The sequence below is a fragment of the Caloenas nicobarica genome, chromosome 4, assembly GCF_036013445.1.
Source record: "Caloenas nicobarica isolate bCalNic1 chromosome 4, bCalNic1.hap1, whole genome shotgun sequence".
NCBI lineage: Eukaryota > Metazoa > Chordata > Aves > Columbiformes > Columbidae > Caloenas > Caloenas nicobarica.
In genome coordinates this window covers 65,329,231-65,388,391 of record NC_088248.1, presented here as the reverse complement: position 1 = coordinate 65,388,391, position 59,161 = coordinate 65,329,231, and the positions used below count along the sequence as shown (strand labels likewise).

At 39.6% G+C, this 59,161-nt stretch overlaps 2 protein-coding genes across 4 annotated transcripts; one reads left to right on the top strand and one right to left on the bottom strand.

Moving 5' to 3' along the window:
- Positions 1-16,379: 16,379 nt before the first annotated feature.
- On the bottom strand, positions 16,380-34,571 carry ZBTB49 (zinc finger and BTB domain containing 49). 3 transcript variants are annotated; one of them, XM_065634005.1, is made up of 8 exons: positions 34,489-34,571; positions 33,040-33,213; positions 29,801-30,909; positions 24,548-24,594; positions 20,686-20,759; positions 19,843-19,925; positions 19,592-19,753; positions 16,380-17,568 (listed from the first exon to the last, which is right to left on the bottom strand). In XM_065634005.1, exons 2-8 carry the CDS (start codon positions 33,189-33,191, stop codon positions 16,898-16,900), a joined length of 2,298 nt encoding a protein of 765 aa, XP_065490077.1. In that variant the 5' UTR covers positions 33,192-33,213; positions 34,489-34,571; the 3' UTR covers positions 16,380-16,897. The 3 variants fall into 3 exon arrangements, with proteins under 3 accessions (XP_065490077.1, XP_065490078.1, XP_065490079.1); XM_065634006.1 differs by lacking the exon at positions 34,489-34,571 and adding an exon at positions 34,142-34,212; XM_065634007.1 differs by lacking the exon at positions 34,489-34,571 and adding an exon at positions 34,011-34,045.
- Positions 34,572-34,635: 64 nt separating this feature from the next.
- Positions 34,636-45,134, top strand: LYAR (Ly1 antibody reactive). Its single transcript, XM_065634244.1, has 9 exons — positions 34,636-34,720; positions 35,113-35,301; positions 36,209-36,323; positions 38,318-38,425; positions 40,683-40,766; positions 41,770-42,103; positions 42,378-42,482; positions 43,403-43,488; positions 43,859-45,134. The coding sequence occupies exons 2-9, from the start codon at positions 35,180-35,182 to the stop codon at positions 43,991-43,993; spliced, it is 1,089 nt and encodes a 362-aa protein (XP_065490316.1). The 5' UTR covers positions 34,636-34,720; positions 35,113-35,179; the 3' UTR covers positions 43,994-45,134.
- Positions 45,135-59,161: the final 14,027 nt, after the last annotated feature.

Here is a 59,161-nt window from a genome sequence, read left to right as displayed (position 1 = left end):
CAGGACCAGAGAAGTGATTGTGCCCTGTACTCAACACTGAAGAGGCCCCACCTTGAATCCTGTGTTCAGTTTTGGGCCCCGCATCATAAGAAGGACACTGAGGTACTAGAGGGAGAGCAGAGGAGGCGACGGAGCTGGTGAGGGGCCTGGAGCACAAGTGTGATGAGGAGCGGCCGAGGGAGCTGGGGCTGTTTGGCCTGGAGAACAGGAGGCTGAGGGGAGAGCTGATCGCTGTCTGCAACTGCCTGAAAGGAGGTTGTAGCATGGAGGGGGTTGGTCTCTTCTCCCAAGTAACAATCGATAGGATGAGAGGAAATGGCCTCAAGTTGTGCCACAGGGAGGTTTAGATTGGATATCAGGAAAAATTCTTCACAGAAAGGGTTGTCAGGCGTTGGAACAGGCTGCCCAGGGAAGTGGTGGAGTCACCACCCCTGGGGGAGTTTAAAAGACATTTAGACGAGGTTCTTAAGGACATGGTTTAGTACTAGAGCTAGGTTATGGTTGGACTCAATGATCCTGAGGATGTCTTCCAACTGAAATGATTCTATGATTCTATTCTATATAAATGCTCATGAACCACTAGTCCATTTTAACAAGCCAATAATCTTAGTCAGCAACAGGGAAACACAGATTAAGGGATGTACCAAAGGAGATGCAAGAAATGCACGGCAAAGTCAGACAGGTGGAGACAGCTGCGTGGCTACTAGCACCGGATACAACCAGGAGTTCACCTCACCAGACAGCGCAAAGGTTTTTGTTGCCCCTTTAGTTCCTCTCTCTGACCCAGTAAATCCGCACTGGGACAGCAATGAAACTAAAACTGAACTTCCTCTAGGATTTTATTCTCTGATTTCAATATGTGATAGGCTCATGTGGGAACAACTCCAGAATTGTTACGTTCATGCTGAAATGGATAGTGGATAAATGGATAGTGAACCTGTGCATGAACAAAACTGATACCTTGTTGATGACAGAGAACAGCGATATGAAAAAACCTGATTTTTAGTTACTGTCAGATTTGTAGGATTGCTGAATGGAAATAAAGGTATTAATACTGAAGAATGCATATCTTATTTCAAAATCACTGAAAAGGAGGAGATTTAATTCTTCTTTGTCAGGGGAAAATTGAGAAATGTTCACTGGAAAGCTCTGAAATTCTTTAAAACATCAAACAATTATTCAAGCCTGACTTCCTAATGTTAATCATCCTGAATTCATCTAAGCAAGATTTTTCAGAAGGGAAAGAGTCCACACATTGGAATAACACCAAGACAGAGGAAGTTCTAAGCACTCAGATTCTCAAGAGCAGCATTTCTCAAACGGTGAAGCAAACTTCCATGGTATACCCACATAAAACACAGCACAGCAAAAGCCAGGAGGATTGCTCTGACAGCCAGCGCTCCGGGCGCGCAGGTGCAGCAGGAGGGAGAAATCGTGCTGCAAGGCAGGTTATGTACCATTCCTCCTCACACCAGCTGTAGACCTGCAGGTTCATCTCTTGAAGATCAGGTGCCAAACTAGAGCCAGGGAGATGAGAGGGTCTGGGGGAGAAGGGGAGAGGCGGTGCTGACAGAGGAGCTGTGCTCCAGGCCTCTTGCTAGTCCTGGTACCAGAGCCACTGCTTCCTAAGCTGGGCAGAAAGGTGACAGCCCTGAGGAGGAGGAGGAGGCAGAGCTCTGGCAGACGGGTCGGGGAGACAACAGTGACGTGATACACCCTAAGGCAAGGAGACACTGCTTTGGGGGTAAAGTGAGGTTGATCTTTTACTCATCTCTCCCCAGTTAATACTGCTGATGATTTAAACAGTCATTTGGATGGCTAAAGTTATCTGATTTTGGAAAGCACAATAATGTTTTGGCTATTAGACAAATGGATTTTAAACAGCATCTAAGTAACACAAGGTCATGCAGATATCCAAACGATTCTCTATTAATTTAGAGCATTACATGAATTTAAGGGATAAGATCAATTTCAACAGAAGATTGACTTAACCCCTGAGCCATTTATTTAAAACAAAAAGTGCATAAACAAACCTTTCACCAGGAATGCTAGGATGAGATCCTGGACTTCTCTTTGGCCTTGAACCACTTCACATTAATTGGTTTGGAGCCAAAAGAGGTGCAAAATATAACATCACAATTTATATTTAGGAAAACTCATTAGAAATGAAAAAGTTATGTAACTCCTCAGAGAAAGCAAAAGAAATATAGGACAAATTATACTCAAACACTGCAGTTAAATTAACAGCAGGATAGCTTTACAAAAAACCTGTAGAACAAAATCCTATGTAACATGGGGGGAAAAAAGCTTTTACATCTTACTGTAATTAGAAACTCATCAGGTTAATGGGACAATTTTTCAAAAGCTGCCATTTAAGTTTTTGCACATGGCATTGATCTTGCTGTATTTCAGTTTGCAAATAGAACTTGTCCAGAGGACAAAAAAAGCGCAATCGGGCATCTTCTAATATACATGTAGATTCAAACCTCTGTATCTTTGTGTCTATGCTTTTTCATCCAATTTGTACTTGTGATAGAATTCTAAGAAGATTTCACTTTCACTCCAATATCCACTGACCAAAATTGCCAAAAGCATCAAGTGATTTTGGGATATCCCAGTCTTTAGTGGGGAAACTGAAAGGCTTCAAGAAAGCGAAGTGAAGGGAGCCAGCTAGTCAAGATCCACTCTTAATTTGAGCACTTAAAATCTGAGGCATGGGAAATTAATGATCACTTTTGATAATTTAGGTCAGCACTTTAAAAAGTTGTTCAATATTTAAATATATGATGAGATGAAATGCTGAAATGAATGGAAAGGGATGCAGCATAATAGGAAAAGTTTTCTGAAACAGCCAAATGACAGAGGAGTCTAAATCTGTCAGAGTTTCATTTGTGGCAGTTTTCATACGTGTTGTTTTATGTCTCCTAAGTATGCTTCTTATTTACAAAGTTATGTAAATGTTGAAAGACAAAGACAGAGGGATGTGAAAAACATCTGCTCGCTCCAGATGACTAACAAGTGAAAAATAAGAGGGAGTCTGCAAAGCAAGTCATGGGTGATTCAGCTACGTTTACCAAAAGGATGAATTATTCCTTTTAGGAACTAACAAGTTATTAGAATTTGGTGCCTAGTCTGCAGCAGCTCTCCACTGTTTTGTTCTTGGTTTTGGTTTTGGGATTTTTTTTAAATAAAGCTTTAAATACAGTACATTGAAAACCAGAGAACTGCAAACAGAGATGTTAGTAAACAGCAAGGTGCTGTGCTTACTATTATATTCATATTTTTCAGAGTGGGTGGAGCAAGGAAATGAATATTTTCAGATGGAAGGGACCTACAACGATCATCCAGTCCAACTGTCTGACCACTTCAGGGCTGAGCAAAAGTTACAGCGTGTTATTAAGGGTATTGTCCAAACGCATCTGAAACACTGACAGGCTTGGGCCATCGATCACCTCTCTGGGAAGCCTGTTCCAGGGTCTGACCACCCTCGTGGTAGAGAAATGCTTCCTAATGTCCAGTCTGAACCTCCCCTGGCACAGCTTTGAACCATTCCCACATGAACTAGCGTAACTCAATGAATGAAGTAAAACCATGTAACTAATTAACTAATAGCAGAAGGGTACACTTGGCTTAAAAATGTATTGCTATTAGCATATAATATGATTAGTCTTACATCCTGGATGGAAAGGGTTTTACACACGCAAGTGTTGCATGTTATTAAGAACTGTAAAAGCAAAACCTCATTCATTCACAGTTTATGCACGCTGCATATCACACTCATTTGTAAGATTAGAGCTTTATCACAGCTTTAAAACAGCAGAGTTTTTCCTAGCCTGGTAACCCATTTTGCATTGCTTTAAACTGACAATCCATGCAAGAGAATATACTTTGAAAAATGATGACAAAAAGATGTAGCAAGCAATAACAGTAGGAACTTCAAAGAAATAGTATTAACCCTGCAGAATCTGGTTGCCACAGGAATAATTCCTTCTCTGCTAGCTGAAAAAAAATGAAAGCCCAGATGAGTTACATCCAGACAGCACAGATGTTGATTAGCACAAGATTACTGGTACTTCACAGCAAGAGATCTAAGAACTTAAAAAACCCTACTTGTATTCTGTAAAATATGCAGCATTGCCACCACTATATTTGAATTACTTATTTACTCTAGGAAACCGCAGCTGAGAGCATTAAGCACTCTGGATACTAAGAAATCTAAACTCGGAACTTACAAATTTTAAATCAATCAAATCTCTGAACATGCACATTCGAAAAATAATTAGTCGGAATGAAAACTCAGTGAAAAATAGAAAATAAAAATGACAAGCAAAGAACAATTCCAGAAAGACAGCGTTCCCACTGAGCATTAAAGTACAGCAGCTGAGGAAATCTGCCAAACACATTCAGGACTCTCCCTAAATCGGGTTCTTGAATCAGTGTCTTCAATCAGAACCGGCAGTAAAGGCTGCCTTGTGAGAACAGAAGAGAAGCGGGAGCTCCTTGCGTGCTTGGCAAAGGTTGGCTGTGGACAGCAAATGTTAGATTCCTTTGCCTGAGGAGGATACAAACAACTGTACAAAGCAGCTTCCAAAAATACTTCACATCCTCAAAGCACTGGAAAAGGAGGAACTAACAATTCCCTGCTCCATTTCCTATTATAGACAAAGCTGAATTCCAAAAGAAAAGCAAATCGGGCCTGAGGCTTGAGAGACAGAAAAGCACAATTTTTCAAGAGTGTTGGGATGGCCAAGCTAATTCACAGTAGTACGTTAGTGACAATCTCCAGGTTATAATCCTGACAAAGAAGTCCAAACTGGTGTAATTTAGCACCTTCTCAACTGCCTAAATGTATTTTGCTCAGCTGAACTCAATCGAACTGGCTCTTAACAAGAAAAGAATGTGCAGATAGATAGTCATGAGATCATAAAGCAACAGCTCACCTGACACAGAGAGGAGCAGATGGATATTTTTGTCATTTCCCAGTATTCTGTTCTTAGAATCATAGAATGTCCTGAGTTGGAAAGGACCCACAAGGACCATCGAGTCCAACAAAGGCTTGGTCAACAAGGTGGGTAAACTTGTTATAGAAAGAAATTAAGTTGGTTAAGCAAGACTTCTCCCTCATGAACCCATGCTGGTTGGGACCAATGACTGCGTTCTCATTCAGGTATTTTTCAATAACTCCCAGAATAATCTTCTCTATCATCTTTTTTTTCATCTCCCTCCAATTATCATACATAGATGTCAACTACTAGAAAGTCACATAAGGAAATATTCAGCAAAGACAAAGCAGTATTTACCACTGCTACTAAAGAAGGACATCAGCCATTTAAGAGCCATCCTGTCTGTTCTGCCAATCTAGTCCTACTGTGCAGCTATGGATAAAACGTTCTAGAAGCAGCAGCAGCAGGGACTGGTTGCCTTCTCCCCACTGCAGGGGATAACTTTTAATCTGTATAGACATTTTTTCTTAAACTAGATCATATTGAGCCTCAGTAAGTCTAAGTCTTTAATGTTTGCTTTTTGGGAAAAGTGTGGTCTTCACTTGTAGGGGCCTTTAATTACTTTCTCACTCAATACAGTTTTCTAGAGGATCCATGTATTAAACTTGTGGAATTTCAGAGAAAGTTTAAGCCTGTGCAAAACACAGTTTTTGCTAAGGCTACAACTACATCAGTATCAAACATGACTTTTTTTAAAACCAGCATCATCATGGCCAGAGAACACCATAGTGCAATGGCAATTCCATTTGTATAAAGACATCTCATTCTGATCAAGCTTGCTCTTCCTCTTATTTGAGAAAATGTACACATATGTCAAGCATAAATAATGATATGAACTACAAATAGATGGCAAATATGCTTCACGTTTTCCTTTAGTAGTCTAACCAACTCAACACACTGTATACACAAACTCTAGAGAACGTCAGTGTTTCTTTGTTGGAAACTGAAAGCCAACCTTCAAAGACATTTTTCCATATGTCTATGGGTACCTGTATATAGGTAGGTACAGGAAGGTGTATTTTTGAGACACCTAAGAGCTTTTACAAATATAACAAAGAGCCTGAATATCCTTAACATCTGTGTCCAGTGTACCTAACTCATAAAGATTACTTAAAGAAAACCCAGTTACCAGGACACTACTAGTACCAAAAATATTAAAAATATTTGGAAAGTAGTTGTTTTCTACAAAATAATTGATTCAAGTTGTTTTGGAAGGTTTTTGGGAAACAGTATTTTAACAGATCTCTATTACAAAACTGCCTATTAGTAAAGCAATTAACAGTTAGGTAGAGCTGAATATTTAAAATACTTACGGTAAACAAGCATAGTACTTGTGGTTATCAGCTGCTGTGCACTTAGGAAGCACAGAAAGCAATACACTTTCAAAAAGTAACTACCACATAAATAAACATGTTTACACTTAGTTAAGATTCTCTTGGAAAAATATTGCTGAAAAGAGTTGAAAATGCTATAACAGCAACATGCCTGTTAGAGCAAGAGGGAGGTGCACCTTCTGTTTCAGATGAGGCAATCTGCTGTTTTCTGGCAGCAGCGCAGGTAGTAACACCACGGCAATACCAGTTATAGTGATAACAGCCCTCACCACAAATGGTAAAGCAATGAAATATAGTTGGGTAGTAAAGCTGAAGTACTGACAAAGTCATCCTCTTTGACTCATAACACTTCATAGATGCCCTTATTGCTGCCACACCTGTAAAGGGTTTAAAACCAATCACAGTGTTTGATCCACATCTACCTGTACAGCCAAAACCTCAAAGCCAAATATTGCAGCTTCATAGCAAGACATACTTGGAGATTATATATGAGGACCAAAATCCGTACTTTTCATTTTATTTTTAGATTTTAGGGTTTGTACATTTTTTAAGAGAATATTTGCTTACTCTTAAAGGAACCACTTTCGGATTCTTTTTTCTTGATTATTGACCTATTTTCCTCTCATTTTGAGGAGGGTACATCTAAGCACCTTCAATCCCGCAATTTGCAAACACTCGTACTATAACTTTTCTGATACTTTAATTATTCTAACAGACACCTTCTCACTGTTTATGCTTTGACTGGTTTCTCTGATCCCTGCCCTTTCAGTTCGACTACATGCAGCTGTGCAATACTTTCAGATCCTTGCCTGAAGTCGAAGCCATTTGTTCTGCATGAGAATTAGTGAGGAATGACTTCCTAAGTTAGTAAGTGAGTTGGCAGGTGAGCATTACACACCAAAGGATGGTAAAATGTGGTTCCCAGTAAGTTCAAAATAGTGTTAAAACTACTCAGTGTGCTGAGCATCCTTTCGGGTTAAGTGAAAGAAGTAACTAAGGGTTTCTTTAGCAAAGAAAACAAGGGGTGCCCAATGATGGGATGAGGGGCAACAGGCACAGACTGAAGCATAGGAGGTTCCACCTGAATATGAGGAGAAACTTCTTTACTTTGAGGTGCCAGAGCACTGGAACAGGCTGCCCAGAGAGGCTCTCCTTCTCTGGAGACATTCAAAACCCGCCTAGACACATTCCTGTGCAATCTGCTCTGGTGAACCTGCTTTAGCAGGTGGGTTGGACTAGATGATCTCCAGAGGTCCCTTCCAACCCCAACCATTCTGCTATTCTGTGAAATAGCATCAGGAAAAGATGAGGTCCCTGAAGCCCATGGAGCTTTGCTGTGGGGTCAGAGGATTTCCCAAAGCACCAGTGCACCAGTGTCAGGGAACTGCCTTACTTTGTGTAACAACCTGCAGCACGAGGAACAGTGGTAAAGTATTAAGGCATAAGGTAGGAGCACATGTTCACGAAACACACGGCTATAAAGCAGATTATAAAACGAATGATATGTCTATCACGCGTCACAACACCCACAAGACTGAAGCACAGACATTCCGGCTGTCGTTGGCAGCGCTATCTCCAGCTCTGTTCAGAATGTACTCCTAAAGGTAAGAAATTACTTCCTTACAGTTTGTTAACGATGTCTACAGCAAACCAGTTGCTACGGTGTCGCTTCCCGCTGCCGGAGCCGCGGTCGTTGCCCGGGCAGCGCAGTGGGACGATGCAGGAGCCGCCCCGAGCATCCCCCGTGTAACCCGGGCTCTCACTGCCACCCGGTGGGCAAACGGGTTCGCACCGCGGAGTGACGCTGGCTCCAGCCTCCTAGTGATGGTCCATCAGAGAGACACTTCAATCACTGGATCCACGGGAGAAAATAAATTGCTTAACCTAAATTCATAGAGGAATAAGGGAAAGATAAAGGAACGATTACTTGATACAAACCACACATTCAAAAACCATGTGGGTATACCCCAAGCATCATGAATGTGACTTACAAATAATGGCTACAAGTATTTTGAAATGCTTTTTGTCTTCTGATTTCTAGGCACTTGCAGTATGTCAGGCTTTTCTTGCAGTATGAAGAGCTAGCCTCTTCAAATGGTAGGTTTTACCTAATCACATCTTCAGAGGGAAGAACTACTGACAATGGCAAATAGCACAAATCTTCTTATTAAGCTGATGAATAGTGGCAGTATTGATGGTGGTTGACAAGGCTTCCTTTTCGAAAACAAAACTTCCAAAGGTGATAAATATTTGATGATTCCAGTACAGATGGGTTACTAACAAAGACAAGTGATATATGCAGGAGGGCGACCTCAAGATGCTCATCTATATTGCAGTCTATGTATGAGAACACCCCTTATCAGAAATACATTGAACAATATCAGTTTATGTCCAACTTTGATTATTATTTAGTATTTTGTCACACTAGGGCTCTTCTAAGCACTTTAAAAATACAAAGGCATGTGACATCAAAGCAACGAGAAGGAAAAACACAAGTTCCAGATGCAAACACAAAGTATAAATGTGTGGCTCACAAATACTCTTTCTATAACGCTTGCATTAGGACTTCCATCGAAAGCATCCGTTAGGGTTTTCACTCCTAGGCTTTGGAAAAATCAAAACTGACTTGGTCCTAGGTGTTTAAAAAACACATTTTATTTGGAAAGAGAAAGTGCTTTCCAGCTGGGTGCAATCAGGATTGTTTCTACATGTGCCAACGTAACAATGTGGATACGGAGATCAACTATTTGTATTCCTGAGAAATATTCAAATTACCAGAAAACTCACTTACTTAGCCAGTGGGAGAAGAAAAAAAAATACACTTTTCTTCCTAGTTGACTTGTTACTGGATGATTCCAAAGGCCATCCAGGTACCTAGTAGAGATTCTTGGGTCCCTAAGGCCCCAGTGAGCATCCTTCTGCCATAGAAGAGATGAGAAAAGCAGAAAAGCTTTTAAGATCAAAACCTTTTTGGTCAATGTCCTTTTTTGTGTAGCTCTGAAACTCATCATTACAAGACAAATAATTCATCAGGGTCCACGATTTTTATGTTCTCCATTTCAGGCTGTAAAATAACTGCTCTGAAGCAAACTTGTTGTGATCTAATCTACTTTACCGTAACAGCAGCTGAACTAAGCTTTGACAGTGATTTTCTTTTTGTATGCTCAATTCCTAAACTCAAACTGAAGTTTGAGCTCGAGAGGGTGCAGACTACAATGAGTGAAACCAAAGGCAACATCCATATGAATCTTAATGAAGTGAAATTCTCAAGCCTCAGGCAACTTCAAGTCTTCCGCGAGTCAGACAGAAGATCTGCGTTACATGAGAACTTGATGTAACATTATGATACTTTCACAAATACAAAACGTTGTATTTTCCAGTACCTGATTCCCCTGTGACCCAGCTTTTAAAATCATGATTATGAAAGGTTCTGGGAAGTGAAGCGAGTACATGGAAAAAGAGTGCAAATTGTTTGCTTAACAGCATTTGCTTTTAGAGCACGTCCCGAAGTGTTAAAAATATGCTTCAGATGACAGGAGTGATTCATGACTAGACAGCTGCTGAGAGAGACATCACTGACAGGAGAGAGAGGGAGAGAGTGTGTGTGAGAGAGGGAGAGAGATTTGACATGCAAATTACTTGGAGAAAAAAGAAATTAAATACCTTTTCTTCTGAGCTTTAGAATTTAGGAGTTATTCTAATGACTTTTGAATTGAAACGAAGTTGTTGCAGCTCCTGAAGCTGTCAGAACTTCAGTGCCCCTCAGACCTGTTTCACAGGCTGCAGTCATTACTCAGCTGATGTGATGACATCTGCCGTCACTTTCTGGGTAGGAAAAGGCAATATTCTTTTGCCCATTTGGTGTTTTGCAATATTAAGAGACTGACTGCTGAATTTCCTGTCAGGCCTATCTTCATAAATAATGCAGTTCTTACATAGGTGTCAATCTTTAGACAAAATGTTTAATAGAGCTGGTTGGAAGTAAGTTCCTGCTCAACAAGTAAAAGGGATAATTTCCCCATTCTGGATCCATGGAACAAATTCAGAAAGTGATTGAAACTCAAATCTTAAAGTAATGGCTAAACCATCTGAGTTCGAACTTTGACATTCTAGTGATCCCATCTAAAAAAATATCATGGCAGAAGGGCTCGCCCCTGGTCTGTACCTATAGTCCCTCTGCTTTTCCCTGTCCATTTAGCCTGGATCTGGCAGCACAGCCCTCAGCCTGTGGACATAGGACTTCACTGTAACAGCCTACCTCTAAACAGCCACCTTCATTGATTTTGTGCCTTGATATTGCTTATTTGATATATACTTACGGTGATACGATGTTCCCTGGAAGCCCAAGCATAAATTTTGGTGTTTTTCAAAACTAGTCAACATTAATCTTGGCCTTTTCATCACTCCGCATGTGCATGTCTCCTGGATGATTTCATGCTTATGGTTGTTCTGTGTATTTTTTCCCTGAAATATTGTGTCCTGCCTTTTGTGTATGGCAAGTGAAAATGCAGAGAGGCCTTTATTCTGAAATGGAAGTAAACCACAGTAAAATCAGCTAGAACTCTCTGTACCTAAATTTACAATTTTTCAGCCACTTCTAAAATAAGCATGTCATACATTCATATATTTGCACTGAAAAAGCTAAGCTGATTTTAGAAAACCAATATGATTAAATCATAGGCAAATTTGTGTCGACCACCCCCTTTTGAGAAGGGGTTTTTTTAGCTTCCTTTGTTTCACTAGAATACAGATTACCTATTTGAAATACACAGACTGAATGGACTTCCCATTGAGGTTAGTGTATTCTAGCATTGCAATAAAGGTTATGAAAAGATGTCCGAGCACCAGCTGGCCTTCCTTTGATCCTCTCCATTCTTGTGATGATACATTTTCACACTTAAGATGATTCCCTTCTACCTCAAAGGCTGAGAGCTGCTTTGGTCCTTACAAATATTAACTGCAATCACAATGACCTATCTTTCTGGTTCCAGTCATCTGTTTAATATAGAGTGGAAGGTCAGAACAACATTAAAAGGGCCTGAAAGGCTTTTTTTCAGTATACTGTCCCCTGCAGAGTTTCACAAAAAGCTGGCAGACTTGTAGTTCATGCATGCACGCTCCTCAGCCCTGTATTGTGTGCTTGTATTAATGGGCTTTTGTAACCTTCCAGGAAAAATTCCCTCACCAAGAGAACAAAACTGTTGTCAGATCTAAACACACATGTGAATATCAACTAAAAAAAAAATATATATATATATTTAAACAGCAGGGGTACTGTCTTTAGAAAAAAAGAATGTCTGAGTCACTAGCTTGTGTCTTCACTAGCCTGTGTTATAAAGGAAATTTTCATCTATTTGCTAGGATGGAGATTTAATAACAGAGATGGAAACCAACTGTTTAGAGAAGGAAAATTCAATAAGAGACGTCAGTAAGGATTAATGAATAAGGCTAGGGACCAGAAAGCACAAGCCTGTGTGTACAAATACAAAGAAATCTATTTGCAGCACAGTGGAGCACAGGTCACTTCGAAGTCATTAGCATACTGAATGACAAAACAGCTGCATCTAAGGCCCTTCCGTTGTCATTAGAAAACATTTCCCAAGCCATCACATTTTCTTCCTTCAAATCTGCCGATAAAGCTCACATTTGCTTGCTAAATATTAAGTCGTCTGTACAAGCAGGACCATCTACATTTCTTGTCCTGTTTATGTATCGCTTCTCAAACAAGTTCTTTAGCAAGAAAGCTACAGAAAGCACATACTCCAAAACATGGGGACTGGAGATTTTTATGGAGTTTTACAGCTACGAGGGACTCTGTTTACCTATGTGCCTCTACGTTTTTCCTCACAAAGCTTGAATATGTTAACCTCTGGTCTGGATTATGAGGGGTGGGTAAGTGGCATGAAGTGAGCAGCAAGAACTGAATGCAGCTGTCCACATATGAATGGAGCTACCCACGGCGGGCAAGACAATGGAAGGAAAGAAAAAAGTAGATTCCAGAAGCAAATGGCCTATGGGGCCAGTTCCACTTGCTTCACGCTGATTTTGTCTTAAACTTGGCTTGCTCTTGTATATGCCACTTAGATGTTTTGGGAAGAGTTCATGTGTAGCAATTACTTCCCTATAAAATTATCAACAGGACTTTAAGCCTATTTGGACTTGCTGAAGAAGCCTTGGAAACAAAGCACAAGGGCTCTGTTCTAAAGCCCAGTCTGAATTCAAGAAACTGCAAAATATTGAGTAGACCAGGTCTGAAAAGAGTATGAGAACGCAGATAAAGTCTCAGACCTCAAGAAAGCTACACGTGCTCTAAGGCAACAGGTAATAAACAAGTGGCAAGTCCTTCCTAGCAAAGTTCTTCCTTACATAACTTTTTATTTTCAGTTCTAACTAAACTACATAGTAAGTCTCAAGATAAGCAGAGGACTTTTTTTTGGAGGGGGAGTTATTTGAACTTAGACTCAATGATATATGATATTTTCCTATGTACTTACAGAAAACCTACTCATATAAATATGGCAGGTTAAAATTTTTATAGGTTTAATGCTCTTAAATAATCCCCAAAACCACAAAGTAATGCCTTCAAAAGTTTAAACACTACTATAGTTTCATTTTTTTCATACTGTGCAAGAGTCAATGACAGATGTCTCTGCACTGAACAAACACAAACTAAGCCCCAAGCAGTTACCTGCATCTTCTGGAAACAAAAGTGATTTGAGTTTGCAAGACAAACTGAACTGCACCTCTGAACTGCAGGACAGTTATTCTAATAAATAACAACTAGCAGTCCTTCAATTGTACTATGCTAGGTTGGTTAATAATTTTTTTTTTAAAATAGTATGCCACTTACATTGATTATAACAGCACTTCAGCATTGCCTGCTACTAGCCAATTGACTGATGCTTATTCATACCCCTCAGTACACTGGCTATGGGTATTTATGAGCAATAGCTATGGCTAGGCATCTGCTGCTCGTTAAATACTATTGGCTCAATAATTATGTCACGGTTTCCACCTGTTCTTCAGAGTCACAGGGTAGCTGCTGTTTTCTAACTGTGCCAGCTTTATGGCAGCATTAGGACTATTCGACCATATTTGTTATTCCCACTCAAACATCCTCTTCATTACGGAGCTACAGGTTTCCATTGGAAATTCTTAGGACACAGAAAATGATCCTCTTTCAAAGTCATTTTCTACAGAGGTCTCACTGAGAAAAGCTCAGACAATACTAAGTTGACATGACATACTCGATCTGATTTTGAAAACACAAAAGCAAACTACATCTTCTTGGAGTCAGGCAGTGATATTCTCGCTGCAAAGTGGCTGGAGGGATGTGGCTTCTTAATGCAAAACTTCTTACTCCATACATAAAAATTCATTCTCTTCCATCTGACTCCACCCATCTACTCATCTTTTGAATTTTCTCTCTTGCTCAGTTCTTTCCTCAAGCCAGACAGAAATAACAGTGCTTCAGTGCTCCTGCCCGATGCTGCCACTCTTGCTTTTTCTGGTTCCAGCTGCATAAGCTCAGATGGAGCCGGCTTTGTCCCATCAGTGTTTTCTCTACTTCCTTCTCAAAGATGCCACTTTGCAACATAGTGTTTTATCAAGCTCCCCAAACTGCAAACAATATTCACAATCTAGTAGCAGGTTTGAGAACCTTCATGTTTTGGGTGTGAAACATTCTCACAGAAAGAAATACTGTCAAGCAAGAGAAATTATCCTTTGTGCAACGTGGCTGTCCTCTCAGCACAAAGCACTTGATACCCAGCAATCTCATCTGTATGCTTACAAACATCTCAAAATGCCATTTTCACTTTAAGGCAGTCCTCAGCAATAACACATTCCTCCTAAACAAAGCGTACAGACCTCCAGTATTCTGTCAGAAGAGAACAAAGCTTGCAACATGGTCTGTTTTAAACCTATCCTGTACCGGCTCCATCAAAATACAACAGAGAAACCAAAACCATTGCAGAAACACAGACAACTAGCAAGTTAGGAGGTTCACAAATTGCAGTTTTCTCCTTTCCAAACAACAGAATCATCATGGAAACAAATTTCTATTTTCTCTTGGGATAAGTAAATCTAAAAATAGTTTTTGACAAGGGGAAAGCTACAGAGCTAGTGACTGCCAGACACATTTTGCCTTAGGCACTAGTGCAAGGAGAGCAGAGGTGAGAGCAAGTGTGAGCACACATGGTCAGGGACAGAACCGTGATACATGGACTGTTGAATAGCATGTGGACGATTTCCACAAAGATTTGTGGCACTCAGAAGCAAGTAATGTAAAAGAAAATTAATGAGGGAAGAGCTAATGGTTCAAATATGCGAAGTGTTCCCTGCTTAATCCTATCCGAGACTGTTCTGCTGGCCTACCTGCTAATCCTAGAATTAGGCAGGGCAAAAACTTGTTTTGACTTCATCGGCTGGAAAAATATAGACATTTTAGTTTCCTTGTACATGTACAACAAAAGAACATGAAAAAACCTCCCAATTTGCTCTCCAGTGCATTTGGATTTTTTTAACTGTTCTGTCAATGTAGTGAAAAAAAGTTTTCATAACATTAAATGACAATTGAGAAAAACATGTATCTTTCAAGACCTACATAGATGGTGTAGTGTTCTGCCCCTTTTGTTTTAAGGACTGCTATGATCTGGCCAGCAATTTATCTTTCTCATTTTGGGTTGAAACCAGTTAAAAATAGGCAAGTACAGTGCCCAAGTAAAGGAAGGGAAGCTACAAATTGCAATGCATTGTGTTGACACAATAAGAAACTGAACAGCTAGTTTTGAATTCTGGGGCAGTGGGGGGAAGTGGTGAGCACTTTAAAAATATGAAAAATACTGCATTTTCCAGCCTCTGAACTTCCACAGAATGCAAGCAGTGGACTGTAAGTCACCTGTGGTCTACATTCCTGTTCTGGCAAAACTAAGTCTTGTTCTACCAAGAACTAGCCAATTATAATAGATTTGAATTTTTGTGCTTTATAGTGGGATACAAGTGAAAATATACTAATACCAGGAAAATGTGACATTACATATAAATTACAAGACAGTTCCAGCTACTAGTTTTACACAAACACTATTTTCTTCAGAAGAGGAACTGCAGTGTTATTAAAATAGCAGTGATACCAGGTCTTGTTAGCTGTTGCAAATCACTGACATCTACTTCTCAGCCTACAAAACTGCTTCTTCACGCAACTAAAATTTTAATATAACCAGATGCTTGGGGGTTTTATGTGATTTTGTAGTCTCAAATAAATGGACTATTTTTCATGCAAGTGCAACTCTGAAGTCTTGCAGTCTTATCCTGTAATACTAGAGATACCAGTACTCACAGCTGTCCTGCTAGTGGTGAACACTGAGATTCTTTATAGGAAATAAGAAGTACGTACTTCAAACATGCCTTCCAGCCTGTGAATGAACTTCAGAAAAGGTTAGCACAAGGATATTTTCTTTTCAGGAACTACAGTATCTAAGGAATGTTTTAGCATAAAGCTTGACAACACACTGCTAAGACATTTTGACAGGTTGGAAAATGTTAGGCCAGTAAAACGCATGTGACTGTAGCAAGCAGTTTGAAATGCAGCAATAGATCTATACTGAAAATGAACACAATTATTCAAAGCACCAAAGCAGAAAAAGGCCTCTAAGCAAAGCTTCTATCCTGTAAGAGTCTATTAGTTTCATTAATTAGCCAATGTTTTACATTAATCACTGAAAATCAAGACAATCTGTATTGATTGCATTTTTTTATAGTGCAGCTCTTCTTGTGGTGGTATCTCCATTAGCATCGTAAAGATACTTGGAACAGATGGAATTATGTTATTGAAAATGTTCCATAAAAAGTTGAAACACATTAAGCAATTAAGATATAATGTGAAACAACATTCGTTTATTCACATTTCCTGATCTTGGTTTTCATTGTACAAATAATCTGCTGTGCAAAATAGTTTATAAAATACTAAAAAAAGCTTTTATTATAAAAAAATAAAGTTTCTAGATATAATAGTTACTTTGCACTATCACAAATATTGTCCAGTATTTAACATTTAAATTTAATATCACAATACTCAAGTCGTGTAAACCAATGATCCTACTGGTAAGAAAGCCACTACTGAAACTCAGGTTCACTAAGGATTTGTTAAATATTTTCCTTTTTATATATCTACACCCTTCTACAACTCTGATGATGCATACTTGAATTGCACCCATATCGTGAAGTTAGACATTGGACCATCCTTTCCTCCATTATCAGGTAAAAAATACCAAGTTAAATGGTAAACTTAGTAAATGGTAAATTTTAGTAAACCCTGGCAACACACAAGCTACACCGTGCAGTCACAGAACAACAAAGGTCCTTGAAACTAGATTTGAACTTTGCTGAGAAGCGGTGTAAAGGCAGCCTATGCTGGGTTCTGGGCTTGCGTATCTTCATTTCTACCAGCACCCAAACTAGTTGGCTTAAAACCTGGCTCTGACCTCTCTATGCTGCAGTGCAATCACAATCGCTTCAGCATGAAATGCCTCTAAGGAAGTTTTGATACAGTCATCTGAGCCCTCATTGTTCTAATTCGCTCTCATTCTGCAAGGTCTTCATAGCTAAACCCCAGAGGGTCATGCTGGAGAAGAACGGTCCTTCATCATTCTTGTACGCAGCAGATGTTCGACTGCTCAGGGGATCATTACAATGACTGTCCAAGCTAACCATAGAAGAACGAATCGTGGGAATATTATCAGACTGTAAGGGTTCTTCTGCAGAAGATACATCTACTTCTGCATAAGCATATGGTGGTGGTGGTGGAGTTTGTTGTGTCTGAGCTTTTGAGAGTTTAGCAGAACCCACATTCAGTTTCTGATGGTTTGCTGAGTCATGGTGCTGAATCATTGATCGCAATTTACAGTAGGAATCCACAGAACGATCAAATTCTGTTGAATTTGCAGTTGGACGAATGGGAAATTTAACAGACACTGGTAACAACGTAAGAGACATTTCTTGGCCAAAAGAGTCAGAACTCTGAGATTTGTCAAGATCAGAAGTTTCAATCCCTTGAGTAAATTCGTCCAGCGCGTTTGGACTTTCATCAGTGGCTTTACAATGCATTTTCTTGTGCCGTCGTAGAACAGCAGAGCGAGTGAAGCACTTGTTACAAGTTTCACAGGTATAGGGTTTTTCTCCTGTGTGAGTCCTCACATGTCTACGCAGGTCACCAGAGCCTGCAAAGCATTTCCCTACAAGACAGAAGAGATTTATTTAGATTTTGTTCTTAACACAACTGCATAAGCATGTTTTAATTAGAGAAAATGTCAAGTGATACGGTATGGTACGTCCCAACTGTAGTACTTCGTTTATCTAGAACAAGTTCAAACAAGTTCCATCTATTTTTACAATTCAATGACTTGTTTCTTCCTCTTGATCTGATTTTCTAACTTGTGTTTCCCAGGGCTTTAGTTTTTGTCTCCAGAGACAGGAATATCCATGATTATTTGAAAGCTGTGAGCGCTTGCGGTTCGTATCAATCTTTGTGGAGAAAAAAAAAAATAAACTATTTAATTCATCTGTCTGGAAAGACAGTGTGCTGATAAGCTTCTAAGTATATTCCTCCAGTGAGAACTGCATCATAGAAAGTAACGGTTTGTTCATTACCAAGGAACTATTCTTAAAGTGCTGACAAAGTTCACTTTTTTGTTAACTTTGAGCTAACATGATGCAGCAGTCCATTTTTTTATAACCTAGACAGAGAATACATCAAAACTACATTTTTTTACTGTAAATATTAGAATACAATAAAATATTCAACTGTTTGCCTATTTTCAGAACGACAGGCTCAAATAAGCTCAATTACCACACTGCAAAGAAAAAAGTGTCTGATGCTGAACCAGGGCAAAGTGTAGAAGAACAAGTAGAACAAGAGAGCGTTAATTTCCAGAATTGCTACATGATTCAGACACTTCACGTTCTTTAGAATAGTAGAAATGAGCTGGTACTTATTTGTGATTTGATCTCATTTTACTTAGGTTAAAGATTATTTTATTTTGTGTGGAATGATACCAAGTAAAAGGAGCTGTGTTATCTGAAAGCCCAATAAAACTGCTCAATTTTTGGCATCATACATTTCATTCTACTACCCAGATTTCTCTTCAGAAAAGCCATTAAACAGTAACAGTAAGATTACAAATTACTGGAACAACATGTGGATTTTTTGCATAATATGAATGATTTCTTAAAGACTGATCAGATCCTCTTTGCACATTTTTTGCCTTCTCAGTACAAGATGACCTGTCTAAAATGAAAAATACTCAAAAGGCCACTAGAAGGCAAGATGAAAATAAGCCTATTTTAATGACAGCAAAACAACTGTTTGTTTATTCTTTCATATCATGCATGTCTATATTTGCTCCCTCTGATGCAAGACCTCCGGCTAATTTTAGCTTTTCTTGTGCCTCAAGACACTATAAGTAAAACATACTGCAGTTGGACATTATCATATGGAGCTACCCTCCTCCAAAGCTGATTCCTCAGAACATGAATGAAATAATACCAAAATAGCACTTAAGGGCAGAAAAGTAAGTAGTATGCAGGATGCTAAATAACATGTGAGGTAAGGATAGACAACGCAATTTCTGAGAACGATGTTATACAAGGATGCATCATTGATCTAGGAGCAATTTTCAGGCCACCCAGAAATATGACCTACCGAGCAGATTTTGAAAACGGGCATTCTCTGGCATGAAGCATTGATCGAGTTTTGATTTTATTCCAGAGGTTGAAGCAAGGTAGCAAAAGGTTGTTATTGTCAACACTACGGTTGAATGCAGTTAAATCTGAACAGTATTCAATTCGGGGGGGAGGAAAAAAAATATATATATATTAAAAAAACCCCACATCGATAGCCAGGTGATGCCAAACCTGGTTTTCCACCAGAAAGGACTATATTGAAAATAAATTTTTGAAGCAGCTAGTATCAGTACTTCTCTAGCAACCATGTACACAACCAGTGTTGATTCCTCTTATTTCCTTTCTCTATTTTTCAACTGAAATGCACTTTTGAACTTATTTACAGCAGCTAAGGAGTTTAATACATCAAATGAAAGACTATTAAGTATGCAGGACAGGAAATTTTGTGAAAAACTTCTACAACGTGGTACTTCGATTTGAAATAATTTCAGTTAATTGCTGTTCTGCTGACATAGGAACTGTTAGTTATAATTTTAAAAGCAAAGACGCAATCAAGCTATGCACAGTAAACCTTACCACATGCAGAACAGCTGTATGGTCTCTCTCCAGTATGCCTAATTCTGTGCTTTACTAATTTTCGTTGCATGTTGAATGACTTCCCACATTCATCACAGGTGAACACTTTGTCTGCGGTATGGGTCTTTTTGTGCTCCTTTAAATTACTGAAGTTACTGAATCCTAGAAAAAAAGACAGACACTGAGATCAAAATGAATCCTCTCATTTCGATCAAAAAACCTCAGAGGCAGAAACTTTGTTTCTTGCATACCTCTGCCACAGATATCACACAGATGAGGCTTTTCTCCAGAATGAATAATAATATGGCGTTGAACATCACCAGAAGCAGCAAATCTGTAACAGAACACGGGAACCCAATTACTGTCTTTATAAGCCCCTTACTCTCCTAAACTGAGTTATCATGGGAAAAACAACTATAATGAATGCCTGATGTGCTGAACAAAGATTAGACTCTAAAAGACAGATAAATGGGTGCATTTAAGAAAAACATTTTGAAGCTGGCAACATCCAATTACATTTATGAAAACAAACAAAAAAAGAAACCCTTTTCACCATTAATGCTACTAATTTATTCTGCATTTAACCTAGTTTAAGTAGAAATGCTACTCCTAAATTCGTGCATTTTCTGTCATCTGTTAGCAGAAGGCAGAAATATTTAACGCTTTGCATAAATTTGTCAAATCTTGCATACTTTATAATTTCCATAAACTGTAACAAAAATTATATGACCAAATAATGAAAAAAATGTGAGGGAAAGGTACAAAACAGCATGACTTATTGTGACTCGCACTGTTCAAAACACACATAAGAGTACATCCTTAATTGAAGATACCAATACACATAAAATTAAGACCACAGACTATGGTGATAACATGTGGTAACATGTTTATCTTATTGTTGAGGCTTGCAAAAAGACACTTGCAGACATTTTCGTATTTTAATCCCATCAGTACACATCTAAATTCAATGTCTTTTGAACAAAATTGAGCAACATGCTGCCTTAGCTTTTGCCCCTTAGCTGATCATGAACATTAAAGAAAACATGAACAAGTTTAATCATGTTAACTTTACCAAGATGAACAATTCTACTCACCTTTTCCCACAGATTTCACAAATGTATGGCTTTTCACCAGAATGTCGACGTAAATGTGTCTGGAGATTACCTGCCTGAAAGGACAATAATTTAAACATTTAAATTCAGCTAGTCTGTTGTCATATACAAATAAAAAGACAATAATGGGAACTATGAGATTGGCTTTTTATTCCTAATTCTAAGGCAGCAAATACTTCAAAATATGTAGGAACTCAAGCATTCTTATCTAGTAAAGACAGACTGCTACATACTTCAAGATCAAACTGCTTATGTACACAATTATACACTGACAAGAACAACAACAAAAAAAGCCTGGAATCAAATGCTAAGGAAAAAGACAGACCTACAGTTGAAAATAGCTCCAATTATAAATGAAAATTACACCATCAAGATTGCAGTGAAGAAGAAAACTTACTAGTAATATGGTTCATGTTAGTCTCATTTTCCCTGTTCTACAAATAAAATATTGTTACATCAGGACGCCTGAATTCACCTATCAGGAGGCTAAAAAGAAAAGAATAGGGTAAACATTTTTCAATCCATAAAATACTTAGAGCCAAGTGCTCCAAACCTATAAATATTTACTGATATCAAAACAAAATACTAGTACAGAAATGAACAAATGGGATTCCTGGTAACTAATTTTTATTACATATCTTTCCTCTCCCAATCCTGTAAAAATCATGCTAGTCTAGCAGGCAAACTAGATAATGACTAGACAAAACCATCTTACACATTCCAACTTTTTTTTTTTTTTTAAAGCCACTGGTTCTTCTGAATGGCTAATCTACTGAGACTCCAGTTCTCAAAGCACAAGATACAGCAAGTCTGGATAGAAGAGCTGCAGATGTTCCATATATTGTGCATATTTCCACAGTCAGTTTTTAACCCGTCTGTTCCCTTTGATGTATAACTGCCTGGTTTTATCTAATTATACTAAAGAAACATTAAGTCATTTCAATCAGGAAAGAAAACCAGGGATGCAAAGATTACCTTGTCCTCCTTCATCACAATAAGATAACCAAAATAAGATCCATCAGTAATTTCTTCCAACTCCTTTAGATAATAAATTATCTGTGATGACCAATCACTGTAATCTTAGCTTATAATATACCAGCACTAAAGTACTGCAGACACACAAAGAGCCGCAGAGGACGACATTCAATGGATCACCATTTGAACCCCGAGAGAGCTTCCTTTAACCCTTGTGAAGTTTTTCAGACAACAGTTTGACTGAACCACTGTTCTCTCAGGCCAAACTTTATAATGCTGAAATCCACCCAAAGAGAGGCATTAGGCACCTATTTCTGAGGAAAGAGAAGACTAAACTGACCTTTCCATGGAGTAATTTGTGCTTTGCAAAGACAGAGGATTTTATGCACAGGTGCATTTGAGAGAAGCATACAGAAGGTAAAACCTTTACCTCTATCTATATCACAAAACAAACTGTATCACAGGCATATGAAAGTTATTCTAGGTAAAGACAGAGGGTGAACAATTGCAACAATTGCAACAAGTACAACAATTATTCTGAAGTAGTTCCCATACAGGTATTTTTTAGCCAGAGTAGCAGGTAGATAGGTAGATCCATTTCCTTGTTACAAGCCTCTGTCACATCCTCCTAATAAGGGCAAAAGTTATTAACTGTGCAGAGACCAAAAAAAAAAAAAAGTTAAAAACATCAGTAACTTGTATTCTTCCTAAGCTTTTAAGGCATTGTTTAAGGCATAATATGCCACTCTAATGAAAAAGCGTAAGAGGACTTTCTCTACCATTTCAGTAAAAGTAAAAAAAAATGCTCAGAAGGATCCTCTTACTGATACTGATTGCATACCACTCACTCCTCACAAATGTGGAGACTAGAGAGATACGCTAGACTTACCCTGTTTGTAACTAGGGTGCTTTTAAAGTGAAGGAACTAATGCATATGGTCCCCCAAAAGAAGCTCTGCAGAAGGAGGCAGGAGCTAAAACACGATACCCTGAGTCACCAACCAGACAAGGACCAAATAGCAACAAGCTGTGTACTAGTAGTAAGCAAAGATGCAGGCTTGGAAGTACAAAAGGAACCTTTTCCTCCAGAAATCAAAGACATTTATGGTTATTTGTTCAAAATTATGAGTTCCTATGTCAGTTTTCACTACCTTCTTCATTTTCCTTGTCACGTTCCAACACACATCGGTCACATTCAGCAGGAGCAGACATACTACCAGGCACCACCAGTGCACAGTCTCAAAAGCACAGAACATAAGGCTTAAATAGGAAAAGCATTACTATTTCTGTTCTTGCAGACTGAGAAGATCAAGAACAAGATTGAAGATGGTCTTTTAAGCAAAAAGTAGATAGAAATTACCCTCGCATCTTACTTTCTGGTAGGTGGAGTCCTATTTATTTGTACTATGCCAAAGCAAGTACCTCAGAAGAATGCAAGTCCCCTTTTATGAGCAGCGAGAACTGCAGCATGCAAGCTGAATACTACGGCTCATACTCTGGATGTGCAGGTATTTGTCCATCAGTATTTATCTGCCTGTACCTTCAGGCAAGTGAGGTGATGGCGAGAGGAGAGAAGCTCTTTAAGAGTGTTTAATTAAAATGCAGAAATTTCCAGTTTTGTTGGGGTTTTTGTTTGTTTGTTTTTAATAGAAGAGGAGCAATGCATGTTGCATGTCATGCCTGTCATACACCTGGGGTGTCTGAAGCTTCTTTATTCCCACTTTCCCCACAGTAATGGTACAGAATACCACTCTATTTGCCAAAAGTATTCTTAATGGAATTTGGAAATATTCACTTTTTTCTTTTAATAACTAGAAGTTTAGCCATCAAAATGAAGGAAAACATACATTCTTTGCCTAATAAGCAGATCCAGTTTTACTCAAATGCTCGATAAGCATAATGAAACAGTATTGCACACTTGATGCAGTGTTACCTTCATATTTAGTAACAGACGGAACTGCATCAGATTCATGGGCCAAAGAAGTCCCGCTAGTGGACTACAAAACTGGAGCAAGAGAAGTGCAAGCACTGGTGGGTGGACAAAGACCACATAATTCTAATCCTTAAACCATACGAAAACCAAAGTTATTCAACAATAATTATTATTTAATCTTAGCATAAAATTATGCACCTGTCTATTGTCTCCTGTGCTTAAGCGCACGTATTCTAACCAAGAAAAGAAATAGACATTCGGAAATGTGAGACTGCTAGGCACCGAATTTGTAGAAATACAAATGAATTGTTGTACCCAGAACAGCAAACAAGCACTGGAGGGCAAATGAAGACAGCTGAAGCTTAGGCCCCATATGTAAGTGGGGAATTTCACAAGAGCTTTTTTAAAAATCATAGCTGAGTTTTGTCACTTCGGACAGACTGTGCTGTTCTTCTCTGCAGAAGGAAACTGACTCAAAAAAATCTGCTTAATAATTGATGCCATTCAGCAAGATGAAACTGTATTGTAAATACAACATTACATACAATTCTAACCTGTATTACTTTTCAGATATGGTAAAAATGCTATTCCAAACAGATCCCTAAGCATAATGCAAAAGCACAATCTGTGGGTGAATGTTCTCTGTATTGCAAATATAGTTGTGGGTCTGTATAGTTAAAACACTCATTTGAAGGTAAAATACATAACAAACCTACTGAGAGCAGACAGGATCAAAGATATGAAATGTATCAAAGAAATCTAAACCATTTAACATGTTATCTTCAAATAAGACATTTCAATCCTTTAGCCCTAAAGTCAAGTCTGTCTTTGAACAAAAAAAATCTAATTTATAGACTTTAAACCAAGTTTATTTTTAGAATCAACACAGATGCATTTCATTTTCAAATGCAAGTACCATAATATAAAATATTCCCACCTGTGAGAAGTGTTTCCCACAAATGTTACATTCAAAAGGTTTCTCACCTAAAAGGAGAAGAAACAGAACATAGAACTTCTAGTAGTTGCAATAAAATACAAGGTTTTAAATTGCTACACTTCCTTTCAGAACATGTAACGTAAGACTAAAAATATCCCCAAAAGGACACTTACCCATGCATATAAGGGGAAATTCCAGAGGGAAGTACAGCATTTGTCATTAGCTCATAAGGCAGACTTGCTCAGAAAGAGAATTTATCTTTCAAATCAAGTAAGTAGAAGAATTTTGATACATACAGGAATATTTTATAATTTTTTAATAAATACTACTTTTTCCCAAATGAAAGGGGTACCATACCTCCAGGAGGAACAGAACAGATGACAAGGTCCTAAGAAAACAACAAAAAAAGCTCTAGGAAGTGCACCAGTTTTTCCACACACAAAGGCCCACTCATAAAAAGAATAAGGAACACAGAGAAGCTAATTTGGAAGGATTCTGTTTTCTCTGTTCAATGTGTACCATACATCTCTGATCAGCATGTAGGCATTCACTTCCAGCAAATATATGTCTTTAAATTCTCATCATATATAAGAGTATGTGATAATTAACACAAGTATTTTGCTCCAAAATTCTGAGTTTATACTTGCAAAATTGGTGTTCTTGAATCTCCAAAAACATATGAGCAGCTTTAGTAAAAAACCAGTGCAGTCCACTTCAGCTTTTCCAAATAACTTGACTGTCAATCTAGAATGTGACAGCATAATACTTCGACTGTCTAGTTGTTAATTTGAGTCAAATATCTTTTTCTAATCACTTTTTCTCCTCTACAATTTTTCATAAAGATAATTTTTTCCCCTGTGTATTTCTTGGTTTCCTAGATTTTACACTGCTGGAAAAAATTTCTGTGCATCCTCCAGAATTTTTAAAACAATAATAATACTCACATACCACTGGATTCAATGAGAGTCAGACTTCTAAATATATTTTCATGAGTCTAGCTATTCTTTCAAAGGACATATATAATATGGCCCCCAAGCTCAGGGAAGCAAAAGAATTAGCGTAAATCCTCATGATTTTGAATGCAGATATTTCCAGATGGAAAAAAGAGATCTTACACTGTGTTTTATCTTAGTGCTGATTCAAAATCTGTCTAAAGATCTTTATTTATTTTTTAATTATAATTGTCCTGATTTTATGGAATACCTCTTGGCTATTTGTAGCCTTTTCTTCCAGCAAGTGTTCTCTACATCAGTATTCTTCCTCTATCCTTGGAAGTGTTATAAGCAACACCTACAATGTCCATGTGCTGAGGTTCCATTTTCCTTCCCTGTTGCCAAATACAGGTCATGTTCTTTCAGCAGATTTCAGGATCAAGGACTAAATGCAATGCTCTTAGATTTTAAAGCACAGAGTAAACATACAGTTATGTGGCTTCACAGACAGTAATCTTGCAGTTACTCTGACAAACTGAGACTAAATGTACTTTTTCTACTTAATAAAGAATGGAAATACTATGGCAGTTTCAAGAAAGCTTTTATTCAATTAAAGATAAAAATTAAGAACCCAATAACTCATCTATAAAGAGCACTGAGGCTTGATTTCATTATGGCTTCAAATTTGCAAAACACTAAGAATTCTGGTACTGACAACACAAATAAAAATGAAAGCAACAGGGAACCAGATCTGTGGCAATTGGGAAGTCTTCCAGCAACTGTAAAAACATCAAGGTAATTTGAAATAGAGGATAAAAAACACTAGTAGCAATTTCTGCAGAAATTACCTACAACAAAAAAAAGTTACTGTTGACACAAAGACTATTATCTGAACAGAAATCCACCCTGAAATAACTAGAGGAAGAGGAAGGGAGCTGGAGGCTCAAATTGCTCAAAATTATTGTTGTAGGCTCCATGCAGCCTCATTATAACTGTACTGATGTACAAAGAGCTGGAGGTTTTCTTTTCCCTCATGATAAAGATAAAATAAAAAAGTTTTGTTTGAAAAGAAACATCAGCTTAGTTTTTGGAGAACAATTCTGCACCTGCATGAAACTCCAAACCACTGGGCATATCAAGCAGCTTATTCCAGGAATGAATTCTAGCAGAAATACTAAATTACTCACAGCATTGTAGCATCCCTCAGGTAAGGTGGGGCTAATCACTTCCTAGGGCATTTCAGTGAGAGTGTATCTAGCAAGCTGAAGATGATTCTTCTCTACCTGTCACTGGTGAGACCATATCTAGAGCCTTAAGGCAAACTGGAAGCGGTACTGCTGTCTACATCTAATGGGAAGACAGATGGAACCAGGTTGTTCTTGAAGGTACCCAGTGATAGGACAAGAGGTGACAGACACAAATTACATCATGAGAAATTCCCATTATACATAGGAGAAGAATCTTATACCCCATGAGGGTGGCCAAATACTGGCAATGGTTTCCTGGAGAGCTTGTGGAACCTCTGTCCTTGAAAATATCAAAAATTTGACCACATAAAGTCATGAGCAAAACAACTAAATCTAATTTGACCTGCCTTGAGCAGAGGATTGGACTGGATGACCTCCAGAGGTCCATCCTAATCTAAATTATTCTGTGATTCTATGACTGTCATTAAATTCCAAATGAAAAAACCTTATCTGAGAACACTAATCTTCTCAAAGACCATGGCTGGATCTACAGTAACAGAGAAAATTTAGGGAAAAGTAATCATTGGACTACAATTAAGACAATGCTTAGACAAACATCCAGGGGACTGCCTTGTGCTTCCTATCTTCTGTTGCATCCTTCTTGTTCAATACTCTGCAAGAAGAGATGAAGTACACAGTAGTGAGATCAAAGCAGTGGTGTGTCAGCTCCAGAGGAGAAAGGCATGAAGGCAGCAGCAGTGTTCCTGAAGAGACCCACTAAGGCATGCAACACCAGCAACTTGCTCAAGCAAAGCTCAGAAGGAAAAGGTTGAGAAACAACAGTGCATTGCATGACAGTGTGACTCTGCTCCTCTTGTTTTCCATCCTGCCAAGAGTACTGTCCACAGGGCTTGGGGGGTGGGGGTTGAGATGTTTTAAAAACCCAAAAAAGAATCCACTGGATATTCCTGGATAGGTAAGGACTGGTTAAGAGAGAGAGATATTTGCTTCCTCTTTTTTTTCAGACAGGTCAATTTAATTAAAAAAACCCAAAAAACCAACAAAACGACAAAACGGTCAAAATCAATCAAGGCAATGCAATAAGCTCTGTTTAGAGATTCCTTCAAATATCTGCTAGTGATACAATTAAAATAGCTAGACAATCCAACACAATGACTTGCGTTGAACACAATATGCCTGTCCTTCACGTAGACAACTCATCAATGCAACCAAGTTAACCTGTAAATTCTTTAGCAGTTCCTAGTGTTCAGGGACAGAGAATTTCACATGTGCTTTTCCTCGAAAACCAGGCCACCACAGCACTTATGTTGAGAGAGTTGTCATTTGTGGGTTAAAAACTGGCTTGCCATTGTGAAAGGTCCATTTCAGTAACTTGCTTCCTTCATCTCTTCAGCAAAACCAGATTTGGAGGACTTTCAGTAAGTGCTGTAATACTTAAATAGGTGGTAACTCTTTTGCTCAGTTCTAGAAAATAAATGTTTTTCAATAAAATTGGTTAGCTAGCAATTTGCCGTGCTTTCTGAAGTGGCAGATGAATGGAAATGGCTTTTAGCATATACTGGCATTACTTAGCTACTGGTATACCTAATATTGATGATATAGATGTGCCTTGTACCTTCAGCTACAGATCCTTCCTGTATTAACATCCTACTCACTGTCCACTGCAATTTTCCAAGTACTCTTTTCAGACTAGTTGGATATTTAAAAACAAATTAACATGATCCAAAACTAACAGGCAAGCAAACAGGCATATTTAGTCATATTCTTGCCTCAGTTTTTCCATCCTTCTTTGATGTGCGTATTATTTGTTAAACTTAGCTCTTAAACTTCGTCAGTTTAGCACATCTATAGAAGAATGTTAATGCTGCATTAAGCAGCATTCAAGTCTGGAATTTTTTTAAAACTACTGAAACAACACATATGAAAAGCAGCATAGAATTCTTGAATCCAATGTATACTCAGACTAGTACAGCAGAACAGCAACAACAAAACCAAGTCTAGGATCACTTCTCTTACACAATGTAAAAAGCTAGTTCGTATCAGGCAGTGTTGCGAAACGTGAAACAACATTTACCAGAGCTTAAGCGGAGTGGAAGCATGTGTAAATACATAGACCTCAAATAAAAAGAAATAAATTAATGGAAACACACATAAATAACCTTGCAAAGCTCCTGCAACCCTTTTTTGAGAGAGATGCATTTGTATATTGTATATTTGTACACAACACAGGGAAAAAGAAAGGCAAAAAATATTCAACAGCTTAATCAGGAATAAAGCCATCTCAAGGACTTGGAATCAATGCTGTTACTTGACTAGCTAAGGTAATTCTTAAAAACTCTTAAAAAAACATAACTAAAGTTGTGGAAATATACTAGTGCATGCTGGTTAAACTGAACAGACAAACAAGTTGATTCAAATTTAGACTGGGCCTTGTTTTTCACTGGAATAAAAAGATACTTAGAAATAAATCTATGCTAGGTTTAAAAATAGTATTACCTGTGAGTTTTTAAAACAAAGTAAATTAATTCAAAATTCCCATTCACTCTGCAGCCTACTTGTCTGCAAGAGCGTTACTTTATAGGTAAACACAATGGAAACTGTTCACGCTGGGAAAAAAGATATAAATTAATTACAGAGCATGCTTCTACACGTTAAAAAGAAGTGACCACCAAGCCCTAATCACTTGCATCTTACAAGGAATATATTGACCAGAGAGAACTGAGGTCGTCTGAAACAGTTCTAGTATCTTCCACTATCCATTTACACTTTTCATTGTTATCTGTCTCGGACTTCTGGGCCATCTGACAAACTGACTAGAAATGCCTCTTCTAAATGCAAGAAAAAAAAAATATCATTGAAATATCATGCAACATTCTTTGAAAAACAACCCTAAAAAAAATACGAAGGAGAAATCTTAATACACCTCTCAACTAAACTCAGTTTTACAGTCTTTATTGCTGTACGATTATTCATTAAAAACAAACACACACACAACAAAACCACCACCTTTTGAAAGCAGACCCTTATCCAGCATCTCTGAATCAAGAGATATGACAAGACATGCTCTTTAACTGAAATATTTGGTCTGCAGACCAAGTTATTGATACCTGTACCTGTATGAGACCTTTTATGGAGCTCCAAATTGCTTGGATGTTTGAAAGCCTTCCCACATAATTCACAAGTATATTGCCTCTGTGACTGAAGAGTCTGTGATTGCCCTTCTTGTTCCAAAGGACCTTGAGGTCTTTCCATTTCAACAGTTTGTTCAAAATTCTCAGAATTCACTCTATCTTCAGCTTCTTTTTCTTCAGTAACTCTAACCTTTGTCACGTCCGTGGTACTTTCATTTACAGATTCAATTATTCCTGTTATTCTACTCTCATCTCTTTTAGGCTCAGGTGGCTCTTCTGCAGGTTTCTGAGATCTTAGAAAATTTAACTTCTTGAGGTGTATTGCCTTTTTCAGCCGCATTTGTTTGGTAGGCTGCATAAGCGTGCTTTCTGCATCTTGGTCTGCAGCAGCTTCATTAACGGACTGAACCAGAAAGTTTGATGGTAAATGATCAGAGGTTTCCAGAACACACTCCGAGTGATTGACAGTACACGAGTTACTCTCTACTACTGTGTTTATTTCTGTAGATGTGTTGTATGAATAGGATTGTTCTGCCACTCTCTCACTATTAGAGCAAGCATTTTGCTTATAGAACTGTTTACTGTAAAAGTTGCGTAGTTTATAATAGTAATTTGGTTGTTTAAACGGAAGCTCTGTGCAGTTGCCATCCAAGGAATCTTGTGGTTGTTTCTGTACGTCACCTGAGGGCGCATGAACATTAACAGACTGCGATGCATGAGAATGGTGGTCAGCCAAGACTTTATTAGCTTGTGTGTCAGATGAGCATTCATGCAACAGGTTTGCTCCATAACCATCACTGGCACAGCCAGTATCTGCAGTCAAAGTATTCTGCAGTGAAAATACGCTATTACAAGGCATGCTGGCTGTTTGCCCTGCAGCTGTAGAAGATTTTAAAAAGGTGTGGCAAATGTTCAGCACATTTTGCACTTGGAGACACTGCGCAATATCCAGCATCGCCTGTACATTGTCCTGGCTAAGATCCAAGTGAGAGGTGTACATGAAGTCCAAGATCTGGCCTATCCCACCTACATTTTTAATGTCCAAGTGAAAAACATCGTTCTTCTGGCCTGAAGAATTCTGGAATAGGGTCCTGATAAAATAAGGCAAATATTCAAACACGAACACGAATAATTCACAAACACTTTTATAAAAATATACACATACACTTCAAACAGACTGCCTGGTATGAAACAACAATTTACGCTATAAGGTCTTATCTAGATTGCTGTGTTTTTGAACACGAACATCTCAAAACTGCTCAATTGTCTTACATATTAGTTCTACGCTAGTAGACTTAAAGTATAAATCAAAGCAAATGATCCTTTATATCACTTTAATTTTCTATATTTTTCATGTTTTGAAGTCACATCCTATACTTGTGGTTTTCTATCCAATGTTCTTTACGTATTAGGTGCAGTGGTGTATTTATGGACTATTTGCAAAAATCTGTTAACTCAGAAATGTGTTTCTCATTCCATCATGACAACTAAAACACGACATGAGAAATTTTCTAGTAAAAAGGAGCAGACAGACCTCAAAGTCAGCTAAACTGTTCTCTACTGGAAACAGAGCTTTTCCATCAAACTTTATCAGTAAAGTTTTTATTATTAATTCTTTCTCCACAAGTATATGAGAAGGTTATAATAGCAAACAAGAGGATGGCATTATTTTCAATCTATTATCTCTTATCCAAAAAAAATATATTTTTACTTGTACTAGATTAGAACCAAGTAAAAGAATAACGAAGAGTACAGGTACATGAGCTTAAAAGAGCTGTCCAATCAATACCCACTGAATTGTCATTAAGGTGTCTAAATTCCCAAGACTTCTTACTATTTGATGTAAAGTATTCTTAGCATCAGAGCTGTAGTTCTTCACATCCATAACCAGTTCTAGATTAAGTCCTCTGCCTCAGTTAGCAGCTTCATACCCTTCCATTAAACCCCCCAGTCTCTAACCTGGATACTCTCACAGTAAATGATGATACATAAATGGCGTCGGATCACTCCTATGTAGCTGTTTTCCTACACTAGGAAATGCCCGGAACTTGATGATTCCTCTCTGTGGATTAACTCTCAAATTAGATTTTGTTCAACAGTGAGTATAATATCAATGAGGTCTGAATCTCAAGCAAATGAAGAGTCTAGGCTTAAACTTTAGGAATCCAGAGTTTCAGATGTATCCTCATACTTAAGTTGTCCTATCCTCATACTTACATGCTACTCTGAAGCCAGTGCTCACATCCAAATTATTTCATAAATCCAGTCCATACTATCTAAATTAAAACCAGAACTGTAATGAACGGATCTGGGTTGAGAGTCTAAATTTTTTTATATATATATATATATCTCTATATATAGATATATATCACTTAGTTATTTTTAACTACTTTAAAAATTTCGGTCTTTGAGCATAATTTCACTTCAGCATCAGGATTAAAACACTAGAGGAGAAAAGGAAAAACAACCTGTCTTCTTTTTTCCCCTCGGTCATAATATAAAAACAATTTTCTTAGATAAGAATTGGTAGTCAAGCTTTAGATGTTGCAAGAAGGTCTAAAAACTGCTAGATCTAACAGCTTACTCATAACTAACGTAAAACATTAAGTTGGGTGATCCAGCATCCCCCAAAATTTGGAGGATCAATGAGTTCTATGCAGAGGGGAATAAAACCAGTGATGAGGCTTCATGGGCCACCTGTATACTTCAAAACACAGATGTTGTCTCTCTGAGAATCTGTTCTACAATAACCTACATAGTCAAATTTTATTTTGAATATATAATGAGTGAAACAATTCGCATTATCTGGAAATGGATAATGTGAATTCTTTCATCAATTATATCCCTTATCTGGCTCTGTTCACATACTCTACAATGCTTTTGTAAATAGTTATCTTTTCACATGGAAATAATGAATGCTGGTCCATGCCAGAGCCCATTATATGAGGCACTGTAAGCAAGTAAGGATCAAGAAAACGCCAAACTCAAAGAGCACACTAGTTAACTATGGATATCTAGAAAATAAATTAGGATGGTCACAGTCTTTAATTAGACTAAATACTTGATACAGGTTTATCTGTGGACAAGCAATTTAATTTTTCCCCTTACACTCCAACAGTTACTTAGCCTGCAACTACCAGGAAAAAATACCCCTCTCAGAGAAAACCTCAACCAACAGCATTCAGTTCACTTTTTTAATAGAAGAATTTTCTTTCACATACCTGAAATATTGACTGAAAGCAGCTAGTACATTTTTGTGTGCTTTGAAGCAGACACCTTTTACCACCAGCATGCAGTCACAGAGAAGACCCTGAATGCGTTGTTCATGTAGCTGCTGGAGAAGATGACAACTATGGCTAGCAACAGTGTCCATGCTAGAAAATCACTTAAATTACCTACAATGAAATAAAATGCTAATATGAATTTTAAATATTAAATTGCAAAATAAATTTAGAATATAAAGAACATTTTTGCAGTTTGTCATAGCTCCAAAAGGAAACACACTTCAGTTTACACCTGCGATGTGAGATCTAATGACATTTTCCTGATTAAAGATTAGTCACGGTATTGCTCAACTGTAAAAATACAGCAATATACATAAGGAATATTGATGTTAATGATGTTTTGCTTACAAGAAGAAGCATCGGCAAAATTTGCTAATGGTGCTGCCAATAAGCTGAACTCCAGAACAACAACAAAAACGAACCAATCGAATACAATGTAAAGTATCATTAAAAAAAAAACAACACTTCCTTGAACAGGTTGAAGGGAAGACAAGTAACATTCCCACACAACACGTTTACATTCAATTCCATACTTCTTTTTTTTGGAAGAAAGATGGAACTCCTCCCCTGCACACTTGTAAACATGAAAGCAAATTTCCAACTATCGGGGCAATTAGAACTTCTAGTCTTCTAACTAACAAATGAATCAGAAAAAACACCTTGGGTTAAACATGAGAAGAAAGTGGTTGCCCCATTCTCAATTCTCATGAGTGCTGAAGGCTCCACATTTCCATTTATTCTGTTACTCTGTGATTCGCAGCCTCCTGTTGTCTTAAGGTGGGCAATATTATATTGTACTTTCTTCCCTACTTATTCTTATTATGCCTGTTACTAGGTTTTAAAATAAAGAAACCACAATCTGTTTGCCAGACAACCACTTTCTTTGTGTACCTTTCCCACCACAGCACCTTGCAAGGACTTTTACAGCCTGTGAACTCAGACTGTCAGCCACCAGGTGCCAGTCTCCCAGCGGAGGGGGCAAACAGTCCGAGCCGCTCCCGAACAAGAGCAGCCCCAGCAACACGGTCGCTGTTCACACCTGAACTGCCATTTCAGGCTCCCCTCAGCCGAGCCTCAAGCTCAGGCTCACTGCAGCACGAAGGGTTTGCCTCAGAGCAGCGGGCAGCGAGGGGAGGGCTGGCTCTGCCCGGGAGGGCGCGGAGACACGGCAGATGGAGCGGAGCCGGGCGGGGGGGGCGGCAGCGAGGCCCGAGCAGCCGCTGCCGCGGGGGGACGGGGCTCAGGGCGGGCCGAGCGCCAACCGCCGTGGCGGGAGAACGCGGCCGCCACACCGCCCTCAGCGGGGGCAACGCGGCGGCACCGACTGGCAGAGGCGGGCAGAGCGGCCGAGGGGAAGGAGCCGGCCCTGCTGAACCCGGCGCTTACCGGCTCCGGCCACCGCCCAGCTCCATCCCCGCGCGGCCGCCCGGCGGCAACCCCGGTCCTACCACCGGCCCCAGCCCCGCCGCTTCCGCTTCCGCGGGGGGCGCGGGGCGGGGCGGAGGCCGCGCATGCGCGGAGCGGCGGCACCGGGAGAGCCGGGGCGGGGGGCAGGGCAGGGCGAGGCGGCGGGGGCCGCACGTGCCGCGCGGGGCGGCCGTTGGAAGCGGCGGTTGAGGTGCGGGGGGCGGCGGCACGTGCTGCCGCGGAGGTGCGGGGGGCGGCGGGCGGGCCCCACCTCAGGCGGCGCAGCTGGGCCGGCCCTGGCGGGGACGGGTCTGCTCGGAAGGCGGGGGAGTCGCACCGGGAAGCGGAGGGGAAGTGGGAACCGCCGGCCGCGGGTGCATCGGCGTGGGCTGGGAGGTTGGGCGGGGGTCTGCTAGTTCCAGGGTTACTGGTTTCCATTGTGCTCGAGGTATCGGGGGAATGAGTTTTTTCCTTATGAACTTCTGCACGTGCAAAATCAAACTGCTCAGATTTTCTGTTGCTGGATGCACAGTTACATTTCCTTTCGCCATCCAAGTGCTTCTTTCAAGCTGTACCTGTAAGATCTCCGCTTTGTGTTTCTAGGGCTGTGCTTGGGTGAGGAGGAAAAAGATTGTCCCCGTTTCGCAGAAGCTACTGACCAGTCACCAAAATGGTAGTTTTCACATGCAACGCGTGTGGAGAGTCTGTGAAGAAAGCACAAGTTGAAAAACACGTGAACATCTGCAGGAACTGTCAGTGCCTTTCTTGCATGGATTGTGGCAAGGATTTCTGGTACGTAATGGATGGGTATAGCCTTGCTCACTCTGCAGCGGTTGTTACGAGTCCAACATTTTCCTATGGTATATTAGAATTAAATTGGGCACCTTCTGAATAATTCGTATTTGTATTTTAAAATTATACACATTTTTATATAATTTCAAGCTTAATCATCCAAGTTTGAACCGCGAGGACAACTAAACCATCCAGCAAACAGATCAGAGCTTTCAGCTTCTGATCATCAACAACTGTTATTTATTCTGCTACTGCTGAGAGAGAGAGATTGGTAATCACATCAGAAATCCTGAATTTTTCACTTCTTAGAAGAAAGCAGTGCTACTATCTGCTTTCAAAATATAAACATATACATTTGCATAAGAAAATAAGGTTGTCCTCAAATAACTGTTATATTGCTCAATACGTCACTGACAAAAGATTACTATCTATGTTAGTCATTCCTTTTTGGGGGCACTTAAGTATTGGTTAGAACTACACTACCACATTAGTATATCTGGGTTTAGGAATTAGGTTCTTGCAAGCATTTTTCACCTGCTTTTCTAATTTTAAAATGTGTCAATGTGAGTAGTAAAACACAGATATACGTTAATAGCTGTGCATATGCTACCTGTACAAATGTGCATAAGTTATAGAGTCTTCATTAAAAGCAGCAGTATACTGAAGACTCAGATCTGATTTTGCAAGTCCAAAATTTTCTCTGAAGGCTGTAGCATGACACAAATGTCAGCAGTCTTATAAGCATGTACTTTAAGCACATCGAATTTTACTCATAGAAGTGTTGACACTATTAAGGTTTAAATGATAGATACTATCGTCTGTTCGGTTTGTTGTTTACATGAGTCTTGCATAGTTCAAAGGACTGAAACACTTTAGTGAACTAAAGTTAAAAATCTCCTGTGTTCAGGGGTGACGATTATAAGGAACATGTGAAGTGCGTAAGTGAAGACCAGAAATACGGTGGAAAAGATTTTGAAGCCAAAACTAACAAAGGAGATGCTAAACAACAGGAGTGGATTCAGGTAAGGTGTTTACTGTATGCAGATATTATAAATAACTCTTCTTTACAACCTTTAAAGATACAAGAGAAGCTATACTGGATCAAACCAGAGATCTATTTTTCCCAATATCCACAGCTTATCCACAGCTTTCTTTTGGCAATTCCTTGGCAGGTCTATTTCTTATCTGGTAAGAAACACACCTTTTGTTTGTTTTGAATCCATCTCTTACTAGTTTGATTTAATGTTCCCTAGTTCTTGCATACGAAGAGTCTTTGATCATTGTCTGCCCTCTTCATGCCACATATGCTTTTGTAGACTTCTGTCAGGCATCCCTCTCCACCTCATCATCTCTGATCCAGGCCAAAAACACCTGTCCTGCTCAGTTGATCTTCATTTGTAAATTACATCCTCGGTCCTCTGAAGTCTTCTCAGTTCTACAGTATCCTTGTGAAATGAGGTTACAAGAACTGCATATACTTTTCAAGATATGGATGAACCATAGGTTTACTCTGTGTCATAATGATGTTTCCTGTGTCCTTCTTTATTCCTTTGTTACTGATTTTTGTCAGTTGATGTACTTTTTTGACTGCTGCTGATCATTATGCTGGTATTTTCATGGAATTGGTATTTTAACCCCAAGATCTTGTGTCTAAGCTCCAGTGGTCAACTTAAAGCCTGCTATTTCAGATGTAAAGTTAGTATTGCTTTTCCTATGCATGCTGCTTTACATGAACTTGTGTTGAATTTAATTCACCTTTTTATTACTTATTGACTCATTTTCTTTATATCTTTCTTGAATTCTTCACACTCCTTATCCTGAATAGCATGATATAATCAGGAAAATTTTCCTGCCCTCTTTTCAGGTATTGTGTAAATATATTGAACAGCAGAGGGTGCAGCATGGATCACAGGAAATGTCGTATCCTTTAGGTAGTGCAAGAACCTGTCCCTCTTATGGCTGTTAGTTTCCTTTAAAGGTTTTAGGAAGGAGCTCTCAAACATGTTTTTAAAACTCCATTAGATATTATTAGTTAGATCATCTTTATCCATGGATTTGTTGATTTCTATCTCATATAGAACACAATCTAACAAAGTACTAAGCTACCCATATACTCAAGGAATGTGAATAATACCACTGGAAGTCAACAGATCAGTGCCATTGTTGAGATGGACCATTGTTTTGAGTACATTGTTCAAAGACAGTATGATGTGACTGCTATTGCTTACGAAAATCATTAGCCTTCCTCAGTAGCAAGTACTTTCTACACCAAAAGATGAGCGAGTGTTACAGAGCATCCTTTTCTGGTAGTCTTAACAATTCACAAAACCCTTCAGTAAACAGATTTTCAAAAGTACAGGAAGGCTCTCCAGTGTCCAGTGGCTACATCTTTAAATAATGAGAAGCTCAGAGCCTTTTTTCCCCTCACTAGCAGCAGCACTCTTTATGTAGCTGCCATAAGGCCCTGGCCTGACCTCTTCTGCTGGCACCTGCAACACAGGTGTGTGCCTGAGCTGTCTTATAGGGATCAGTGGCTGTTGAAGCTGGCACTGCTGCCAAAAGAAATGTGTGTCAAACTGTGACCTTAAAGCTAGCCTGATTTTTTACAATTAACTCCAGAATTTTGCAAAAACCAATCAGCCGACAGTTGCTTTTCTTAATGCAGGTCTTTTTCACGCTGCAAAAATCCCTGACATGATACAGTTACTTTACTTTTAAATGTTTTTATTACAGGTTATAACTTGTACATCAGAAAGCATTGGTGAGCAATCCTGCTTGCCTCTGCTTACTATACAAGTTTGAATATTTATATAGATAACTTTGACACATGTTATGATCTATGGTAAAACCAAAGGTTAGTGTTTTTCCCACGCATATTGAACAGTTCTTTTGAGCAGGCTATACACTGTGGGTACTAGGTGATTTCTGTCCAATATGTTTCCAACTTGCATACCTTGCGTGTATCATTTGATCATTATGTGTCTTTGCTGATTTAATTCTGTATTTCTTCGTTCAGAAAATTCATCAAGTAATGAAGAAGCCAAACATAAGCCCTAAAGTGCGGAACATTCTGGAGCAAATGCGTGTCTTTGATAATATTCCAAGAAAAAAAGTAAAGTTTCAGGTATGTATGAGACTTGTAGTAACCCATGAAGTGAGTTTAAAATAGATCTTCTTTGGGAGTGCCACCCTCTTTTAACAAAAGTAGGACAAATCACTTATTTGGGCATGGTAAATAGCTGGTGTAATAGCTGAGTTTCAAATAGGCAGTGTTTGTTAAATACATCTCTTTGCTTAGAAGTACTCTCTGCATGCCATTTTCTTTAGGTGTTAAGACAGAGATTCACCATTCAAGCTTGATCACCATGTGTATGCTTGTTCTTTTTTGATACCTTTCTTTTTTTCTTTGTGCAATTTCTATTGCATGTCCAAATTCCTAGATGTACTTTTAAGGGATCCTGATTTCTGTAGCTTTGGGTTTTTTCCTAGTAAAGATACTGTTTTGAGAGTTTTCCTGTTGCTCAGTATTCTGACAATCTCCTGCACTGCAGGCTTCACTAGACTTTGTATCACCACCCAAGCAAATTCTAAATGTTTCATGTGGTATCAGTAAAGAATTACTGACAAGCTGGCCTTTTTCTTCTTCTCTGTTCTGTGCCTCAGATTGTGAGGCAGAGATAAGATCATAATTGCTTCCAGAGCATTCAAATAGAACCTAATAGAGCTGCGCTGAAATAGCTGCTAGCGAGCTGAAGGCTAGAATACTTTTCTGCAAAATTAATGTTCTAAGGAGGGAAACTGATATTGCCAAGAAGCATGTTTCTTTTTGGTAAGATGTGTTGCAGTGGAAGATCAAAAGTTTTTGCAGTTCCTTGTTCCAATTTACTAATGCAGCTTTCCTGGGATTTTCATTGCAATGCAAAAATCTTTACATTAGGTTTTACTTAGAATGCTACATTCCTGAAAGCTGATATGTTGCTGATAGTGTAAGCATAAGTAGAAATTTACTGCTTTGTTTTAATTTTCAGCAGGAATCACAGAATGTTAGGGATTGGAAGGGACCTCAAAAGATCATCTAGTTGAATCCCCCTGCCAGAGCAGGAACACCTAGATGAGGTTACACAGGAAAGTGTCCAGGCAGGTTTTGAATGTCTCCAGAGAAGGAGACTCCACAACCTCCCTGGGCAGCCTGTTCCAGTGTCTGTTACCCTCACTGAGAAGAAGCTTCTTCTCATGTTTAAGTGGAACCTCCTGTGTTCCAGTTTGAACCCATTGCCCCTTATCCTATTATTGATTGTCACTGAGAAGCGCCTGGCTCCATCCTCGTGACACTCACCCTTTGCATATTTAGAAACATTAATGAGGTCACCCCTCAGTCTTCTCCAAGCTAAAGAGCCCCAGCTCCCTCAGCCTTTCCTCATAAGGGAGATGCTCCACTCCCTTAATCATCTTTGTGGCCCTGCGCTGGATTCTCTCCAGCAGTTCCCTGTCCTTGAACTGAGGGGCCCAGAACTGGACACAATATTCCAGATGAGGTCTCACCAGGGCAGAGTAGAGGGGAAGGAGAACCTCTCTTGACCTACTAACCACCCCCCTTCTAATCCACCCCAGGATGCCATTGGCCTTCCTGGCCACAAGGGCACAGTGCTGGCTCGTGGTCATCCTGCTGTCCACCAGGACCCCCAGGTCCCTTTCTCCTACACTGCTCTCTAACAGGTGGTTCCCCAACTTATACTGGGACCTGGGGTTGTTCCTACCCAGATGCAAGACTCTACACTTGCCCTTGTTATATTTCATTACATTTTCCCCTGCCTAACTCTCCAGCCTGTCCAGGTCTCGCTGGATGGCAGCACAGCCTTCTGGCATGTCAGCCACTCCCCCGATTTGGTGTCATCAGCAAACTTGCTGAAAGTGCGCTGTATTCCCTCAGGAGCTCTTGCAATAGCCCCAGCAACTTTCAAATGTTTGCATTGAGATATTTGTTTAAATTTTACTTTTCTGTAATAAACTAAGGTATCCATTTAGGAGCACGACCATCTGCTTAGTACACAAATAAATAAATAAGATCAGATCCTTAATGTTTTAACTCATGGGAACAGTCAGAAGGTTTGGTAGGACATAGATGTACCTTTTCTGGATTACTATCGGTGAAGCAATTGAGAGGTATGGTATAGCCTCATAACAGTATGCAGGCATTATGTGAAACAGTTCAGCATGGAGGTTTAAGAGGTTCCTGGAGAGTAAACATCTAACCAGATCTTAATCAGAAGAAGTGATTAGATTCTTAAAAGAAAAATAAAAACAAGAACCAAATATATGTCAATCAAGAAAAAAAATCAGAGATGCACCTTTTCAGTTATTCTCATTTTTTTGCTGCACAGAATTGGATGAAGAACAGTTTGAGAATTACCGACAGCACTTTGCAAGACCAGGTGTGGGATATTTTCTCTGAAGCAACCAGAAATGTAAGTGAAATTAGAGGTACAACGTCATACAACAGGAATGCAGTCAGAAATGCTGGAAGGAAAACCTTTCAGACTCCCTTTGTCGATGATAGCACAAATATTGTCTCCTGGTCTTAGAATGGATTATGTTATAATGTAACATTCCTAGACTAAATTACCAATTTGTGGAATATACTTTCGCTGAAGTAGTTGTGCATACTGGGCACATTGTGATTAAAAACTTGGACACAGTGACACCATTGTGACACGATAATCAGAAGGCTAATGTAACTTTATGCTATTAGTACATAAGGAAAGGGCAAAACAGTACTTTTATCTTTGGTTCCAGCCTTCTACTACACACTAAGAAGTAATAAACCAATGTCTTTTCAGAACTGTATTGGCCTCAAATTAGTGCGTATTGGAGTGGGATATTAACAGCACCTAGTCAATCTATTAATATATTCGTTAATATAAACTATTATAAGCCCAGGAACTTTAAGAAAAACAAATATGTTAAGATGAGAAAAAAACAAACATCACTGCCTTTGAGGACATCATGCAATAATAGGTGGTTGTCCCAGACATATCCGAAGACAGGGAACAGGATGGCAAAGCTAAGCTTGTTATGTAAGGGCTGTATATTTAGGAATAGGTTCTATATCTTGCTGTAATATGCTGTATTTTTGTCTGTGTAAATCAAAGAGTTGCCTCTCCCTTAACTTAGTTACATTTAGTAAATATGTTTAAAAAATACATAGACAATTATTTCAAATGGAAATTATATATGTTGTAAGTTAACATTTCTTCTGTGATGTTAAGGTAATTAGCATTTATGCTGTTAAGTTAAAAGAAGAATCAGCTGCAGTATTTAGTCCTATTTCTCAGGTAACAGGTGTCACCACGTGTAAGCAATTTTATTGAATTCAGAATATTAGTGTTCTTCATGAATGACGGAGTAGAGAAAAGTTGCAATTTCAAAAAAGGCCTGCAAAAATTATAATAATCTGTCTTTCAACAAAAGATTTCAAGTGAAAAAGAACAAGACAAACCACAGCAGGAGGAGGAGGGGCAGTCTGCAGCAACTGGGAAAAAAACAACGGCAGAAGAAAATGGAATTACAGATGATAAAATCGAGAGGAAAAAGAATAAGAGAGAACGAAAAGAAGAGAGACAAAAGAACAAAAAGGAGAAAAAAGACTTGAAATTAGAAAACCAGTCAGAAGTAAAAAAGAGTAAAAAGTCTAAAAAAGGAAAGGAGAGCTCAGAGAATGAATTTGAAATAAATGGAAATGGCCATCAGAGTGAAACAGAAGAGGAAACAAATGCAAAGAAACGCAAACATAAACATATAGAAGGTACCCATCCTAATTTTATATTCTTGTTTTCAAGATGCTTTTTCTCAGTGCCTTAAAGCTCAATAATCTACTTTCAGTGGAATTTTTTAAGTAGTAAGTTACATATACAAATCAGATTATTTTTAACGCTGTGGTCGCACTGTCCTTTTATAAAATGTGAACCTCTTAGCAAATATAAACTCCTGTTAAAGGAACATAAACTTGAAATCATGTCAGAACTTTTCTTCTAGTTTTATAATTTTTTGTGTGTGTGTTTATCTAATTCCATCTCTAGAGGAACCTCATACCAGAACAAAGAGAATGAAAACTGAAAACATTTCAGAAGACATGGAGACAGAAAACACCAATGGCAACGAAGAAAATGTGGGAACAGATAAAGGTATTCTTAAAGGGGGAGTTACAAAACTCTTCTGCAAAAGATTTCATGCAGAATATAAATACAGTGCTTTTGCAGCAAGCCATGAGATAAATTGTGCCTCAGTAAACAGATATATATATATGTATGTATATTCAGTAAACATATCTGTTCCAGAGTAAGTAGCCTGTGCTGCCTTTAACAACTGATGCTGAATTAGTTCTCTCATTTGTTTCTTCTGCTGAGCTGTCAACCTTTGGCTGTGCTTGGTTTCCCTGGGCAGTGAGGAATTTGGCGTTTGTGTCACCGCAGCGGGTCTCTTCCCTGCTGCCAGGCACATTAACAAATGTAGAGGAAAAAGGGCAACAGCTCTCTTGTATCTCTTCGTATCTGTTATATCCCCATTTTTGCTCAGTGAATCATAAATTGGACTTTAGCTGTGTTTGACCTTAGCTTATACTTGGATAAACCTACTTAAGCCTATCATCCAATGCACTGTTGCTGTCAGGGAATGTTGGTACTTGAACATGCAGATTGTTTATTTGGAAACTACCAATTAATGACCCCTGCAGTGGGTATGGTGTGATATTCAGTACCTGTGCTCTAAGGGTGAGGAGACAGGATCTTTGTAAATATTCCTGTATTATGTAGGAGTTGCTGCTTAATAGCTGAAGCATGGAATTTAAGTAAAAGCGATCCTGACCCTAGTTGTTCAAGTAGTGTGTTGGTTCTTTGTGTCTGTCCTATTACAATCTTCAAAAACATACTACCTGACTTCATGCTTAAGACACCCTGCTGTTGTAGGGTCAGTAAGACAGCAATGAACTGTTGTGGTAGCTGAACTGGTTCCAAAATAAGGAGATTGCAGGCTGGCTCCTACTAGAGAAGACAACCTGCAAATATCTGATTTTACCAATGATGTTGTACACATAATTATTTTCTAGGTAAATTCAACTGGAAGGGAACCATCAAAGCTGTTCTGAAACAGGCTCCAGACAATGAAATTTCAATTAAAAAACTAAGAAAAAAGGTACTGTACAACGTGGGTTTTTGAATCTCCTTTGGTATTGTGAATTTCATTCTGTAATGCTTAAGTTCATGAAATCCTGTCCCACATAAGCAAAAAAGTTTGACGGAGCAAATTTTGCTTTGACTTTTTTGGTTGCTTTTTTGATCAATTATAAAAAAAAATATATTTAACAGAATATCAACTGACAGAATGTCAACTGAAGGACATGTGCTTTATTGCTTACTGGACTACAGCAGAAATTCAGTGCTAATTCTGCAAAGGAATAATAGCATAATAGATTCCACGCTACTTTTAATACAGTAACATGAATGTATTATTGCTTTAAGTGGAATCATCACTAACAACAAACTGTTCTTCTGTTTTTGTGCAGGTTATAGCTCAGTATTACGCAGTAGCTGGTGAACATCACAAATCAGAAGAGGATATTCTAGTCATATTTAACAAGAAAGTGAACAACAATCCTAAATTTAAAGTTTTAAAGGACAAAGTTAAACTCCTGAAATAAGAGTTTGCATACTTTCATAACCTATGCATTTTAATCTTGCAGACAGAGTCAAATTCTTCTGACAGCTGGACAAATATCATGCTTTGGTCTCAATTTAAATGGTGTATTTGAGAGCAAAATTTAACTTTTAAGGCTGGATTCCTCCTCTTTTTCTAGATTTATCACAGAACATTTTCAGATATTTTATTTTTTTATTTTATGGAAAATGTATATTTTTAGTACAAGTTTTAAGAGGCATTGAAAATAATTGCTGCCTACTATATTAAAATTATTCCAGTAATGGATATAATTTAGAGGCATGAATGTTTATCAGGACGTGGGTTGTGTGGATTTTTGCAGAAACTATTCTAAGAGCAAATAGGATTTTCATATTCCAAAACCTACCATGGAATAAATGTTTTGTTATGCTAAAATTCAGGATGGTATGACTGATATCCCCTTTATGCACTGTAGCTAGTATATGCAGGCTTTAATAATCTACTAATTCTGTGTTGTAAAATACAATAATTAAAGTGTCTGTCAAGTTTGTGTATGTAATATTGTGCATTCACTGAAAATCTAAAGACTGAGTTACTTGTATATGCATCACTACTGCATATTTGAATTAATGCAACTGACTTCAACGTAAGTGGTCACATGGACTAAAAATTGACTGATTAAATAAATTACTTTAAAACACCACCTTAAATATAATTTATGATTGTATAATAAATCTTGCCATTTTATGATTGTATAATAAGTCCACAAATGATAAAAAATTTGAAGAGGCTGTTATATGGCAGTTGCCGAAACAAATATTACATATATGTATGAGACAGAGTTGCCTGGGGAAAGTTAACTTGAAGTTTATATGATTTTAATCACAGAATGCAAAATACTGCCAGATAGGGTGTTTCCTACCATGAAGCAATCTGTTAAAAACAGTGGTAGAAAGCCAGTGAAAATGTCTTTCAGTAGGTGGCATAGTGATTTCAAGCAGATACACTTTTATAAAACTCCATAATAAAAATATCTGAATTTGTAGAAATATTGAGTATATTAAAAGTATAAATATGAAAAAACCCCTTTCTGATACACTGGGTCCAGTTTCTGTGAGTACCTTGTTTATTTTGAAAGTTGCAATTAAAAATACCTAATAAATTTAAGATCTCTTCAGAAAGTGTTTGTGGTTAATCCATGGCTTTGGAGATAAATAGAATAAAATTTATTTACAGACATTGAGAAACTTTGAGAAGTTCATCTGTTGCAATGAAGTTATGTACCTTGGATGCTCTTTTGTTTTTAAGAGGGGATGGGGAGGTGGGGTTGGACAACCTTAAGATTTAGCAAATGCAAGAGGGCAACAGTATCAACTGTAGATTTCCAGTTGCATGCAGCAAGCATGTAATATTTCAAAATTATGATTCCAGACAGTATAAGAGAACAGCAAGGCACAACCCACAGTGGTAATGTGGAAACTTGCTGAGCACCTTGCAGTTTAATAAATATGTTTGTTAAGTGTTATTATCTGATCCCAACTTCTAAATCAGGTGATTAGTTTGAACAGATCTTAAGTCGTCATTTCATTGCCTTTGGGGTCTGTCACCATCAAGAACAAATGACGGGACTGACATCCATCTGTGCATGCCTGTGTTTGAAGGAAGATCTCGCTCACAGTAATCGCAGCAAATCTGGGTGTTGTGCGTGTGCTGACAGTGTGACTGCCATCCTGCCCTTTTGCACTATCTTTGATCATCTCAATCGAATACTGCAAGCCATTGATGCCAAGTTCGATGCCCATGGAAATTCAGCTGACATGATCCACAACTGACGTTTTAAATACATTTGACAACAGGCACATAATGAGCCAGAAAGTTCATCATCTTTGATCTAGGTTCTCAGCAGCAAAGTCAATTGATGAGGCTTATCCATGGACAGAAAAATCGTGGTTGCCCTTCATCAAGCACACTACTGACCTGCTCAAATATAGATAGTACAGAATATTTAAGAGAATGCCATGACAATACTAAGTAGCCATTTATTTTAACATTTTATCTGACAGAACAGCTATGGTATTGGACTTTTCTTTTGACAGCATGCCAGTGTGCTGCATTTGTGTTGCCATAGAGGAGTTCATATACTGAACCATTGAGTTCATTTTGTAGCATTTGGTCATGAAGCCATCGAAATGACATCTGGGTAATGAGTTCAGTTGTACATATGTGGAGATTCAGCAAAATCCAGCACATATCACAGTCATATCATTTAAAACAAACAAAATCGAACAACAACAACGACAAAAACAACCACAAACCCAATGGCAAACCAGAGACCACTCAAAATCAAAATTGCTGGTGCACAACATTTCCACTTTTTACTCTGATGTCTTTCCAATCCTAACAGGTCCTATCTTTTGGTACATGGAGTTGCCGTGTAGTTCAGATATTGTTAGTATTATGCAGCTCAACACAAGCATTAAGTGTTTGAACATCAAACAAAAAAAACCCTCAAGGACAGCAGCACCTCTTCAAGTTTGTTAGATGAGATATTTTTAGAGCACCATCACCTTTCTCACTGTTTTTTTAAATGTGCTTTCAGGACAACGGAGCATTGCTTAATGTTGATTCTGTAGCGTGGCAGAATCATGTGGCTGATGGACATGCACCTTTTGTTCTTGACTTGCAATCAACCAACAGTAATATTCAGAAAGGGACTTCATTTTGCAGCTGCCACTGTAGATTCTGAGGAAAAGAGAGGGAGCCCTTCTAAGCTTTCGCAGAGGCAGAAAAGTGACTGTAAAATCACATAACTTTAAAAAAACAAGATAACACAGCACGAGTGTCAATTCTATTTTGTGCATTTCCTAGTTTATTTGCATGAATTTATACCATTAAAACTAGTATGTTAATATAGTTTGTACAGATAGATCTCAATGAATGAGAATGTAAATAGAGTTCCGATTTTACCAGCAAGAGCTGGGTATTTAAGTGTTATAGTATGAAAAAGTCATAATAGTAAATATTTGCTTTGTAATTACATATTTTACACTTGTTCTGTTTCAAACTGAGATATGAAAACGGATAAAATTAATGTTAACAATTTACAGTTTTCCAGTATTCACTCAGTACTGTAAGCACAGGAAATTTCTTTGTTTTAACATGTGTCAGGGTACTGAAAAATTACCACAGGAGAATGGTTGTATAATATAAAGCTTCACTTACCATTTAATGCAAACTGACCAAATCATGTGGATTTTTTTTTCTACTTTCTTTTCCACAAATTATGTGTTTAGCGGTCATTAATGTCAACAGTCACAATAAATTCAAGAGCAACCATCTGATAATAGTAAATAGCATTACAAAATGTTCCAGAATGTTTGTTTTGTTCATTTTCTAAACAGCATAACATATCTCCATAATAACATATGCCTTATTGCTAAAATTTTCCCTTCTAAAACAGTGTCTTGGAAATTGAGTGTCTGGGGGAGGGGAAAGAAGAAGTATTGTAAATAAGAAAATTGTTTAAAGCTAGTGGCTTTCTTGATAAGTATAGCATAAGCATTTAAGCAGGGAGTTTAATCACCGAAAGAAAAAAGCTTCAAAGGACAGCTACTTGGTTGTTGTGCTCAGCCCTCCACCGCACTACTGCATTAGAGCAGTTCATTCTTTCTGCCAGTGAAAATCGATCCACCCACCTGGTGCTATAATCTGATCGCATCAGTACAATGTAGTCAGACCCTGACAAGAGTAGTGGCTCAGACCTGGTGGGCACAGGATACAGAGATGCAATACATTACTTCATTCAGAAACTTTCAAAGCTGTAACACTCACCCTTATTAAGGAAATAAGAGAGCAAATATTAAACTTTTTGCGCTAGGTAAGCAAAAAAGGCATATTGTTCTATATATTAAGCTGTATTCACAGGTTACAAGATATCTCAGTCAATATAGTCAACATTCATCCCCTTCTTCTCCCAATTTAGTCATTAAGAAAAAAAAAGTCGTCTAAGTTTCTTTTCTGCTCTGTCAGCCAAGAAAAGCAGCATATCATGTTTCTCATTAGTACTTCTACAGGAAGTGATATTTTATATTGAATTCTAAATTTCACTTGAACTAGAGGAAGTTTTAGTAGTAACTCTTCCATGCACTTGTCAAGATACAATTCCTTTTTCACCCTTAACCTACTGCTTTGCTTTGCACTTGTTGAGATATAATTCCTTTTGTACTTGAATCTTTATGCTTTTACGCTCTCACAGGGCAAGGGCTGAAACACCTTCAGGCTTTTGTTTAGATTGGACTCTTTTTGCAAGAGTGCACACCACAGACCTTAGTCCTTTCTCAAATATATCCTCATTTCATTTTTTATTTATCCCTCCTTTTATGATTTATTCTAGAAGACTCGGAAGACTCGGTATTGTCCTGTCTTCAAATAGAGACTGTTTTGCCTTTATCGAAGTATATCTTTTGTATAGAAACTGCCCTCGCCACTCAATTCCATATCTGAGCTACAGAAGTAAAATAACTGACTTCCTACAGAAGTAGTTTAATAGTTCCTGAAATGACTTCAAAGTAACAGAAAACCAGAAATTGTGTCTCTGTATGCCTACTCATTCAAGTACTATTCTCAGACTTTGAAGTGGAATGCATTACTAGAAAATCAGTATCAAAATCCTAATTGAGGTCAATTTGGTGTCATCTGCAGACTTACTGAGGGTGCACTCAATCCCCTCATCCAGATCATTGATAAAGAGATTAAACGGAACTGGCCCCAATACTGAGCCCTGGGGAACACCACTCGTGACCGGCTGCCAACTGGTTTTGGCTCCGTTCACCACAACGCTTTGGGCCCGGCCCTCCAGCCAGTTCTTTATCCATCGCAGAGCACACCCATCCAGGCCATCCACAGGTGAGTGGATGAGCCCAATTTCATATCAATCACTCAGCTTCAGTAAATGCACACTTAATATAATGAATCATCCAAAAGTATAAGGCTGTGTGATTTTTGATACAGACTCTGTTTCATGTTACCTAGGAAGATGGATTTGCTAAAACCTTAAGCTGTAAAGTTCCATTCATATTTACCAAAAGCAACTACAAACTACCCTGAACACCTGCAAGATAAGGTCTAGTTCACATTTTGTTGGGAAGAATGGAATTGACTGGGAAAAGACGACGACTTCAAGGCTAACGCAAAGGCACTGCAGACATCTGCAAACGGGGCCTGTTTTGCACTTGGCTGAGAAGGAAAGGATTTCTTCAGACAAAACAGCGCCTGCAAGGCTATACACCATGAAGAATATCTACAGCGAAACAAAACGCACATATGAGATCAGTGAAAAAGATCCAATGAGAAGCAAGAAGACCCCAAACGGAAATACTGCTATTGGAATGAATCAGGGTATGAATGGTCTGTAAAGATGTAAAAGTCTATGGTTTTCTATGCTCGGATTGGACCTCTGCACAGGTACCCAGCTTGAGCCAGCCCTCCTGGTAGTCTACTCCTTTTTTTTTTTTTTGTTCTTTTAGCCTTCTAGATTTTCAGTCCTCTCTAAAACAACAGTAACATGTAAGTAGCCTGATCTGTGAAGAAATTCTTCATTAATGATCAGCTTAAGGAAGCTCCTCGCTCCTAGGGCTGTATTCAGCTGACTTTGTTCAGAAGTTGTCTGTCATACCTGCCTGAATGAATTTAGGCTGCAGTATTTCCCTTAAAAAGTGTCTCCTCTCTGTCATTTAAAAATAGTTTTGTGATACTGCTGAGTTCACCAAAATTAGGCTTTGATTGTTCAAATTAAAGTTGCATTAAAACATAGGCTGGAGGCAATGTTACATAGGTATTAATAAACAGTTCTTTATACCTCAGATATCATCAACTTTACAAAAACACACGGCGTCCTTTATCATACCTGCCTGAATGAAATGCCCAGGTGTATGTGCATCTTTGTGTCTCTGGATGCAATTCCTATACGGTTTGCTAAAGGATAAATAGTGTGACTAGATGACCTTTCAAAGTCCCTTCCAACCCAAACTATTCTAGGATTCTATGATTCTGTGATTCTGTGATTCTATGATTCTATGATTCTATGACCAGGTATCCAGAAAATGGCAGAAAGGGAGCACAGCCAGTCATATCATGGACTTCCTGACCGAGGAACAATGCCCATCGTCACAGTAAAACCCTTAAACCAAGAACCAGATAGAATCCAGAGACATTTCTACACTGCTGGAGGCTCCTGCCCTGAGACACTAGTTCTGGATAAAAAGCCACGCGGTGCACAGCCTTGTCTCCACTGTGCTCAAGCCCAGAGTGGACTTTCAGCAACAACTCAGACCAGGTCAAGGATCAACCTGAAATTCTGCCGCAAACCAAATGATCACTGAGTCAGTTCCAAGATTTGGAAGGCATACTGCAAGAAAACTTTAATGAAGGAAGACCAGTCCCAGATCCTGTAACAACGCCACCATATTCATTTAAATTTTCTCAGCATCATGGGCTTTTAAATTATGCTCCCATGTCCTCTGCTAAAAATATTGTTCACCTACCACACTACTGTTTTCTACAAATACATGAGTAGAGGAGCACACTAGAACCTTGCCTTTATTATATACTTTCAGGGTTTGCAGGCCTAAGTCCTGCCCCAGCAGAACAAACCCAAGAGGACAAGAGGAGAAGGAGATGTGTCTCTGCCCAAGGGCCCGTAGCTCTTCTTTTGTAGACAACCTGGAGTCAGACCACCTGGCCCAGAAAACTTTGCACCTCTCTCCATAAGTCAGGGACACCCACCTACACTCCCCATTTGCATTTCGGTTATGGTTTTGGGGGTGTCTGCCCGCTTTGTCAAGAGAGCCCCTGGGTGCTCGCTCCTGCCAGGCAGGTTTGTACTCGGTGTGATGCCCAGGAGCTGCTGAGCCGGGTGGTGGGGACGAAGGCTGGGGGTGCTGGCTGGGTGGTGCTGCTCTGGTGGCTGTGACGGCACAGAGGACAGGTCACAATGGGAGCTGTCCCCAGGGCCATCACCAGGCAGCCCCGCTGCACTTTGGCTTGTGCCACTGGTGAGTGCAGCATGCAGGGGAAGGCTGGGCTGGATGGGGGACGGGGCAGATGGCCGGGGGGTCTCTACCCCAGAGCGAGAGCCGAGCCCCGCAGGGCAGGGCACGGGACCGTCCTCGGGGCTGGGGGCAGACGTGCTCGGGGCTCCCAGTGGTGGCGGCTGCCCAGGGAGGCTCTGGGGATGTGCCGGGTGCTCCTGGTTCCACAGGACATGGTTGTGTGGCAGGGATGGGGCCTCGGGAGCCTCTACTCAGGTGTCCCATGTCCTTTCACGGGGCACAGCCCAGCCCGGGCCTGGCCATCGGGGCGGCTTGGGCAGGATGGGCCCCACGCTGTCTCAGGCCAGGGCCTGCAGCCCCTTCAAGCGTGTCGACACCAGTGCCCAAACGCTTTCCTGGCGCAGCCCGTGGCTCCCATCCGTGCAGGGCTCACAGACCCCGCTCTTGCTCCCTTCCACCTCCCTCACCCCCGCTCCTACCAGCCCCCAGCTCCAGGCACCTCCTGCCCCTCTCCCCCAGCCCCGTGCTCCCTCCCACCCAGCCCTGCTCAGCCCCTTTTCTCCCATCTCCTCCAGGCCATGGCTGCGGCAATCGCCTTCGCCCTGGCTGTGCTGGCTGTCGAGCACGTCCTGAAGCCCGAGCCGCAGACAGATGTGGCTACGGCTGAGCGGATGCGGCAGCGTGAGGAGTATCTGCATCAGGAGATGGATCGGCTGCTGCAGGAGATGGAGTGGCGCAGGAGTGCAGAAGAGAACCTTTCCGTGATGCAGCACTGTCTGTTTCTGGCTGTTGCACTAGTCCTGGTCCTGCTTGCTGTGGCCTCTTGGCTGATCAGGAGAAGGAAGCTTGTCTTTGAGAACCGCAGCGAGCAGGACAGCTCCAGCCGCAAGGAGGAGGACAACGAGGAGGTGGAAAACCTCAACAGCGCACACGATGGTGTCAGGTCTTTGGCTGTGTCCACCCCATTGCTAATGCAGGGCCTACCTGACACGTGCAGGGTGCTGCAGCAGCTGGTGGGTGACCTGCTTGGTGTCTGCCGAGTGCTTTGCAAGAGGACTTCCATGCCGCAGATGCACCCAGCCATTGGGATGGACGGTGCCTATGAATCCTGGGGAGTCCACGAGAACAGCATCGCCTACTGCCTGCTCGTGTTCCTGCAGCCACCCCCCGGACACTCTTTCAGCGTGGAGCTGGACACCACGGGGCAGCTGCCACCAAGGCACTCCGGCATCCGCGTGGCACTGGACTGCATGTGCTCGAGCGAGCAGCTGCTGGGGGATGGTTTGTGCTTCCTCCACCACCCTGACAACAAGCTGCCGAGGGATCAGAGCTCCTTCCTCCTACATAACATCTGCACATGCTCGTGCTTAGACGTGGAGAAATTAGCCTGCTGGGTCCAAAAGCTGGTGAAATTAGCCTGGCTGCTTCTGCCTCAGTCGCACCACTGCCAGCTAACGGTGCTGCCCTCCTCCCAGTCCTGCAGGTTCCAGCTGACAAGCACCTCCCAGATGAGCATCTGCACTGAGATGACTTTTGCAGTGCAGCAAGGGAGCTCCATTGCCTACCTGAGCCTTGAGTAGGCAGAGGCCAGCTTCACCAGCAGCGCACCGTGGCCGGAGACCCGCGCTGCTGTCCAGATGCCGCTTCTCAGACGTACCATGAGGCATGTCCAAGCGGGACAATTTCCACCTCCGAGGTCTGCAGCTCTGCACCGGCATCCTGGTGTCTACAGGCTTATCCACCCATGCCTGTGACCGCGAGGATCTGCTTTCCTCTCACACTGCTTGGGCCCCGGCGACAGTTTTGGACACTGGGACAGAGAATTCGCTCATCCCAGAGACTGCCTGGGGAGTCTGTGCCGCAGATCTGAGCAAATTAGGCATGGAGGTGACACCGCTCAAGAGGAGCTCAGCATCACCAGAGCTTGCGGAATCTCCACCATTCCAGCTGAAGACACCACCCATCCTGTCAGAAAGAGCTGATCCCCTCTGGGACCTTTAGGTGACATAAAGATGACAATAAATTAGCTTCTTTGAATGAACTCTCTGGCTGTGAGTGTCTGTGCAACATTTTGATGAGGAATGTGGGCAGCTTGTAGGTTGCTGCCTGCTCAGATGCAGAGGAAGCGGGGCAGCATCTTGAGATAAGCAGGACCAAAACAGAATGCTTCTCCTGTCCCCTTTTGCTGTCCTTTTCCAGTGTGATGCTCTGCTTCCATTTGAAGGAGAAGATGCCTCTCTGCATGTATACCTGATGGGAGGGAATGAGGGCAAAGGAGTCAGACCTTTCTCAGGAGTGACCACTGGCAGAACAGGAAACAACGGGCACAGATAAAAAAACGTGAAATGCCATCCGATCACAAGAAAGCAGGTCCTGACTCTGAGGGTGCTCTAACTTGGTGGAATGAGCCCCGCGGCTGGAGTGCTGGGAGGGAGGGCTACAGGCTGTTCAGGAGGGACGGGCAGGGCAGGCGAGGTGGAGGTGTCACGCTCTATGCAAGGGAGAGGTTTGATTGTAGAGCCCTTACAGTTAGCGATGATGTGGTTGAGAGCCTCTGGGTGAGGACTAGGGGAATGGAAAACAAAGGAGATGGGTGTCTACTGCTATGATCTCCCAGCCAGAATGGAAGCACTGGTAAGCCAGAAGGCTGTGCTGCCATCCAGCGAGACCTGGACAGGCTGGAGAGTTGGCGGGCAAAAATTTAATGAAATATAACAAGGGCAAGTGTAGAGTCTTGCATCTGGGTAGGAACAACCCCAGGTCGCAGTATAAGTTGGAGAACAACCTCTTAGAGAGCAGTGTAGGGGAAAGGGACCTGGGGGTCCTGGTGGACAGCAGGATGACCACGAGCCAGCACTGTGCCCTTGTGGCCAGGAAGGCCAATGGCATCCTGGGGTGTATTAGAAGAGGTGTAGTTAGTAGGTCAAGAGAGCTTCTCCTCCCCCTCTACTCTGCCCTGGTGAGACCACATCTGGAATATTGTGTCCAGTTCTGGGCCCCTCAGTTCAAGGACAGAGAATTGCTGGAGAGAGTCCAGCACAGAGTCACGAAGATGATCAAGGGAGTGGAGCATCTCCCTTATGAGGAAAGGCTGAGGGAGCTGGGGCTCTTTAACTTGGAGGAGACTGAGGGGTGACCTCATTCATGTTTATAAACATGTAAAGGTGAGTGTCATGAGGATGGAGCCAGGCTCTTCTCGGTGACAACCAATGATAGGACAAGGGGCAACGGGTACAAACTGGAACACAGGAGGTTCCACTTAAATATGAGAAGAAACTTCTTCACGGTGAGGGTGACAGAACACTGGAACAGGCTGCCCAGAGGGTTTGTGGAGTCTCCTTCTCTGGAGACATTCAAAACCCACCTGGACACCTTCCTGTGTAACCTCATCTGGGTGTTCTGCTCCGGCAGGGGGATTGGACTAGATGATCTTTTGAGGTCCCTTCCAATCTCTAACATTCTGTGAATTCTGCCTCCATTGCAGATGGCTCAAAACAGGTGATTTTTACTCCTTCGTTTTGTTCTTGGCAGTAGCCATGCAATAAACTAATCCAGCCATTAATGTATAAATACAAAGCACGAAGTGCAGTTTTATACATTTGATTTTCTGCCCTTCTGCTGGCCTTTGACTCTTGATGATAAGAAGGAATTCAAGAAGTACACAGCTATTGACACTGTATAGCATCTGCTCATGACAAAGGCTAATGTTTTGTGTCAGTTATATGGGACCAGAATTTTCTCCTAGACTTCTCTTTCTTACCGTTAAAGCAAGTACTTCACTTACTGAAGTCAATATGTTGTGCCTGGATTTCTGCCTTGGACTTCTAAATCAATTGCTAGTATAAATGCTTTTACTGAACTGAATAGACATCTCTTACGCTTAGAGCGTTTTATTGATTTTTTTTTCCCATCTATCCATTCTACAATTTACTATAAGCCATTTTATGGACTGACTGTACCTACAATTTCCTTGTCTTACACCAGGAAATATTTTTCCTCTTCCCTTCTTGCTGCTACAATTCTGTCCCACCCAGCTTTGAAAGTTCGGGTTTTTTGGTGAACTTTCAGAACTTAAGTGATTTCATAGGTTAGCACTGGGTAAGTTTTCTATGAGAAAAAATATGAACTCAGTGTCAGTTCTATGTTCTTAAAGACCTGCTCATGTTAAGCAGATTACCCAAAACAGTCACAGGAATTGCACAACCATCCTCCAGCTAAAATTTGAAATCGAGGTATTGCTGAATTTAGTTTTCAGACCAGCGAACACCTTTCTGTCTTCCTTTCTCTCTCTGACACTATAGCATGCTGTCAGTGTTTCCTCTAATGCTGTTGTCCAATTACAATACCAGAAAATACATGAAAAGTTGACACCGCAAGATATATAAGTGGTAAAGGACTGTGAAGGACAATGGTAAAGAAAACCTGCTTATAGACATGAATTAAGTTTGTCAGAGCTTTGGTTTGTGTTTATTTTTTTCAGGACTCCACAGAAAAATTACCTAGTCAAACAGCATGAGTTCTACACTATATACATCAGTGAGATGTTCTTATGCTGAACTCATTATGGAAATTATCTGTACTTTCCAGTCTTACAACAGTGATGTCCACGTGCCCAAGCAGCTTTGCTCCTGCTTCATTAAAAGAGCCAGATCACAGGCAGTGAAGGCACTAGACCATCTTCAAAACAATAGTTAATATGCTACCAGAGCCTAAAAAACTGCTAACGTCTATCAATACATAAATAAAGTGTCATGCCTAAGGAGAGCAATACTCCTGTAGAGCAAATGTTCGATGAATAATAAACTTGAATGCCCCTTCCCACAATTGATACACAGTCTTTCCTGTGTGAATTAGATCCATGATCTTCATTATTAAAAATAAATCAAACAAAAAAAACCCCACCACAAGCAAACAAACAGCAAACCTTTAGGAATTTTCTAAATGCCCTCAATATGAAATTCTTGACATATTGTTACAGAGGCACAGTTGCACAGACGTACGTTTTCCTCAGTGAGGAAATCAGCTTTGGTAATTCCCAAGCATTCACTTTCCCACCCTCCCACATCTGGCCATCTCTGCCACCCCCTGCATTTCTGCAGGCTTTTAAAACCAGATCAAATTCTCAAACTGAGAGGTATTACGTACCACTACTGGGGACTGAGTAGTCAAGAACAATTATAGCTGGAGTGTTGCTGCCAAATGCTTTGTATCATTAAACTGTAGTCTTAGGAAAACATTTTGAGAGCCATTGTATTCTCTAAGAAAGTAAGCACAGTTAAGTGAAACTAAACTCAAGAAATTATTTAGGAGAGAGAGTGGGAAGATTTACTTAGCAACTTCTAGGACAATAGTTCATCCAGGTTTATTTCATAGGTTTTTTTTACATGCTTGAAGAGTAAAAGTGTTCATTCCAAGCTGGAATAAACAGCGTTCTCATTTCATATTCTTAACGCTGACTATAGCAAAAGGCAAGAGTCAAACATTGAAGCTATGTAACATTTTTATTCAGGATAACTGAAAGCATTGAAATCGTCTTCCATCAAACAGATACTTCAGACTAAAGTAATGTTCTGGATCAGCTCCTTTTTTGTAATTTTTAATTTTTAAGGTGAAAAATAACAGAAAAATCAGATGGCATTATGTGGCATGTTATTTTTCAGTTATCACAGATGCCCTCTTCACCTTTTTAATAGCTTTTATATTTCCTGCTTTCTTTTCCTTCATGAAGCTTTCATGCTTATATGTAGTGCATTCTTGATATCAAACACACTATTAATGTATTGTTTCCTTCCTAAAGGGTCAACTCAGGGCTGCACCGTAATTTAATACTCACATGAGAATTCAGCTTGAGGTCAATAGTTTGTATGTGTACAACATGCAGATCTGATTGAGTTTTAACCTTCAGTTGTTTTGAGAACTGCAATAAGTGTTTTCAGTCCTTTGGTGATTTTTTCCATTGTATTGAACTTTAAAACAAATAAATGAACGCTAGATGAAAGCAAGAGAACCGTAGTACTATTTGAAGGCTGGTTTCATACTTGGACAAGTTAGACAATGCATGTACTCTTCCACTCAGTGTAAGAGAGGATATGCAATGCTTTACTCCAAGAACAATGTTCAGAAAAGAGTGAGAATCTCTACATACCCATTCATTTTACTCCTGATAGTGGAAGATAAGCAGCAGATTATTACTCACTTTATTATTTCTTAGTTCATTAACAGAAAGCACAGAATGTATTGCACAATTATTCCTCAAAATGAAGAATATGCATACACCATAGCCACCCCCTTCAGCTAAAAATGAATACACGGAGAGAGAAGCCAGCCCTACTTAAGACAAGAAATGAAGAAAATTCCAGTGAGGTCTTTTGTGAACAGACAACATTTTGGCTTATTTAGCTGTTGATTTCTTTAACGGTGAAAAAGTTACACACATTTGCTAGAACACTAGAAAACTAATATGACTTCCTAAAAGTGGGAACTTAACTGAGGAGTCTAATTCTAAAATCTAAGTTTACCCAGTCAAGGAACATAAAAAGCTACCACTTGTCATTAAGAGTTACCTGTAATCCACATAAAAACAACTAATCAGTAAATAGAAAATACACAGCAAGCAACAAAAAAAATAATTTAAAAATATCCAACTAGATTGAAAAAAATCAGCTTTCACTTATAACTTTAAAACCTGAATATTTAAAAGCATTCGAATAACTTAGAAACCATTATTTTCTATTTAAAAGAAGAGAACGTGAAGTTGTTGAAGTCACTCTGAAAATGTGGGAAGAATTCACCTTATGTGAGAGCCCAGGAATACATTTAACAAAAAAAAATTTTGCAAAGTCTACCCTTAGTACATCTCCTTCACAGAACCTTCAAATTCAAAAATTTCCTTCACAGACTTAAATAAATTTATCAGATCAAGCATCACATTTTAAAACACTTCCTAACATTTCTGTAGGGATTCTTAAATTTTTACTTGCAAGAGTTAATTATCCATAATGGGCCTGTTGTTTAGATGCTTGTTAATTATGTTGCTTATTTTGTAACAGGCTCAGCTCAGCTCCTGATTGCTATCTACTCTTTAACAGATTAATAATTTCTGAATCGGAGAAGCTCTGTGAAAAGATCACAGAAAACATCTGAGCTCTACAAACACTGAACATGAGAGGTCCAGGTTAAGGTCAATAGTGAGTCAGGAAAGGGAAGCTCTTATTTCAGCTCTTTGCACAATACCTACTCTGTAGGTAAACAGGAGTCTTCAGTTTAACAACACTAACAGATCTTAACCTTTTCAAGCATACATATTTATTTAATTGCTACATTTAAATCAAAAATATTTCCTATGAATAGCTTTTGCAAAGAAAGCACATGAAGATTTCATTTGTTTCTTATTTGAATCACTAGCATGAAAGTGAAGGCTGAGGTAATCATTTCACTCAAAGGCAATAAAACAAAGAAATCTCTATTTCATTGCTAAGAAAGCAGAGCTCAGAGGCTCCCATGAGCTGTTAACTTCAAAATATTCAACCGAACTAAATAAAAAGTAATCACTGTAGTCACTAAGGACTATGATGTGGTTTACCTCATGTGAGACATGTTATAAGGCCGGAAAAAAATTTCTGCTCACCATGACATGGCTCACACGAAATTCAGATGTAAATGAAAGCCCAGGTTTCTGCAGGGCAAATAAATAAATAAATAAATAAATAAATAAATAAATTGTTCTATCCTTTTCTCTTTTAGGCTGAATTTACTCAAAACTCAATGCACAGTAATACAGAATAACCAGAACCCTTGCTTCCCTTGTCCCTCAAACCTCACTCTTCTATACACTATTTAGGAAAATGTAGTAATTTTTTTCCTGATAAGTTACTGTTAGCAGCCCCTTTGCAGAAAAAAGAACATCTCCAGGTAGACTATACAACTCAGTGTAGATATGCATCAGGTTACACGACAAATGAACAGCCAGTGCTGTTTTTCTAACTGTAGAACGCACAGGCTAAGTCAAATTCTCCATTACTTCAGCACCTGCAATTCAAACCAAATGTAACAAAAAGTTGTGATAGTGCACTGAAAAAACATAATTCTTACATACTTGTAGGGTTCATCCCTACACTAACTAAACTGATGTAAGTCTACTG

Excerpts from the sequence above, each read along its gene's own strand:
- ZBTB49 (XM_065634005.1), bottom strand. The coding sequence starts at position 33,191 with ATGGACACTGTTGCTAGCCATAGTTGTCATCTTCTCCAGCAGCTACAT. Across the intron at positions 20,760-24,547 it reads GTGGGAAACACTTCTCACAG|GCAGGTAATCTCCAGACACA; the intron begins GTGGGAATATTT and ends TTGTCCTTTCAG. Across the intron at positions 19,926-20,685 it reads TGTGAAATCTGTGGGAAAAG|ATTTGCTGCTTCTGGTGATG; the intron begins GTGAGTAGAATT and ends GTTCTGTTACAG.
- LYAR (XM_065634244.1), top strand. The coding sequence starts at position 35,180 with ATGGTAGTTTTCACATGCAACGCGTGTGGAGAGTCTGTGAAGAAAGCA. Across the intron at positions 38,426-40,682 it reads GAAAAAAAGTAAAGTTTCAG|AATTGGATGAAGAACAGTTT; the intron begins GTATGTATGAGA and ends TTTGCTGCACAG. Across the intron at positions 42,104-42,377 it reads CAAACATAAACATATAGAAG|AGGAACCTCATACCAGAACA; the intron begins GTACCCATCCTA and ends TTCCATCTCTAG.